General features: G+C 42.1%; 2 protein-coding genes across 2 annotated transcripts in view; one reads left to right on the plus strand and one right to left on the minus strand.

Moving 5' to 3' along the window:
- The window catches only part of LOC138959916 (probable G-protein coupled receptor B0563.6), a 3,380-nt gene extending 909 nt beyond the window's left edge, over positions 1–2,471 (plus strand). The window contains exon 1 of the mRNA XM_070331589.1: positions 1–2,471. This exon is cut by the window's left edge and continues 909 nt beyond it. Coding sequence (XP_070187690.1) covers positions 1–623 — 623 coding nt within the window. The 3' untranslated portion in view covers positions 624–2,471.
- A 9,600-nt stretch (positions 2,472–12,071) lies between these two features.
- Positions 12,072–48,382, minus strand: LOC138960434 (thrombospondin-type laminin G domain and EAR repeat-containing protein-like). The gene is made up of 13 exons (XM_070332345.1): positions 48,263–48,382; positions 46,047–46,159; positions 31,293–31,428; positions 29,049–29,175; positions 26,660–27,083; positions 25,343–25,517; positions 24,360–24,471; positions 23,979–24,123; positions 21,590–21,830; positions 20,458–20,644; positions 14,140–14,369; positions 13,373–13,560; positions 12,072–12,330 (listed from the first exon to the last, which is right to left on the minus strand). Exons 1-13 carry the CDS (start codon positions 48,380–48,382, stop codon positions 12,072–12,074), a joined length of 2,457 nt encoding a protein of 818 aa, XP_070188446.1.
- Between the last annotated feature and the right edge of the window lie 23,707 nt (positions 48,383–72,089).

Consider the following 72,089-nt stretch of genomic DNA (forward strand, 5'->3'; position numbering starts at 1 on the left):
CCTGTGTGATTCTGGTCTTGGGAGTTCTCTTCACTGTCCCCTACGTCGTGGATCTTATCAACGGCTACAGTGTGGGAGACGGTTGTCTGGGTGACCGTAACCTCACCACGTTCGGTCTCGTCTTCACCCTCTATATTTCCCTCCTCCTCCTCTACCTCCTCCCTTTCGTCGCCATCATCGTCATCAACGTCGTCTTCGCCGTCATCCTGTGCCGCCTCCGCCTCCGCAGCGTCAGACCCAAGGGAGAGAACACAACGGCGGAGCAGCAGTTGTCGGCCTTGGTTCTGGGTCTGAGCGGTTGGTACGCAGTCAGCATGCTCGTTCCAAGCGTTATCTTCCTGATCCGTCTGACACAAATCGAGCTGTTCGACCCTGACACGGACATCCGTGTGGCGGCCGCGGCAGACACTGTGGTGATCCTCAGCTGCTGTTCCAACTTCCTCTTCTACTTCCTGCTGTGGCGTCCCTTCCGGCACCTGGTGTGTGTGTGGATCAGGGAGAAGACTGGGTCGTTGAGGTCGTCGTCCTACACCACCACGGACTCCTCTAACAGCGATCGGCGTCACCACTGCGTGTCTCATCACACACACAGGGAAGTTCTGGAACTAGAGTCGTCTCACTGATAGAGAGATCCTATCTCTGCAAAGGCATGCTCTGTGTGTTTAGATGGAAGAGCAGAACCAGATCTTTAACTTTAAGAAATTCGTCGTACAACACCACGGACTCTTCTAACAGCGATGGGCGTCACCACTGCGTGTCTCATCACACACACAGGGGAGATCTGGAACAAGAGTCGTCTCACTGAGATAGTCAGCTGTAATAAAGAGATCTTATCTGGGAAGAGCAGAACTGGATCTTTAAGAACAGGGTCGTACAATCACTGCGTGCCCCATCACACACACAGGGAAGTCATGGAGCAAGAGTCGTCTCACTGAAATAGTCAGCTGTGGTAAAAGGATCTTATCTCTGCGCAGGCACGTAGTATGTGTTTAGATGGAAGAGCAGAATTGGATCTTTAAGAACAGTGTCGTAAAACTCTACATGATCTTCTCACAGCGATGGTCATCACTGCGTGCCCCATCACACACACACAGGGAAAGTCTGGAACAAGAGTCGTCTCACTGAGTGGTCAGTTTGATGTGATTGAAGTTTGGGTATTACATGTTTAACTGTTTTGTCAATGACATTGAGGTGGGCACCAAAAAGAAGTTGCTCAGAACAAAGTTTGAATGGCTCGTCGAAACATTTAGTTCCACAGACGCTCAAAGCTATTCTGAATGAAAAACAAAAGAAGAAAGGTTGAATTATTGGAACGCCGGTATGATTCTTGATTCTTGACAATTCTTGATTTGGACATACATGTATAATAGAATGTTTCGTCGCGACTGATGTGTCGCAAAATTGACTTGCCCTATCACAAAATTGACGTGCCCTGTTGCTACAAAAATGCGACACTACAAGCGACCAACCCGCTGACCGGAAACCTGTGAACAATCTGAAGAGGACAGCGGTGAAGATTTATAATGAGACACAAAATAATGCTCGGGGGCTTGTTGTGATAAGATATCACCATGTTGATAAATTGATTTGAGTTTTCTCTGTTGGCCAAAGCGGATGTGTACTATGTAGTAGACAATCTGATTTTGAAAGACGAAAACTTCCCTGCATGTGTGTCCTGTTTCCAAATGTATCAGTTTGACTAATAGGGAAAATGTACACGACTTGACAATCTGATTGGTGAAGGGGACAATACTGACGTTTCAGGGTACATGGGTACATGGTTTCATTGGAGCTTGAGTTTTTGCGTTGTGATAGGCCGCTATTTTCTCCCCCCTTTCCTAACCTAGGTGGTGGGTTCAAGTGCTAGTCTTTCGGATGAGACGAAAAACCGAGGTCCCTTCGTGTACACTATATTGGGTGTGCACGTTAAAGATCCCACGATTGACAAAAGGGTCTTTCCTGGCAAAATTGTATAGGCATAGATAAAAATGTCCATCAAAATACCCGTGTGACTTGGAATAAAGGCCGTGAAAGGTAAAGTTTCGCCTAACAGGCTTGAGGTTTGCTGGTCGATGTGAATGCGTTATATATTGTGTGTAAAAAATGTTTGTTTGTCTGTCTGTCTGTAAAAAATTCCATTTCACACGGCAGAAATTAGTATGTAAAGCGCGGAGAGCACAGTTAATTGTGGTTCGCGCTATATAAGCTCACCATGATAATAAGAATAATAGACGAATTCTGGAAATAACTGTCTGTTTTCATGAGTTGCGGAAGAAGGATAATGGAATACACTTCCAAAGAAAAAAAAACACCTCCTGCTTCATCTGTTGATGCCTTTACTGCCCCAGGCTGTATTTGGCAACTTTTCTAAGACGTTCACGCGCAGTTGCAGAAGAGTTGCTTTTCCTTGGAAATACTAGGCATGCAAGGTACGCTTGACAGTGTACGCCAATCACACATATAACGAGAGGCGTGTCTACACACGTGGTCGCTCGATCTGTGCACCGAGGAACGCGATCACATCGGCAATGCCGACAGTCAGCTCGGTCTGTGCACTGAGGAACGCGATCACATCAGCAATGCCGACACTCTGCTCGTTCTGTGCACTGAGGAACGCGATCACATCGGCAATGCCGACACTCAGCTCGTTCTGTGCACTGAGGAACGCGATCACATCAGCAATGCCGACACTCAGCTCAGTCTGTGCACTGAGGAACGCGATCACATCGGCAATGCCGACAGTCAGCTCGGTCTGTGCACTGAGGAAAGCGATCACATCGGCAATGCCGACACTCAGCTCGGTCTGTGCACTGAGGAACGCGATCACATCATCAATGCTGACAGTCAGCTCGGTCTGTGCACTGAGGAACGCGATCACATCGGCAATGCCGACAGTCAGCTCGGTCTGTGCACTGAGGAACGCGATCACATCGGCAATGCCGACACTCAGCTCGGTCTGTGCACTGAGGAACGCGATCACATCAGCAATGCCGACAGTCAGCTCAGTCTGTGCACTGAGGAACGCGATCACATCGGCAATGCCAACACTCTGCTCGTTCTGTGCACTGAGGAACGCGATCACATCGGCAATGCCGACAGTCAGCTCGGTCTGTGCATTGAGGAAAGCGATCACATCGGCAATGCTGACACTCAGCTCGGTCTGTGCACTGAGGAAAGCGATCACATCGGCAATGCCGACACTCAGCTCGGTCTGTGCACTGAGGAACGCGATCACTTCGACAATGCCGGCACTCAGCTTCGATGTGCCTACTTTCGAAAGAAATAATAGAGTCCTTTTGAGCGGACAGAAATCACTAATCGCAGTTAATTCCCACCCCGTTCCACGGGATGTCTGTCATTCACATGAACAGATCGCCGACCACGCATGGAGACACGCCCATCACTTGTGATTAGGCGACAACGTCACGTGTAGTTTGCTTCAGTGTTTCCAAGAAAAAGCAACTCTTCCACAACCCACACAAACGTGATAGAGTTATTACTAGATCGAGGTTGGTTTAAACAGTGTTTTATTCAACACGGTGTATTAGGTGTCTTTTGTTCGTTTTCAAACTTTCTCTGAAAAGTACTGATTTTAAAAGAGGACAACGCTGCAATTTCTCAGTTCACGGGGTAGCGTAAGAGCAAGAGTGTCACCGAAATGTATAGGTTGTGATCGAGGTATTGGAATCTTATTATGCTCTCAACTTGTCCGGAACAATGCCTGTTCTACTTGTGCTGTACAGTACACTTCTTGACAATATGAGTTGAACTACGACAAGGTTGAAGCGCCAGAGTGTTTTGGTGCATTTTTTGTCTGGAATCAAGTGAGTTGTAACTTATTCCATGGCATCTTTTTATCGTATGCGATTTTGTTAAGTGCATTTGTTATTACTTTAGGTTCATTGTCTCTTTTATTCTCGGATCAAGCGAGGATTGATTGATAAGGATTTGTGGGATTCATTGACCTCCATGAATAACCAATCGGAGGAACGTTTAACTTTCAAAATCTTAGCTTTCTATGTAAACGCGCAATTTTCCTTCATCAACTCGCTCTTGCTGCCATACATACTCTGGTGTGTTGTCTTTCTTAATATAACTGATTTAATTCTGCAGAATCGTGATGTATAACCATTTCACTCAAGATGCTTTTGTGGGTATGTAGATTCGCTCAATTGTTGTCCAAAATGTCGAAGACAGTATTCTAGCACTGTTTTGATGTCGCTTCGTAGGCAACATGTATCTCAATAACAATTCAGTCGTTTACTTGTGCAAATGTGTGAGTGTGTATGTGTGTGTGTGTGGGTGTGTGGGTGTGTGTATGTGTGTGTGCGTGTGTGTATGTGCGTGTGAGTGTGTATGTGTGTGTGTATCAGTGTGCGTGCGTGCGTGTGTGTGTTCTAGGCAGGGGTGGATGAGGACTTAAGACGTAAATGGAGTAGTTGGGTAGACATATTGGTGTTTGCTTACTAATGGAAAGTGCTGGGGGCAGGCGAAAAAGTTTGCTCACGTCAGAAACCGACGTAACTGACTCGTATAGTTTCATCAGCTCATTCACAGTTAAGCCTGATCTTGCACCCAGCACTCCAATTTACGCTATGAAAACATTGCAGTTTCAAAAACAATAAGCCAAAACAAACAACACAAACACACGCACGCACGCACACGCACAGACAACTAAAAGACAAAGTCATAAAATTGTGTTATTTAATGTACCATAGGTCATAAGATCTAAAACGCAAAGCACGCCTTGAATAACAAGAAACACGCTGTTCAAACTCAAGTTTTAGGATCTATTTTCTAAAAATTAAGAATGAAGTAATACAAAATCACCCATGCTGGCGTTATTGTTTTTGTGGTTGAGTAAATAATGATCTGCGCGAAAAGGGGAAATAAAGATGAATTATACGTTCCACTGCTGTTAATTGTTGTTTTTCTGTGGTTGAATGTACTGTTAGCAGACCTCTTTATTCTTTTCATGACATCGTCCACGCTCAAATGACCCTAAGGCACAAAAAAAAATAGGTGTGGTTAAGGTAACATAGCCAAAAAAAATAGGGTAGGAAGGTAGGCAATCACTTTTTTTTTTTTTTTACTACTTTGCTAATGTGTACAAATTAAACCTACTTGACAGGGAAATAAGTGTGCGACTCGAGCGCTTTCGCTTTCATTGCGTTTTCTGCACTGTTTTTAAAAAAAAAAAAATTTTAATTTATTTTTTTTAACAAATGTAATAAAAAGTTATAGGGTCGGCACCTAAAAATAGGGTAGGTTGGGTTACCGTAACCACACCTATTTTTATTTTTAGGCCTAATCAAAGGACTTAGCTTAAAAGGCTGTCCTTAACAGAGTCCAAAGTTGACTTCGCGAGGTCTTTTTAACCAAAAAAATCAACGCCAAAGCTTCGTGCAGCGCGTTTCGTGAAGTGGACTTCGCCCATTTAATATCCTGGCTCAACTGACCCCCGTGTCAATGTCCGACATCAAATCAGCAACATATTCCCATTTTGCACAGAAAGCAGCCAGGCTGAATATGTTTTTGGTTTGCGTCCATCAGCAAGAATGTCCTTTTTTTGTGTGTAAAAGCCTGGCCAGATGTGTGGTGTATTACATGGTCATTTACATGAGAAGGAAGCTATCTATTGTTTCTAATTTTCTAGAGCGTGTCCATGAACGTTTTGCTTGTTATAGTTCTACATGTTGTTTTTGTCTGAAACGATTGTAGATAACCATAAGTGAATAAAACATGGTTAAACCAAGCTATATATGCCCAAACTAAGCAGCTGATAAAACCACGCAGGTACCTGATATTTATCTTTCTTTTATGGTAACAACTAAAGTCTGGGCAAAACATATGATGGCCATTTGTCAGTCATGAAAAAACCCACAAACTAGCCTACTTTATTACATGAAAAAGTATATTCAGCCATGTGCACTTTTATTTTCACATAAACTATGTATTTACAACACAAGAGGGTAAATCACCTGTGGAATAGCCTATATATTCGCACAGCAGTTGTCCTTTTGTGTAAAAAGGCACGATGATAGCAGAGATACAAAACATGTAATTCCCCCAGCTGTGTTGCTTTCGATGACTGTCATTAACTTTGCTATGGAATCGGCTTCTTCGAGAATTGTACATATGATATAGTTCAACAAATATGTATTAATCATAAACATCATCAACAGCAGCATCGCTATCAATATAATCATAATGCTAAGACTGTCACGGACGTTTTTGATGAGTCGTCTGAAAACTGATCTACCGTGAAGGCAAGTTACTTTTATTACAAAAAACAAACCATAAAAATCTTTAAAAAATCCAACATGTTTATGGTAATAAGAGTAAAGTGCACAAATTGGGCTTACATATAGTAATTAAAAACACGATCGACTCCGTTTGGTAACTTCCATTTTTTATGAATGTGTTGCACTTTTACAAATAATTCACGGATGAAATAAATATGCAGTATATACAAGCGCAGGCTACATAACGAATAAACATAAGCAAAATGCACTCAATGGCATTTCTGAATAGGGAAATAAATCGCGAACATCGTGCCAAAATTGCCAAACTTGCATACCAAAGTATATGTTTTAAAAGGCAATGTATAAAACGTTATCTATATCAAACGAATAACATAGTGTGTGTGTGTGTGTGTGTGTTGTGTGTGTGTGTGTGTGTGTGGGGGGGGGGGGGGTAAAGATAAAATCGGAGGAAGTTTTTGTTTAGTATATCACCCATACGCTTTTTTGCTCTGTCTATTTGCGCGCGCACAAGTGTGTGTGTGTGTGTGTGTGTGTGCGTGTGTGTGTGTGTGTGTGTGTGTGTGCGTGTGTGTGTGTGCGTGCGTGCGTGTGTGTGTGCGCGTGCGTGCGTGCGTGCGTGCGTGTGTGTGTGTGTGTTGGTCTTTCTTTCTTTCTTTCTTTATTTGGTGTTTAACGTCGTTTTCAACCATTCAAGGTTATATCGCGACGGGGAAAGGGGGGAGATGGGATAGGGGAAAGGAGGGAGATGGGATAGAGCCACTTGTTAATTGTTTCTTGTTCACAAAAGCACTAATCAAAAAATTGCTCCAGGGGCTTGCAACGTAGTACAATATATGACCTTACTGGGAGAATGCAAGTTTCCAGTACAAAGGACTTAACATTTCTTACATACTGCTTGACTAAAATCTTTACAAACATTGACTATATTCTATACAAGAAACATTTAACAAGGGTAAAAGGAGAAACAGAACCGTTAGTCGCCTCTTACGACATGCTGGGTAGCATCGGGTAAATTCTTTCTCGTCCCAACCAATATGGGACTCCCCCTAACCCGCGGGGGGTTGTGTGTTGGTGTGTGTGTGAGAAAGAAAATATATGTATGTGATTGACTATGCGAGCGTGCGCGTATATTGTATGCGTGTTTGAGTGTCTGTGCGCACGTTCGTACTTTCGTATGTTGAGGTTGTAACCAAACTCCAGCTTTGAAAAAATTTTCATTCAAAAGTTGATGAGGTAAGAGCCTGTTAGAATACAACGAGCAGACTGGTACAAATCTGAACATAGAAAATGCAATCCACATTGTCAAAGGTTATAGGATGAAAGGATACAAATAGTCACTTAAAAGGATAAAATAAACAAATAAAAAGTTGAAAATGTCAGAATTCATCGTGCACATGCATGAACACACACACACACGCACACACACACACACACATGCACGAGGGTCGACTCGTACTAGTTGTAAAAAAGTAAATTTTAAGGGGCTTATTGGTCCGTCAGGTCTTAATTGCCTATATTGGACATGAATTGGTTTATACGATTCGAGTTTTTACGCCCTCACGGCTTTTGATGTTTGCGTGTTTAGGTGGTATCAGCCATCTGCACTTATGGTAGAATGACCAAGATCTTTAACGTGCCATTGTCACCACGGGGGTGGGAGATGGATACCGTCTCTGGGTCTGCACATAAAGTTGACCCGTGTCCGTCCCGGCCCGGATTCGAACCAGCGACCTCTCGATCACAAGTCCAGTGCTCTACCACCTGAGCTACCCGGGCCCCCACTAGTTGTAACAATTTGACACCTCTATAAATGTGACGCTATCACCACCCCCACCCTCCCCCGTGCTATGGTCTTGACAGTTGAAGAAGTTGAGAGAATCTTTGCTGAGTAATCAAAGCTATCAAATAATTTTTTCTGCCAGTTGTAAAGCTCTTACGAAAGTGGAGTTCGACACAATTCTATACTGTAAGATTCTTGTTCCAAAAGAGGGGGGTAGCCATCATTTTTAGAAAAACGTTATTTCCTTATTAGAGAGATTCTTTTACTTACAACGGTGTATTTAACTTGGGCGCAATATAAACACTGGACATGAGACACCATGAGACATTAACAATTCGTTGTATGTGCGAAATGTACACAAGTAAAACAAAGACAATACCATGTTTATGAGGGACTGGGTGGCCGAGTGGTAACGCACTTGCGCTCGGAAGCGAGAGGTTGCGTGTTCAGGCCTGGGTCAGGCCGCAATTTTCTCCCCCCTTTCCTAACCTAGGTGGTGGGTTCAAGTGCTAGTCTTTCGGATGAGACGAAAAACCGAGGTCCCTTCGTGTACACTACATTGGGGTGTGCACGTTAAAGATCCCACGATTGACAAAAGGGTCTTTCCTGGCAAAATTGTATAGGCATAGATAAAAATTTCCATCAAATACCCGTGGGACTTGGAATAAAGTAAAAAAAAATTCCATCTCACACGGCATTAAGTCTCAGGAAACATGAATACACGCATGCAGGAAAAAAAAATATGGGTAGCGCCGTATGTATGGCAGCTCGCTTTCCCCGGGGAGAAAGCAGCCCGAATTTCCATGAGGGTAACCTCACTGGACTGTAAATCTTATCCATCCATCCATCCATGTTTATATGTGTTCGATCGACTATCGGTCACATCTGCTTGACAGCATGCAGCATGCTAACAAACAACACAGTACACTGGTTAGCATCGTCCACGTCGATTATCTTTTGTTGAATTCACAATGTTTAGGGCTTGCATAGGCTTACCTGTTAGGTTCCACTTAATTAACAGACTATACGTAAACAGAACGAAACAAACCATGGGGCTAGCAGTGTCGTCAGGCACTTCGCTCTTGTTGATGATATTATACGTTATTTGTATTTTTGACCAAAATATGACATTTTACACAGATCGAGACAGTCAGTGTTCCTCCGAGACTTTGCAAGCGGTCGAGGTGAACAATGACTGTCTCGATCTGTGTAAAATGTCATATTTTGGTCAAAAATACAAATAACAGTTTTGTAGCGATCGATTCTGGTTAGAATTCCTTTTTGTTTTTATGACTAAACGCAGACAAACATGCACTATTTTGTAGTCTCGGATGGCCGCCTATTAATATGTAGTTTTGTCGGCCTCTGACGTCACATAGCTCAAAGAAGGGAAATCCAGTGTTCAATCAATACATAATGCTTTAAGAAAATCACTGACAATACTGCGATGCAGGACTATGCGTGTATATTTAATTGTTTAAATCAATTTTGTTGAATTTACCCCTAAATTAGGTAAACAGTTTACAATGCTGCGACACCTCATGAATAATATATCAGCACACAAAGTCAATTAATCGCAGTTGCGTTTCCAAAATCCTTAGGAACAACAGCAAATATTTCTCTTCGATGTCACCAAGGGGTACAGGAAAAAGGATTAAGAAATCTCTTGAAGCACAGCGTTTAGTGACCCTTCGACATGAAGGGTACCGTGCAGAGAGATCCATATAGACTGAATTATGTCGCTGATGCAGCAGTTCCATGAGAGGTAGAATGTCTACAGGTGCGCACATTTACAACACATCATGTATACTGGAACCCACCAGTTGGCAGCAGACACCGTAACCTTCGCTTCTTTTGACCATCTCATTTATGCACAGGTATACACAAATTAAAACGCTGACTTAAAATTGTCTGTCCACTATAAACACCATCGTGTCGATGTCCTTTTGAATGCCTTGGTTTGTCCAACATTAAACGTTCTAATAAATAACCTTTCTTGTTTTCTAGTTTAAATGTGATGGTTATATTTTTGAATCGTATGCACTGAAAGCAACAACACGAGAACATCAATTTGGGATCTTGTAAGACAAATAACTGAAATAGCTTGTGTTATTACGTGGAAACATGCCCCCAAGACCGTAGATGTTCACAAGTGCTAAAGGTTTCGTTGTCAAAACAACAACATTTAAAAAGCATTCACACACATTACAGTTAATCCGCTAAGTGAAGGGTAATTGTAGACGAGGTAGATATTGCTCTTGACTGTGATAACGCACTTACAAGTTAGTATTGTACTTTTTAACCAAACCCTTCATTCTCAAAAATCACAATTTTTTTCATGAAAAGTATGAGTTACTTCTGTTTTCCGTATAAATGGATCACTTGTTGACTCACACAGCTTACCATGAAACACACCATGTAAATGAGGAGGTCAATGTCAGCGTCAGTTATTGATCACGCTGGCCATTTTCAGTCCAAAGCAGTATTCCTCTCAAGTCTAAGCAGTCAGATTTGCATGTTCTAGGTTATATGAGGTAATTATAACTCATTTCAGTACACTGAAAACAAAGATCCAGAGATGTGTGGTGCTTTCGAGTGGAGCAAGCCTTCAGCTTTAATTCAAACTATCACCTCAGAAAAGTTGCAGTTTGCACTGATTATTGTAGAGGTAGATGTCAGTTTTGCTGAAGACCTCATAGTCCGCGAATGATTATATCGCAACGTGTAAAGGAGGTAGACAACATCCATACTCCAAAATGTAAGAGCGCGCAAGTTCAGCTGATTGAAGTGAAGTTTCAACAGCTCGAATACACGGCTTTCTACAGCGCTGACTAACACGAGGTAGATTGTCAGTTTTGTCACTGAAGATGCCAGCTCTGATTGGTCACTGTGCTGAACTCCAAACCACACACACTTGACATTAATCAGCTGAAAAACTGAAGAGCTATCAACTTTATACAATAAGGTCATCAGTCATTTGTGATAACTTGGAAAAGTGTAAGCACATTTTACAGGAGTCACCAACTTCGTCCAAGCATGGTCGACTTCGAGAACTTCATAAACTGAAGAGTCTGCACAAGCGTTCTCGAAGTATATGTCAAGCGAATGTTTACTGGCTTGTGTCGCCATGTGTACAAAAGGTCCGTGCCGTCATCGTCGTAATAGACGCCTCTGCCCAAGTCGATGTACACAAACTAGAGTTTTAACTCTCAAGCGATGGACGACTTATAGTTGGCGTGCAGGGAGGCATGCGCCATCGTCCTTCTGGTGCTGAACTTGCAAAAGTCGAAGTCGAGCGAAGCAAACCTGACTTTGAAATACTTCGATAAGAATGACAGATTTGGCTCAAACAGCCTCACGACACTTGCCACACCCTTCACAGAGGATGCACACTAAACTGTGTTTACAGTGTGTAGCACGTTTCCTGGTAGAATGATGTACTAAGTCACACTGTGCTCAAACCAGGTTACAGAAAGTGTGTTCAAAAATGGAACACTTCAGTTTAGTGTGTGACCAGATCCGTGGCTGTCTGTACATGACACCGTGAACGCACACACGGTTAAATACACAAATCGTGCTTTCCACACAGTAGAACTAGAAGACTGGTCTTTTCACAGATGAGGTAGCTGATACTGCCATTTGACAAAGTTCTCAAAAGACTTCACGACAAGGTAAGCACATATCTATGTTCATTAAAGACTTCCTGACAAAACATGTCATTGTCCACAAAAGACTTCACGACACGCAAACAACAGTTGGTCTGCCAAAACTTTCACGACAAAGCAAACAGCTTTTTCTTTGTTCGCAAAAAGACTTCCAGGCAAAGAAATAAACATGTATTTGACCGCAAAAAGACTTCCTGACAAAAAATGAACATAGAAATAACCATGTCTTTGTCTGCAAAATACTACACGACAAACAAATCATTTTGTCTGCACAAGACTTCACAATGAATCAAACAAACTTTTCTTCGTCCACTAAAAGACTGCAGGAAAACATGACCACCATCCAAGTCACAACTTCCGCTACACAAACTTGACCTTTAACACCTCAGAAATGGGACTCTTGGCACTAGCGTAGACCAAGTATATATCCTCCTTGTCTCTGAAGACGTCAAAGTCGGCGTTGGGCTGAGTGACCATGTGGTGAACAGGGACGAAGCGGTCAACGCCCTGCCAGCGGTAGATGACGCTCTTGAGGTGATCGCCGTTCCCCCCGTTCTGTGCGTTGGACACGATGAGGTAATGGTCGCTGCCTATCTGCATGTACTCCCAGTCGATAGCACTGTGGGTACAGAGATTGGTATGACGGTTTACTTATACATGTGTGGACTAGAAAGTTAATTAGTACACGGAAACTGCAGGGTAAGAAAAAGACAAGTACAACAAGCTACACACCAAATTTCAGTTCACACGACCAATAAGTACCAGAGATACAAGTCAAAAGAAAGAGACAGACAGACAGACAAACAAACAGACAGACAGACAGACAGACAGACAGACAGACTAACAGACAGACAGACAAAGTGAAACCTATACACCCCGTATTATGCCGGGGTGCAAAACGACTCCTAGTCGACTGCACTGTGGGGACAAAGATAGGTATGACGGTTTATTTATACACGTGTGAATAGAAGAACTCCGGAAATCACTCAGTCGGGTTTGCATGGGTTGTGAAAGAGTAAATACTCTTGCTTTTAGTGAGGCAAACATTCCACTCGCGCTCATTGTCCACGTGTTCAGACACACTCCTCGCTAGTGCCTGGCCTATAATGTCACGTGGGAAAGTTTGCCTCAGTAAAAGCAAGAGTTATTTCCGAACATTGTCTATTAGAAAGGTCATTATTACACAGAAACAGAAGGGTAAGAAACAAGACAGGGACAGGTACAAAAAGAAATAAAGTGGAAAGATAAAACTTCGTTCGGATATTTTCGCTGCGACATTTGATACACTGTTGTAGCATATTACGTCGAAGCCTTACATAATCTAAATTAAGTTCATGATCGAAGACACCACTATAAGCTGCAGGCTCCTTGTTTTCCACAGTATATTGCCGACTGTACAATGTTATCAACACATAGCAGAAAAAATCACTGCTAAACTCAACCCTACGCCCAACCCCCACCCCACAAAAATAAAAACAGAAAAAAACCGCACACACGCACAATAAAAACACGCAGATACAGAGATGACGACATAGACAGACAGACGAACCCGCGGACGGACGGAAAGCCGCACAGACGGACGGACAGACAGACAGACAGACAGACAGACAGAAAAAACATTCATTTTCAAAACAAAGCAAACAAATGACAACCTGACTCACCTAAACGTAGGAAACGACTGGTACTTCTCAAAGACTCTTTTGGCAATATTGAGCCTGTAGATGGTAGAGTTGGTGGCATAGCTGTCGATGTCCTGATAGTTCTGGGGGCCGTAGTTGTAGGCGTTGGCCACCACCAGGAACGCTTCTTTCCCCATCTTGAAAAACTCCCAGTCCGTGGCTCCGTTCGTCTGCAAACACGACAGACACTGAGTTTTACAAGGGAGATAAGTGTGGATCAAGTACGTACTCACTACTTCGTTTTATCTCCCCTGTTTTGAAAATGAGGATTTGCTGCTCCTGTGTGAGCGAATGAATGCCATCTGCAAAACTGAAAATGTGTAACTACTGTATGTACTCGAAGTAGAAATGTTACTCTACTGAAAGCATATGAACACAAAAGACGTGAGGCATTCAGAAACCGATGCCAAGCAGACAGAGCAGAATCAAAGAACATTATATTTATGCTTTTGCAATTACTTTGCAATTTGGAAAGTATTGTGTACACAAGCTCATAAAATCAATAAAAATAAACTCTGTAGGTCAATCCTCACAGATTCACAGATGCGCGACAGAGAGCTTTGCAGACACACTAACAGACACCGACAGATAGACACACAGACAGACACACAAACAGACAGACACACACACACACACACAAACACACTCACTCATCCCACTCCACACTACCTTCAACTCTATCCATCATCAACCCCCATCCTCCAAAAAAACTCCCCCCCCCCCCCCGCCCATCAACACCACCACCTTACCTCCATAGTCTGAAACTTGACAAACTGGCCGTCCTGGAAGAAGTAGACAGCGGAGTCGATGAGCGTGCTGAGACCGTTGAAGGCGTTAGCGACCACCAGGAAGTGGAAGCCGTCCACAGAGAAGTGGGTCCAGTCGTACGCACCAACCGTCATGATGCGCTGGTGTTCGCCGAACTCTCTCTCGTCATCGTCCCACTTGTAGATCACGGAGTCGATCAGGTTCTTGTCACCTGGTTGGAAAAAAGAGGAAAAACTACTGAAGCGTGAACGAAGCCTAATATTCCCTGGGCGAAGTCGAATTCGCGACGTCCACGAACCTTTGGCACTGAATTTTCGGTAAAAAGTCAACTTCGGAATCAATCAAGGACAGCCTCAATGAAAATCACTCTTAAAAGTATTGGCGCTCAAGAAGAAGTAAAACAATAGACGATGTTCGGAAATAACTCTGTCGGGTTTGAATGGTTTGTCATAGAGTGATTTGAGTGAGACAAACAAGCCACACGTGCTCCTTGTTCACGTGTTTCAGTCACACCTGTCGCTTGTGACTGGCCTGTGAATTGTTTGTAGGAAGGGTATTCACTCTTTCACAACCTATATAAACCCGGCAGAATTATTTCCGAAATTCATCTATTTTTGACTGTTTGTCGAAGAAAGGAACAGTGCTCCTAGTGGCTTGAAGGCGTTGGGTCAAGTGCTGAGGATTATTGATAATGCTGTGTGATCTGTATAATTATACCTATTCACATTTTTTGGGGGGGGAGGGGGGGGGATTTCCCCCACTTGTCACGTAACGTGTTTACATTTTAAAACTTTATGTGTTTTTGTTTTTTTTACAAAATGGTCCCTTTGAGCCCCCCCCCCCCCCCCCCCCCCCCCCAGGAAGTAAACAAACTTGCATCGGTCTTGGCTAGCCAGATAGGTTACAGAGACGAAAAAAACCACCCAAGTCGCGTAAGGCGAAATTACTACATTTAGTCAAGCTGTCGAACTCACGAAACTGAACGCACTGAAGTTTTTCACCAAGACAGTACAGCTTCGTCAATCCCCGCGAGAAGGAAATCGCTCACCTTCCACGTGCAAAACGCAGTAAAATTAACACGCCAGAATAGCGCGGTAGCGTATTTGTGCTACGCAAGAAAGCGCGATTTTCTGTATTCTTGTTAACTTTCGGAGCTTGTTTTGAATACAACCTATCATATCTATATGTTTTTGGAATCAGGAAATGATAAAGAATAAGATGAAATCATTTTTGGATCGGTTTCTTACATTTTTATCGTAAGACTAATTAATCTATTTTCGTTAATTGTGATCACATTTTAAGAGTAACCATGACATAATGTACATATTTTTTTAATTCAGAATGTGATGAAGAATACAATGCAATCAATTTTAAATCTGTTTGCGAAAAATCGATTTTAATGACAACTTTAATGAGCAAACTCATGAATTAATTTTTAACCCTACAAGCTGAAATGCAATACCGAAGTCCGGGCTTCGTCGAAGATTACTTGACCAAAATTTCAACCAATTTGGTTGAAAAATGAGAGCGTGACAGTGCCACCTCAACTTTCACGAAAGCCGGATATGACGTCATCAATGCTATTTATCAAAAAAAAGAAAAAAACGTCTGGAGATACCATACTCAGGATCTCTCATGTCAAGTTTCATGAAGATCGGTCCAGTAGTTTTCCCTGAATAGCTCTACACACACACACACACACACACACACGCAAACACACACACACACACACACACACACACATACACCACGACCCTCGTCTCGATTCCCCGTCTATGTTAAAAAATTTAGTCTTATTCTTCTTCTTCTTGTCGATCACTAAACATTTAGTCAAAAACTTGACTAATGTAAAAACCAACCAACCAACCTCCCCGCACCCCCAACCCACCCCCACATAAAAAGAGCTACAGCCATGTACAGTTGCTCTCAGTGTGGAACAATGAATTTTCTTTTAGTGGAAGTCTGAAAAGAGGAAAAGGTCAAGCATATGGCGGCGGTGATGGTAGTGGCAATGAAAGCGACCTGAGGAAGAAGGAAGAGCAACAAAAGTGTTACACCAAACACACACGCCGTAACAACCACAACACAACACACACAACAGACATTCCTCTGACATAAAAAGTCCCTACTATGACGGCTTACTTGTGCCAAAACCTAGGGTTATCGTTTTCACGTGAAAATTAGTAATTAACAGTGTTAATTACTAATTTTCATTTTTGCCTCGTTTTCGGTCACAGTAGTCGGATTTTAAGAGTCCGCACTGAGAGGCTTCAACGCCCGGCAAACATCACTCTCACACTATTTCTAAAATATCTTTTAATAGAAGGCCTTATCGAGCAAGTAATTCGACGGGAAGATGCATGTCACTGTTTTCTGCGATAGCGCTATCCTAAACGTTGTTTTGGGTATCTTAGAAAAGAATAATCGACCCTGAAAACTTTCGAAACGAAGCTGTTCGTCAGTAGCAGACGGACTTTTCAGATCGGCTGTGGTCTCACACTTTCACAGATATCTTTCAATATAATTCCTTATTCGACAAGTTGTCAGGCAGACAGCTGTACTTCATATTGTTTCCACTACCACACTCATACATTTGCTTAAAAGTGTATTAGGGAAGGACAATCGATTCGAAAATGTTCGAACCGAGAGAGGAAAAATGGCGGCCGGTCGGACATGTGCAAAAGGTCCGACGACTAGCAGACGGATCTCTTCATCGAGACTCACACACTTTCACAAATATCTTTCGATAGAATTCGTTATTCAACAAGTTTTTGGACAGACAGTTGTATGTCACGGTTATCTACACATGCGCTCAGCTCTTAGTGTTAATTTACATCTAATTAAAGAACTATGGACCAGAAAAGCTTCGAATCGAAGGATGTTTTGCTCTGGCAGGTGAAACAGTCGCGCATGCGCATTGAGCCCCCACAGTCACGAGGTACAAGAAAATTAGTAATTAACGCGTGAAAATTACTAATTTTTAGTTTTGGCACTAGTAAGCCGTCAGGAAGCGAGCCAAAACTGAAAATTAGACATTAACACTTGAAAATTAGTTATTAACACTAGAAAATTAGTAATTAACACGTGAAAATTAGTAATTTTCCCGTCAGAATTGTAATTTTCTCGTGAAAATTAGTAACTTTCACGGGTTAATTACTAATTTTTAGTTTTGGCGCTAGTAAGCCGTCATACCCTACCCCTCTCCGCCTGTGCTAGGTGACAAAAGCTAACCGCGCTTTAATCCCGTCGTAACCAACCGCGGGCTTTGTCTTCAAGTCTGACCTCAGCGGTTGGTCATTTGATTGCCCCGTGGGGAGGGCTCTTTATAGGCCAATGCCACCCAGCTTGCGCGGTGCTTTTAGTACACATTTTATGCCTCACCTATAAAGTGATGGCGAGTTCTGAAGCGGTTAAGTGCCGCGTGAATTCAAACACGCCCGCCTCCTAACTTTGTGTGTTACACAGGCGCTGGGCTTTCAGTCAGGCCTCGAACATAGGGTCAGGTTGTCGTCAAAATCACATTCGTCAGACGGGCACAATGGCGCTAGTTAATAAGACGCCGGTGTGACGTTTTCATCTTTCGCCGTGTTGATATTTCGCTTCTCGGCCTCGTTGATCTAGTATAAACTCTACACTGAACAAAAAAACACCCTTCGATAGTACTGATGAGCGACCTTGTGTACCTTACATTCATGGGGCCAAATTTGTCCAACCAATTTGTTTTATTTAACTTAGAAATTTGATTCATCCTAAAATGTTTTCCTTCCTACTCAAGGGACGTAACCACTCAGTAAACGTTTTCGAAAAATTCGATTTTGGGGGTGAAATCTATTACATTTTACCACCAATTTTCTTCACATGCAAGAAACTGACATGCTTTTCGTCCTTAAATAATTTCACTTCTTAATTTTACCAGGAAACAACATTTCAGTCTTGAGTATATGTCGAGGGGGAAATATGTACACAGGCGAAAGATGACATCGTGACACCGGTCTCCCACGCGGAAGGTTGAGTGTTCGAATCTCAGGCCGGAGATTTATCCGATCTCCCAGGTCAACTTATGTGCACGCAAGCACAAGTGCGCACGAAAAAGAGTATGTGTTCCATGTCGGTTGGTTATAGAAACACAAAAATACCAAGCATGCATCTCCCGAAATTGGGGTATGGCTACCGCAATGGCGGGGGTAAAAACGGTCATACACCTATAAACCTACTCGTGCAAAACATCCACACACGAGTGTACGAGGGAGTTTCAGTCCATAAACGCAGAAGAAAAAGAAAAAGAAAGATTCGTCAGTCTGCTGATTCTGTCAGATGCCGACCAAAAAAGCGTTTTACGATTTGGGGAGGGCAAAAGAGCATGACACTGTTGAACAATAAACATGCTTGACCATTGTAGGCTGCGTCTTTACTTTGAAGGTCGTCGAGGACAACGTAAATCGCGATGCTTATAGTCTTCAAAATGATACTTGCGTGGTTATCTTGAATTCGACTAAGTTAATTGTGTATGCTAGACCAAATTGAAGAAAAAGGCATTTGAAGCAGTTCTTTTATTGGTCTTTTGGTTCCCCCCTTGTCCTCGTTTCTCTATCCGTAAGAGATCGAGAAAGAAAAGAGAAAAATCGACGAATTATTGCGGCTTGTGCCTGTACTAAGTTGCTACAGAGAAAATGCAGGTGTTTCCTTGTCGGAGGCAAATTCGACTTTTATGGAGTATTTATAAACACTTCAACCAGAAGGAAGAGAAGACTTTATTTTCGTGGAAAAACGTCATCATAAAATATGCAGCTGAGTAAGGTAATAAAAACAAACGGAAGTATTAAATAACACAAAGCGATGTAACTGGCTTTCGGAGCTACGTGGTGATGAAAACAAACGGAAGTATTGAATAACACAAAGCGATGTAACTGATTTCGGAGCTACGTGGTGATGAAAACAAAGGGAAGTATTAAATAACACAAAGCGATGTAACTGGCTTTCGGAGCTACGTGGTGATGAAAACAAAGGGAAGTATTAAATAACACAAAGCGATGTAACTGGCTTTCGGAGCTACGTGGTGATGAAAACAAACGGAAGTATTGAATAACACAAAGCGATGTAACTGATTTCGGAGCTACGTGGTGATGAAAACAAAGGGAAGTATTGAATAACACAAAGCGATGTAACTGGCTTTCGGAGCTACGTGGTGATGAAAACAAACGGAAGTATTAAATAACACAAAGCGATGTAACTGGCTTTCGGAGCTACGTGGTGATGAAAACAAACGGAAGTATTGAATAACACAAAGCGATGTAACTGATTTCGGAGCTACGTGGTGACGAAATAAGGAGAATGACACCTTTTCCTCAGTTAAAATGAGGTATAGCGGTTTCTTACAAAAAGGATTAGAAAAAATCCGTTGCATGCTTTCCATTCCAGTTTGGAAGAAAAATTTCTGTTTGTTGCATTCAGACAAAAAAAGTTTTATTGAATTGAATTGAATTGAATTGAATTGAATTGAATTGAAAGTTGAAGCGCAGCTTCAAGCAAAGAACGTTTACCCCAAAAACAATTGTTTTTATATATTTAGCACTGCTTTCTGGAAATTGCTCTCCACCAATCTCTGGTACCCTACCTCACAGGAACCACGAAGACTACACTACGAGTCAGTCCGTCAACGAACAGTATCAGTAAGCATGCGAGCTATTTGAATGCAAGCAGCAAGGTGTGACGAATCGCTTGTCACACCCACAAACCCATGATGACACAAGACAAACTTCTTTGCCGTCAGAGTAGGCTACTGTAACGAAGCGATTTACTTTGAACAACTCACCTTTCCAAACACTAATTCTAGCACAGTTAAAATACTGCTTGTGTGTGATGTCACTAATTCAAAATCCAAAACCGAACTGTACAGCTGAGCGATTTGAGATATTTTGGTCTCTTTCATACCCTTCTGGTACGAACCTTTGGTTTGCCACAGCTGGGTAGCTAGCGCAATCTCGACGAACAATGACTTTTTAGATCTGTGTCAAAAATGTCAATGTTTGGTCAAACATACAAATGACGTATAAGCCTGACTTCTTACTATGCAGAGTGGGCATTTTGCACTAACATTGATATTGCAGATTAACATGGGTGTCCGGAACGATATTAATCCATAAACCAAACCCACTCCACACAATAAGGAACAAGGCTGAACATGTCTAGTATGTCTCCAGGCTGAAGAATGCTCATATCTCTTGTGAAAGCCTTGGACAGATCTGTGATGGTTCACTTGATGGTCTACACAGGAAGGAAGACATCTACAGTAGCCATACCTTCTGCATGATTAGCCACCGCTAGGTAGTGATCGTCCTCGATGGCGAAATGCTCCATGTCACGGGCCGTCCACGTAGCAATCTGCTGGTACGGTTTGAACTTCTTGCGTCGCTTGCGCCACTTGTACACCGTGGAGTTGGTCGGCTCCATGGTGGACGTGCCATAGTTGGCCACTGCAAGGAAAAACTGAAAATGGAGTAAACTTTATTTTTATTAGCTTCCTTTCCTGCTACTTTCTGGTCTTCGTGACGTGATTTTAAAAGGTTATTGGGACTGTGCAACTGACAAAAATGTTAAGACATCCCTTTTGCTCTTTTCACTGTCATCTACTTTGTGACAATGGATGACAAGTGTAATATGACCATAGATTTACGCAGTTAGACTCTCGCCACGACGCACACGCAAAAAGACATCACTTGAGTCCACGAAAATATCAAACTAAAGCTAGCCAATTTATTACAATGACATCGAAGTCAAGCTTGAACAAAATCTTATTTGAGTCCAGACCGGAGCAAAACTCGATAATTAGCTATTTATCCTATAAACAGATGTTTGGAAATAACTCTGTCGGGTTTGTATGGGTCGTGAAAGAGTGAATATTCTTGCTTTTATTGAGGCAAACTTTCCCACGTGACATTTTAGACCAGTCACAAGCGAGGGGTGTGTCTGAAATAGGTGGACAAGAAGCACGTGTGAAAAGTTAGCCTCACTAAAAGCAAGAGTATTCACTCTTTCACAACCCATACAAGCCCGAAAGAGTGATTGCCAGAGTTCGTCTATTACACGATTTTGTTGAATCAAAGCAGAGCAAAATAAAACACTTAGAAAACAAAAGACACAAAGCTCACAGTTTAACCAACAAACAAGAATTGTAGATTAAAGGAACGTTTATTATTGACAAAGCAAAATGTTACACTTACTAGTACGTCAACACAGTGGTCTTATCTTCAGACAAATATTGCAACAACAATCAAACAAGAAAAAAACAAATCCAATCTCTTACCTGATATAAACAAGACTTTATTCAATTATTATCGTGACATAAATAATATATGGCATTTAGGATTTCTCACTCAAGCATAGTGCCTATTTTAAGCAATCCTAGTGAAAACATAACATCCGATCTCTTACCTGATTCCTGATCTCAAAGAATTCCCAGGACTGTGCGGACTTGGTCTCCAGACGTTGGTATATTTCAAACTTCCCGTCCACCCACTTGAAGACAGCAGAGGCACTCGGGCTACCCGACACAGCGGCGGCGTTAGCGAAGGCAGCGAACCTCCCCTCTCCCGGGATGTCAAAGATCTCCACATCCAGAGACTCTGCGCCTGTGTCGATCTGCTGGTGAGGGACCAAGTAGTCTAAACGACGGCTTTCTGCAACACAGAAAACAAAACTTGGTATTGAGTAATGAACAGTAAAGGGTAAATGAGAATCTTTGGAGCGCTCATTTCAACGTAACGTAATGTAATTTCTCTGAGCCCTTGACAAAAACAGCATGGTCATATCGGCCAGAATATCTCCTTAAATTTACATCGGTACGGGCGGGGAGGTAGCTCAGTCGGTAGCGCGCTGGATTTGTATCCAGTTGGCCGCTGTCAGCGTGAGTTCGTCCCCACGTTCGGCGAGAGATTTATTTCTCAGAGTCAACTTTGTGTGCAGACTCTCCTCGGTGTCCGAACACCCCCGTGTGTACACGCAAACACAAGACCAAGTGCGCACGAAAAAGATCCTGTAATCAATGTCAGAGTTCGGTGGGTTATAGAAACACGAAAATACCCAGCATGCTTCCTCCGAAAACGGCGTATGGCTGCCAAAATGGCGGGGTAAAAAACGGTCATACACGTAAAATTCCACTCGTGCAAAAAACACGAGTGTACGTGGGAGTTTCAGCCCACAAACGCAGAAGAAGAAGAAGAAGAAGACATCGGTACATAGAGGAATACTAGGGGAAGGGCTCCTAATATGGACCACTTTTTGTTTCATGCTGATAACTAGCTTGTTTTCTTGCGAAGATGTTTCATTTTGTGTTTGGTAGTCCTTCTCTCTTAGGTTAACCGTTAGAACTAATTAGAGTGAAATAGCTTTGATAGACATTCAGCAAAAATTAAATACAGAAAAAATCACAAATGGTCCATATTAGGAGCCTGGGCGCCTAATATGGACCAGTCAAGCGGCCTTCACGAATCACTGTAAAAAGCCCCCTATACTTCAAAATAGCATGATACAACTTAGTGTACAAGTCAGACTAATTAAAATATGCTTTAGATTTATCTGTTTCGGGTCGATGAGAGCATTATTTGAAGCACACCAGGAAACTAAAGAAGCTTATCAAAAACAGAGTGAAAATAATTGAAATTATCAACTTCCACGAAAAGAAGACTTTTTGTTAAATTTTTTTTAAATCTCGAGGGCTAGTTATAGGTTATTTCCAGCAAGCTTCTTACTGAATTAATGAAAATAGCCTTTAGCTTTTATTTTCTTCGATTTGTTGAAGGTGGTCCATATTAGGGGACTCGCACATACTTTGAGATTTTGCTATTATTTTTTATTTGCAGGAGAAACTCGGGGTCAACACTGCTAAAATGTAACAAATACCGTCTTAGCTGTCATACATATATAGCAATGTTTGTGTGATGAAAGCTTTGGCTGTGGACAGAAACGAGTCCGTTTTAGGCGGCAAATTTAGAGTGAACGCTGCCAAAAGTGAAAAAAGAGAAAAAACCTAACGGTTTTGAGGTTTGTGTTTCTGCAACTGTTTTGACATGTGCAAGTTATCCAGAGAGGGTGAATACAGAGAATGAAATTTTGAGCGCTCTAGCGCCGTTAGTTTGTCAGAACAGGAGATTTACACGAGTTTTATTTTTAGATATTGAACTGCGAGCGAAAGCAAGCTGTTCACTATTTGAAAAAGCAACGAGTGTAAATCTGGTACGACACAGCAAGCCATGTAGTATTCTGTTTATCCTGCATACTGTACTTACGTGTATTTTAATGAAAATGTCCTGCAGTCGAGGCAGCTAAATTGAAGACGCTTGTTTTGGAACCTCCATCTCTTCTAAAGCCTCCTGCAATCTATTACGTCAAAGCAAAGAAACGTCACTCTGAAAGTGTGGCGTGACGTGTTAGTTCTAAAGGTTCATCGAGGGTAATTAGCGAGCGCAATTTTTGTTTCTATAATGACGTTTGTCTCGGTGACTTTGGCATCATAAGCCGTGGAAAAACAGGTCCCTGCCAGACTTGCTTGACATGACCTCATTTACATGATATACACACGTGTGATTTGAACGAATATCATCTCACGGGTGTCTCTCTCACGTATGTAGGATAAAGAGCGGTACATGTTTCGAAAACATTACTGACAGTACGCATGAAAACAAATATGCAGCGCGTCCCAAGACCCGCTTTTTTACTTTAGTGCGTCGTGGGACCCCTTCCATGAATTTCTACAACGTTTTTTGTTTTTTTGGTTACTAGTGTGTATAGGCCGCAGGGATGCCCAAACTTGTACAAGGGTTACCAACCTGTATTGACGTTGACTTCCCGCCACACGCCGTTGACGCAGACCTTGAGTTTGCTGGTGTAGATGTCGAAGGCGATGTTGCCCACGTCTGTCCACTCGCACTGACTGCTGCCGTAGCGGAACTGGGCCAGGGGTCTGTAGCCTGCACACGCACGTCACAGAGGTAAGTGATTAATGATATACGATACCAAAAATTACACGGCCTGGTGGTCACCTTTCGTTTAATTTTCTTCTGCTGATATGTTGAAGTCACTGTTAGTGTTATTAACTTTGTTTTCCACATTCAATGCAAGGAGCTGTTTCACAATGATCACGAAATGGCCGTTCTATGGACAAGCATGTATTTCAAACTGGGAAAGAATGCTTTGTTTGACTCACCTGGAAAAGTGGTGATGAAGTTGTCCAGTCCAGGCTGGATTTTGACCTTTGGGGGACACGCTCTGACTGAGGCGTCTCCACCGGTGACTAGAATGACATCTTTCAACAGTCCCTGCATAATGAAACACATGTACAACGCGCGATGAAGTTAGACATTCCGGTATAAGCTTACAGACAAATGAACAACACGCTGTTTTTTGTGTCCAGCAATAGTTAAAATCTTAAACAAATGAGTGAGAGCGCTATTTAAAGATCTGACAAACAAAGGGAAGTAAGCGTTCTAAATCCATCCGACATGATTGTGTTATGGAGTAAGTGAGAGTTGCGCGGAACCAGTCTCCTGGTAATAGTGACGCTAATCTTACAGATGTTACTTTAGAAAGCAGATGCACTGGAGCCCTCTTTTTAAGCGGCAAACTTTCTCCACCCCGCCCGTCCGTCTCCCTCCGATTTAGGACCCCCCCCCCCCCCCCCCCCCAGTTAGACCCTACTCTCTCACATCTTCTGTTCACAACATTTGCACAGTTACCTCAAGACTCTGTCTCTTTTCAGATCTTATTTTCTGACAGTATTAAAAAAAAAAAGTTCGGGCAGGAAGATACAATATTTCTCCTTCCAGGCACATTTGCGCACTCAAAGTAACACCTTATAAGAGCTCTCTCTTTCTCTCTCTTTCTCTCTCTAAAACACACACACACACACACACACACACACACACACAAACACACACACACAAATACACAAACACACAAATACACAAAAACACACACACACACACACACACACACACACACTCTCTCACACACACATAAATACACCCACACACAAACACGCACGCACGCACAAACACACACAAACACACACACACACACACACACTCACACACACAGGGCACACACACACACCGGGCACACACACACACACACACACACACAGACGATCATGAAATTATCGCTGTCAACAAACACACTCACAATACTGACCTGAAATATTGTCCTGCGTTTCTTGCAGCGCCCTATACTGATGGAAGAGTTGGTGATGGGGAGATAAGTAGGGAAGGGGAACCGCACCACCCTCCTCCTCTTGTTACCACAGTCTGTGCTCATCTCTAGCGTCCCGGCTGTCAGGCTGAATCCGTATGTGTGCCACTGTTTGTCTCTGTGCGAATACACAGTAAATCATAGTTTTTATAAATTGTTTTATAATATATGTTTAGAAATGATGCCATATGATAAATATAACTACCTATTAGAATGATTACAAAGAGCGCGAAAGAGAGGTCACGTGATAAGTCCCTTAGTCGCCATCTTAGTATTGTTCTTGAGACTCCTGTACTGATGCAAGAGGTTGGAGTAATAAAAGTTCAAGTGCAATCCTGCGTAATGTGAGTGTAGTAATGTATGAGTGTTTCCACACCAGGAAAAATACCAATGGCTGTAATGCTATATGGCGGAATACATTCTTATTCTCTTGTTCTCCTGTGTCGTCTGTACAAAAGAGTGAACACACATACAATATGGACACATGAACATTACATAAATCAGTCAAAAAGTTTATAAACAATAATGATATTCTCTAAACATTGACTGGAAACATACACACACATGCACACACACAGGCACTGATAACCGGGTAATGATGGGATTGAAGGGAGCGGGATGCGGAGGGGTAGGTGAGGGGGGGGGGGGGGGGGTCGATGGTAAAACTATAGAATGTGCTGGCAATATCTAGCCTCGATATATACATTGCATACAAATATGGGTATAGATATGTATACCCGGTCTTGCATGTATGCCTTGAAGCAAACAGATCATGAGGAAATCAAAAACATTTGTCAACCGCTTCAAAACTTTGCCCATTCAACACATGTATGATGTAGTATGACTTTTTGTGTTCCAAAATTACGTGCAACATTTTAATGGTATTGCAAATATTCAAGTGAAAAAACGTTACTTTCCCAAGCAATCCAAATATAGCATTTTTAAAAGAATACAACAACAAAACGAATCATAACAATCAAAACAAAAACGAAAAAGATAAACCAGCCAGTGAGAAAAGAAAGACCAATCAAAAAGATAAGGTAATCAGGTAATTATGAATAGGAATACCAGGACATTTAAAAGTTACACAGGCCTTTGTGAAACAGGAAAAAAGTAAGAGAAACTAGCGAAAGAAAAGAAAGACCAAGAAAAAGACAAGCTAAAGCAGGCAAGCCAGTCAGAAAAGGAAGACCAAGAGAGAAAAAACTCACAACAAAGACAACCAGAATTTCAAAACATAGGAACAACAAATTCACCTACTTGTAAATATTCGTCTTAAACTTGTAGCGCTTGTCCTTAAACTGGAAAACCATCTTGCCTCGAGCCAACACCACAGAGATAACTCTGTGTCGAGATCGCTCGTCGTACAGGGAGAGAATACACTCCTCTCTCCTCGGGCGTCGAGTCACTTTCATGGACACGAACACAGAAAACTCGTACGGGAAGTAGCGGCAGCGCGGGAACAACTTGCTGGCCCGGAAGTAGATGTCGCTGGCGTCTCGCGAGAACTGGAAGCCGTGCACATGACTGTGGGTATCGTACATAACGCTGACGCCCGCGGGTAACTTCTCCAGGGTGGGCACTGCCACTTCCAGCAAGTCCACCGGCTTGAGACCTGCAAGGACAAGAGAAGATAATTGCGTGCAGGCGTTATTGGATATGTTGGTTTTAAGGCAAAGCAAGACTCAGCTGGCAAGGCAAAACACATTTCAGAAACCTCTAGGGTTACAGGAATTTGAAAAAACAGGTACAATAAAAACAAAAACAAAAAAGAAATGTAATAATAGGTCACAACATGTCGTAATCAATAACCATAAATAGGTCTAACTGGAGTAATAACTAATTAAAAACTTACAGCCCTTTCCCCGTAAAGGTTGTTCTTAGTTGAGCCCGAAGATGATTGAATAAAGTCTTGTTTAAACAAAGATGAGTTCGGGAAGTCTTTTCTACCTAACCTAAAACGCAGTGCCAAAGCACGATCATGCCGACGGGCGCAATGACGTGGTGAATAAGACGCCGGCCTTCTAAGCGGGAGGTCGAGTGTTCAATCCCGGCCGCAGCGCCTGGTAGGTAAAGGGTGGAGATTTTTCCGATCTCCCAGCTAAACTTATGCATAGACCTGCCAGTGCCTTATACTCCTTCGTGTGCAAGCACAAGACCAAGTGTGCACGGAAAAGAGACTATAATCCATGTCCGAGTTCGGTGGGTTATAGAAACACGAAAAAAACAAGCCCTCCGAAATCGGCGTATGGCCGCTGGCTAAATGGCGGGATAAAACGGTCATACACGTAAAATCCCACTGCGTGTTTAAAAGGTAGGAGTTCCTGCACAGTTCTTTGCGAAATGAAGCAGACATCTGGCGAATGACCTTTATCTATTCAAAATAAAGTAATGACCTTAAATAGAAACGAAAAACCATGACTTCAGCCGTTTGCGTGCCGAAGTGATGTTGTACACGGACAGGATTTCAGCACGTGTTTCTGTCCGTATCGCTTACTCACTCGACTGGAGATACTGATAAGTTACAGTAAACCAAACCCGTGGTAATTTTGGGAAAAGTCGTTATAAGTCCACGTATGGACGGTCGTATGTCGACAAAGAAGGAGAAAAAATCCGTCAGATAAAAGTCGGTCGTAATATTGAGGGACCCGTAAAAGAGAGGGGTCGTAAAGGGAGGTACCACTGTAGTACAAAAACATGAACGAACGTGGGAGTTTCAGCCCGTGAACGAAGAAGAAGACGCACTTTAACTGCACGTACATGGGAGAAGAAGAACGATCCTGCCCGCCACCTCAGACCTATCGAGGCTTGTACGTGAGGTGAGAGCATTCTCCCGCGCTCGCGCACACACAAAAGATCTACACCCTGGCTGCTTTCTGTGCAGAGCTTGATCATTACCTTTTTGCAGACCTACTGATTTGCTAACTGACACCCAAGGTAATTGTTGAAATAAAGCCAGCAAAACATCCCCAATTTGCTAACTGACACCCATGGTAATTGTTGAAATAAAGCCAGCAAAACATCCCCAATTTGCTAACTGACACCCATGGTAATTGTTGAAATAAAGCCAGCAAAACATCCCCAATTTGCTAACTGACACCCATGGTAATTGTTGAAATAAAGCCAGCAAAACATCCCCAATTTGCTAACTGACACCCATGGTAATTGTTGAAATAAAGCCAGCAAAACATCCCCAATTTGCTAACTGACACCCATGGTAATTGTTGAAATAAAGCCGGCAAAACATCCCCAATTTGCTAACTGACACCCATGGTAATTGTTGAAATAAAGCCAGCAAAACATCCCCAATTTGCTAACTGACACCCATGGTTATTGTTGAAATAAAGCCAGCAAAACATCCCCAATTTGCTAACTGACACCCATGGTAATTGTTGAAATAAAGCCAGCAAAACATCCCCAATTTGCTAACTGACACCCATGGTAATTGTTGAAATAAAGCCAGCAAAACATCCCCAATTTGTTAACTGACACCCCACTTTCCTTTCCACCAAAATCATCCTCAGAACCCCCCACCCCCACCCCCTTACAACACACACACACACACACACACACAAATACACACACAAATACACACACACACACACGCACACACACACACATACACACACGCACACACACACAAACACACAGTCCCCTCTTTCCATCCTCTCCTCCCCCACACTCAACAACGCACGCCCCAGAGACGGGCGGGGAGGGGCGTGTTCCAAGGTCCCCACGCTGTATTCTAACACGTCTGCGTCTTCAAAGTGGCGAGACTGTCCAGAAGACAGAGGTCAGCCTCAGGTAAGCCTCGGAGTACACAAACCCCCCTCCGCCAAGGAGATACCTCGGACCTCCTTCTTTTTGCTGGTAAATACTCACAGCCCGCGCGTGTGCTGAATAAATCGTGTCCCCCCCTTCTTTGCCGGCAAACTTCTTCGCTGCTCAGTCAGTCGCTCGACAATGCGCCGATTTGTTTCAATTATGCCCAGGCTTTTGAAGTGTACATTTGAAATGGGAATTGCTTGACCAAAATTTAGTTTCCGTCTCTTTTGACGTCTCACGTTTTGGGTACATTTTTGCTGACTGTGTTTTCTGTAGATTTCATGGAATCTAAATTGCTTTAGTTCTTGCCATTCTTTCAGCAAGTTGCCAGTGCCAGTGGCCAAGACAAGGTGAATTGGTGCACAGAAATTATTTGGAAAATGTTGTTCATACCCCCTTCTGCCGCGCTCTAATTATTCATTATCTCTCCTCGGTATTTGCAATAAATCTTTAAAACACGATACCCACAGTCACGTGCACGGCTTCCAGTTCTCGCGAGACGCCATCGACATCTACTTCCGGGCCAGTAAATCTTTAAAACCTGGCACTTCTTCAACAAATAAGAAATCGTATGTTCTTTACTAACTGTGCTTTCGGGATTACCAGATAAATTAAGATTTTAGTTAATAACCCCCCTTCTCTCTGCCCCAACCCTCCCACTTCCTGTTCTAAGGTCATCGGGTGGTCTGCTGCTAATGTGTTGTTGTAAGTGTAGTGTTACGTTATTTTGCTAGAATGTATGTGTATTTAGATGTTTTGTTAAATAGTGTGTTCTTATGCATAGTTAATTTGTAAAGCGCGGAGAGCATATTGTACCACCAATTTCACTTGTTTCCTTGCGTAATTTATTCAGAAAAACACAAGCTTCTCTTTTTTTAATGGTAACTCTGCATAAGATAATAATAATAATGATAGCTTATATAGCGCGAACCACAGTAGCCTAACTGCCCTCTCCCCTATTTTAAAAACAAATGTAAAAATGTTCTTATTTTTACAACAGTCGTCTGCTTTGAAAATGTTCTTTCCTTGTAAATCATTTGTCTCCAGGCTTCAAAATAAGTCTGTGTGTCTTGCTTCGTTCCGCCCACCTCGTGGCAGTGCAAAAAGAAAACGTCCATTTTTTTTAAAGGGCTGTTGTACTCAGTTCGTCAACAACAACAAAACAACAACAACAACAGTTTTAGAATTGTTTGATTAATCTGAATTCTTTGTGTTTCAAAAGTTTTAGAATGCAGAAGGGGCAAATGAAAATCAACCGTAGAACAGATAACGTTTCTGGGCAAAGCTCCCTTCCGTATTGTCCTTCTTCTTGTTCCCTTCGTTCCTGTTTTATGATTAGGTGGCGTTGACTTTTCTTCGTGGATAGAGTTTTATTTGTGTCACTGACAAGAGAGGTGCGGGACGAACGATCTATCGATCAATCAATCAATCAATCAATCAAACAACCAATCAATCAAACAACCAATCAACCAATCAAAAAATCAATCAATCTATCAATCAATCAATCATTAAATTAATCAGTAGATCAATTGCTCAACCGATCAATCAATCAATCAACCAATCGATCAATCAATCAATCAATCAATCACGCTATATATCAATTAATCAATCAATCAATCGATCGATCGATCAATCAATCAATCAATCACCCAACCAGTCAATCAATCAAATCAATTAATCAATCTATCAAAAACGAAAGTCGTCATTATACCATCGTTTCCAACGGTTACATAGTTTTTCCTTCTGAAGTGCAAACATAAAATTTAAGCTGGAGGCTTAGAATGTGTCACCCGAGTTCAACATTTTTTTGTTCTCAACTCAGACGAGCCACCCTGAAGCGGCGTGTGTGTCTTGAGATGATAATAGCCGTTTATACCCCTCTGTTAGTGGCTCTTTCTGGGGACCCCCAAGCTTTAATCCGATGACTATGAAACGTGCGAGCGACGGCGGGTATACAGAGGGGTGGATACCCGTGTTTGTGAGAGGCGTCTCGCACGTTCCTGCCAGCCGGTGCTGATCATATTTCTGCCCACCCGGCGTCGTGGGAGTCCGGGGGTTCAATTCTCACCCTGCGCCGTGATGGCTGTGGCAAGGAGGCGGAGAAAGGTGGCCTGCATGGAAGGAGCAGAAAGTGTTGAGAGGTGATGGGGATGAGGGTGAGTTGGAGGCTGGGTGGTGGGTGGTAGGGGTTAATGTTCTTCGGTCTGTGTTAGATTTAGATTTGGGTTGTGACCTAGTCATCGATTAAAGTCACCACACAGTCCTCTTCAGGTTTGATTTTTCCGGCGAAGAAAAGTGTGAGGAGATCGACGTAAGAGTCCAAAAAAAGGCGATCTCAGACGTCCTGATAGTACCAGTGACACCATGCATCTGCTCGCCCTTATGATTTATTACTTACCCTTTGCCCCCTTCCCACACACCCACACACCAAGAATGTGTCTGCTCACACGGAGGATTTTTAACTAATCTCGGGAAGTCCGTGAGAAGTTGGCAACATAAAAACGTCGAAATATTGTCCCGATTTTCAACCGACTCTCGAAAAACTCGAAACACCAGCTTCGCATTGTTCACTTTCAGTTGTCGAAGCCCATAGCCGTTTCTTAGGAATTCAATCGCACAATATCTGAACCAGTTTCTTTTTCTTCTTCTTCTTCGTGCTTGGCCTGGGCTGCAACTCCCACGTGCACCCGTCTTTTACAAGATCTTTTCGAACGTACACCAAAGGGGTGGGGGGGGGGGGCAAAGCACTCGTAGGTCTGCACATAAATTGACAGTGGAGTTTGGAATCAATGTCTATCCTTAACCCACCAGACGCAGCCTGGATTCAAACCCCGAACCCTCAAGCATGAAGGCGGACGTCCTTTGCACTGAGCTACTGCGCCCATCCTACGAGTATATGACATAATTTCCAGAAAGATCAGTCTTAATACCCGTATCGAATAGTGCATGCAAAGTTAAGTCCAGAGCCGCTCTAAGATGAGAGAGAGAGAGAGAGAGAGAGAGAGAGAGAGAGAGAGAGAGAGAGAGAGAGAGAGAGAGAGAGATTGATTGATTGATTGATTAAACTTTATTACAGAAGGATGGAGATTTTAGGCGTTGCCTAGTCTTACAATCTGTCCTTGCTAACTAACATGAGAGAGAGAGAGAGAGAGAGAGAGAGAGAGAGAGAGAGAGAGAGAGAGAGAGAGACAGAGAGAGACAGACAGACAGACAGACAGACAGACAGACAGACAGACAGACAGACAGACAGACAGACAGACAGAGACAGACAGAGAGAGAGAGAGAGAAAGAGAGACAGACAGACAGACAGAGAGAGAGAGAGAGGCAGAGACAGCACCCATTGCACACCGGTACGACCGAACTAAGGTAACGTTAAATTACTGTTGTGCAGCGGGTTCAAAGAATACCCTATACCTCGGAGATATACCTTCACTCGGTCTCAATGACGTCACGTGACATGTTATATGGTGGAAGAGAATGCTGTCGCTTATTTTCCTTTTGAGGATGAGGGTTTAACATAGATCGGGAACTTACAGGACAACCGCGGCTGTGCTTGCAAGTTTGGATAGTTCTTTCCGTGACTGAGCATCGTTTCAGTCTTACCGAACTGAGGGTGGAAAATAAGCGACAGCATTCTCTTCCACCATATAACATGTCACGTGACGTCGTTGAGACCGAGTGAAGGTATATCTCCGAGGTATAGGGTATTCTTTCAACCCGCTGCACAACAGTAATTTATTGATACCTTAGTTCGGTCGTACCGGTGTGTAATACCTGAGACAGACAGAGAGAGACAGAGAGAGAGAGAGAGAGAGAGAGAGAGAGAGAGAGAGAGAGAGAGAGAGAGAGAGAGAAAGAGAGAGAGAGAGTGACAGAGAGAGACACAGAGATAGAAGGGGGGCGTGTGTGTGTGTGTGTGTGGGGGGGGGGGGGTGGGGTGGGTGGGTAGGCACTTTCGGCCTATCTATATCTCTAATTGGATCAGCACTCGAGGGCCACTTTCACGCCAAACAGAGAAAAGCAGCGACGCATAGCCGGTGAAGATTGGGTCCTTGGGTCCCCCATAGCTCACCGTGTTGACACGAGCAAACCTGCTTGTTCCCAGCTCAAAGACATCAAGGCGGTCTGTAGGTGGTAGATAATTGAACCCGCTCGACAGTCGGCGCTGAAAAACGCTCTGGATACTCAGGGGCTGTTCAAGCGGCCTGCTCTTGCGATTTGGGCCCTCTCATTTCAGCGCAAACAAGCGTAATATCTTTTATATACACTAGAGCGAGATTTGAAGTTTATGAACTGTTGAGGGGGAGTTCAGACGGCCGTTCGTTAAGGACGAGACGGCTAGGCTATAGATTAAGAGTAAGAGCGTCTTTGGGACTGCTCCTTGCGAGGAAGGCTAGGTTTTGGCGAATTTAGGTAAGAATCTCAAGAGGCCGATCACACACAACGCTTTTCGCGAGATCGAGCTGCGATGGATATAATACGAGTCACCCGCAAGAGATTTTTTGCGTATATTCGGTCGATAGAATTTGCTCTGTTCCTGCGCGTCAATCGCAGGTGATGACCAATCAGAACGCGCCGTTGTGGCCTTCACGCCGAGATGCTTGCGCGAGAGAAAGCATGACGTCCGCACTGTTGTGAATTCCGTTGACACTCCAATGATGACGGTTTCGATATCAATGTTCGCGTAGCTAACACAAATTCGTTCCATAGACGCTGTCGACTACTCGCTTAGCAAGCGACGAGCTTTCTAGCTTTGCGTGCCTGAAAGAAACGAACGTCTGAAGCTCTGTTTCCTCGCCCGCTGTTCCAGGTAGTTTCTGTACTGAAAGGTGCTGTGTCGTTTATTGTTGCGTCGGGAATGATTGGACGTAGGTCTTTTCTGTTTGTCCCACGAGAAGTAATGTATTGAAGGGGATATGTTTCCGCTTCAGACACCTTTCTGTCGCTATCTGACTCGCCAAATGCGTGCACTGTGTGAACCGCGGGTCTTTTTGAACGAGGCACAAAGCCCTGATCGGCTGTAAGTGGGACTTGCACTTTGTGACAAAGACAAATTAAATAGTAGCGTTCAGACAACATAGGTAGGGGAAGGGGGAGGTGGGGGGGGGCTTTTAGCTGCTACATTTCAATGTCAGGTGTTTGGTAGTGTTGAAAGCAGTCTGGTGTCGCTTTATAATCCCTTCTCTCTCTTTATTGTTTTCGATCTCCCCCACCTCGTAGGACGGAGTGGAACGTAATTGTATATACACTTGCACGTGCACAAATATTTAAGTAGTGAAGCCCTGATATCAGCAAACTGGTGTAAATTGACTAAAAATGAAAACCTTACAATCGGTTGGTTATTATCTTTTACCGTCCAGACCGCCTCACAATCAGCTAAATAGTGCAATTTACTACATCTATTTTTTCAGGTGAAAAGGCGGACGTGCGAAGAGAATGTTCAACCACCAAGGACAACAAGCAGGTGTTGTGTGAGGTGTTTTTACATTCCACTTTCTATCAGCTTAATCTGCACCTTTTCAGCTTACACGCAATCGATTGTCAGTTTCTACAATTTAAGCAGGCACTTCCCTTTGGAGTATTCGTTTTTATCACACGTGACAACAACTGAGTAGTTTTTTTTAGGTCAGCACGTGCTTTCGGATGACCTCTACAAAAGTGGACACAATTTGAACACATTTCTGTTACAAATTTTGAACTCTGCAAAATATTCGAGATTCGAGATTTGCCCTAGACCTTCTTGTTTGTGGGAAGAGTCAAGCTTAGGGTTGGAGTTAGGGAGGGGGAGAGAGAGGAGCACCCAGTGAAGAACGGAAGAGGATGTTTCTTGGCTCTTGGCTGTGGGTGTGGCTAAGACAAAACGCGAGAGGGGCACCAGTTGTCGCTTGTGAATCAGCAAGCCCAACCCTCAGTGCTTCGAACACTGACCTTTTCATTTTGAAGGTCAAATCTCAACTTTCTACCCAACTCTGTTGGCGCAATGGGTTGGAGTGCTCCGAATTATTTAATTTGATTTGAAGTCATTGAACAAAAGCTAACCGGGTGTCCATGTAGCTTCCAGAAGGCGTATCCGTCAGCGAGTCCTTGAGTAGGCCAGTTGAATATTATTGTTGTGAATCTTGTTCCATCTTAGAAAGTTATTTAGTTGAGCAATTGCACATATTCTTATACGGCGTATTTGTTAAATTCATAGTCCTTCCCTTGAATACAGTCGTGATAACTACAATCTCAATTCAGGCCAGGGGTTTAGATGGGATCATCCCTCCACTTGGATTGCAGCCAGGACGCTGATGTGTTGTATGAATTAATTTGTCCGATTGCCAATTGTATCAGTTACGTAAATAAATCATCACAAATTGCCACTCTTTACAGAAAGTACACAGATTGTTGATGTTTCTTATGTGTCTGAGTGGAGAGGTGGTCTTCAGAGTTGTTCTCAGGCCTCGGTCTTCGGTCACTGACGCATACTTTTTTGATCTAACGCATTGTTCTGACCCCACGCAGGTTGAATGTCCGATAACTTCGACACGTGGGACACAATCATTTTGACACATCAATTTGTTTGCGGTCACGATATTTTGACCGATACGTATTTTGCCCACAGGTCCAACTGACCTACTGTCCTCCAAGTCTGGGAACACCACTGTGTCTTGTGTCATGTGAATGCCTGGCCAGATCTGAAATGGTGCGGGGACAAATCGTTTTGACGGGAAGCACTGTGCCTTTAATAATGACAGCCTGGCTCGGTTTCGCTTGCTGACTTTAACTCTCCCAGCGGACAGTCGTTCTTTTTGTCGAACACTGTACGTACCCTTTCACTCTTACCCTTTTTTATGATAGGCGTCTCCAATGGCGTGAATATTGCCAGTTACACAGAGAGTTTTGAGGAGCAACGTACAACAATAAAATACATAAGACATGGCCACCTGCGGCGTTTTCGAGTCATCAATAAAACTCTTTATGACAAAAGACTCTAGCAGAGCGTACTGACATAAAATGTTTCTGATAGGCAAGGGACTTGGGTCCCAGTCGGCATCTGGCTTTGTTGTATGAGAGAGAGAGAGAACGAACGAACGAACTTTATTTTACAAGGATATAGGTTCAAGGCACATTGCCTTGTCTTTAACCTGTCCTTAAACAAATACTAAACATATAATATTCTCTAAAGAAGCATAAAAATGGAAGGAAATAATAGAAGAAAAATGCTAAACGCAACCAGAATATAAAATTGAAGAAAAATAATGCGGGGTGAGAGAGAGAGAGAGAGAGAGAGAGAGAGAGAGAGAGAGAGAGAGAGAGAGAGACAGAGACAGAGAGACAGAGACAGAGAGAGAGGCAGAGACAGAGACAGAGACAGAGAAAAAGACAGACAGACAGACAGAGAGAAAGAGAGACTGACAGAGACAGACAGCCAGACAGACAGACAGAGACAGACAGAGAGAGTCTGAGACAGAGAGAGATCGACAGGCAGACAGAGACAGACATACAGATTTCATGTATGCTTCTCAAACTACACTACGGTATGCTTCTTTTTTAATTTGACAAATAAAAATCACAACCATTAAATAAATCCAAAAACAAAGAGACTGCTAACGTTCCAAAATTCAGAATAAAAAACCCAAGAAAGGTAAGTTGTTGGAACAATTGTAAGTGATTGTAATTACGTATTGTTTTGTCATTAACGAACGTTCCAAAAACATACCTCTCTTGTTTTTAAAAAATTCATAACCATAAAAGAAAAAAGTGCACGTTCTACGAGGCGTGCGTGCCAAAGTGAAGACATTCTCTCTTTTTGTTCAGATTGGAAAAACTGGCGAGAAGATGAGGACAAAAAAATGATGCGCACGTTTGTGTGCATAAACAAATGGGCCTAGAACATGAGCACAAGTCTGATTTCTTGTATTTTGTTGTATTTTCATATCTGATCATTTTATTGATCAGTTCATTTGTTTTCAAATAACGAGAACTTCTCTTCCAGGAGTTCAATAACTGAAGTGTCGAAACGGAAACAAAATATGTAAGTACACCAGTGCAGACTGGTCCATATTAAAACTGACTGGTCTATATTTAAACTAGTTCCCATTATGCTGAAAGCAAAATGAAAAAGTTCAAAATTTCAGAGCTACGGGGTGGGGTGGGGTTGGGAAGGGAGGAGCCCCAGCAGAAGGAAGCAACTCTGTCAGCGCAGCTAGAAAGCTACAAGAAGAAAAGAAAAGAAGAAGAAAGAAAGAAGAAGAGAAGTATCATGTCTATTTTAAGGCTGCAAACCGCAACGGACCAGGGTAGTAGAACTGTTTAACTGTGGATTACGACGTGGTTTAACTTCAGCGCAAACTGTTTACCGGACACATCTCCTTGTTGGCTCTGCTGGGAAACTCGCCTCGCCGGCACGACAGCACACACAATGGGGGGACAAAACGGGAGGGGACAGGGAGAGGGGTGGGTGGGTGTGGGGGGGGGGGGAGAGGGGTTGAATGGTGAAATATGCCAGGTATTGCTGCTCTGGCGTGAATTGAACATAAAAGGGTTTTGAAGTGTTGTACCGTTGCACTTGTTTCTAATTGAAATTCCGAGCCTGCAAATTACAAAACGCGATAAATGCCAGAGCCATGTTAAGTTGGGGGTAAATGAGAAAGTTAAAAGAAAATACACTTATCACTTGAAGGTCCTTCTTTTCGAACACATAAACACGCGTCAGTGGACATATTAAAGGTGGTCGTCTACATTTTTGCTTTTTTTCAATAATCTTATGGTTAGATTTCGATACTAAATTATGTCAAATGATGAATGAACCACCGGGAAAAAAGTTATAGAAAAAAAAATATATGTACAAAAAGATTTAATTTTTGGGTAGCGTGACTCACGCTTCCAATATTTTGTTTTCTGTTTGCTGAGAACATGTGCTTTGCCTAAAAATACTGACCAATCAAATTCATGTCACTATGCTTATAGCCACGCCCAAACAAGTGCAGCAACAGTCTGTTTGACACTGGAGCGCTGTCCACGCTTTTTTTTTAAACGCACGAAATGCACGGGATTTGAGAGGAGTTTTGCGCTTGGCATTTTCCAAATAAGGATATTCTACTATGAGCACTGCGCTGGAATACTACAATGAATTTTCAAACGGCTACACTGGCTTCGTCTTTCCTGATCGAAAGGGGGTGTATTGTTGATATTTGTAGATAATAGACCCTGCATTTTAATGGTCAAATGGCGATTTCGGTATAAAAATGTAGACAAGGACCTTTAAGTATATATCTCACACTCACCTCCGCGACTGATATAACGTGCTGTGACCGAATGGCGGACATACAAACAGACAGGTAGGTAGGAAGGTAGGCAATAGAGGACAAAACAAAAAGACACATACTAACACACGAACGGACTCAGGTACATCTTTCAGACACGTATTATATTTGTTTTATTTATTCAGTTGGGTCTCGCCGATTCATGACTGTACTCTTTTGCATCATTTAAAGAATTGAAGAAAACAAATTCGAAAGGCCACGCATAATTACCACGTCATGTCCCAAATAGACACTAGTTCTGGGGACAGCAAAACCAAGTTAGCACATAAATTCAAAAGGTTTTGAACGCAACAGTCCGGGTGCTTCCTGTTTGTTTGTTTGTTTGTTTGTTTGCTTAACGCCCAGCCGACCACGAAGGGCCATATCAGGGCGGTGGTGCTTCCTGTGCAGAGTGCGAATTTTGTGTGTGGAGTTAATGAATTATTCAATGAAAAAGTCACACAATTATAACCTTAAAGGAATAGCCGTCAGGGTATTGATTTCTGGTATTTGTATGAGTGGAGAGATGGTTTATCCCATGCTAAATCCTGAGCAGGCCTGAGACAGTGACCAGAACGTTTTTAATGTTCCCGTATAAACACAATCGGCTATTAACGTCTTTAGTTCTAGACGAGTATACAGATGACCTTCTTTTCTGTTCTTTACAGCGATTCACGGTTTAACCATGATCTGCTGTGATCTGCCGGATGTGTGTTTTAGCCGGTATCGGGTTGCAAGGGCCAGGGTAAGTGAGTTAGTCCCATAGTGGTCACGTAACATGTAACGTTTTGTTCTCTGGCACAATCCTATGTTCGTCAACTCATGCCAACGGCCTTTGGTGAAAACATGCGCTAGTAAATTTCGAACGGCGGTACTCTTAAAACTGGTAAACATATCAGCATTAGTGTATCAGAAAGTTCTTTATAACTTACTAAAGCAAAATTTAAAGTAACAAACAGAATAGCAAGGTCCGGCTTTGTTCCCGAAACAGCTGTATTCCTTCAAAAACCCGACTGAGTTTGTTGACAAAATGTCTGAGCCAACAGCAGGTCCTCGCTTCGCGTGTAAACGCGAAAACGGAACTCCCTTTCCGATTCTAAACATGTTAGCTGGACAAGTTTGTCGGACTATAAGCGAATATTTGAGGTTATAACCCGTACAATATTTGATCAGAATGTGTTATTTTCACGTCGTGGGTGCAAACCGCTGGTCATTCGTCAGATGTGTGTGTTTATCACAAGAAAAGTAATAGGCGTTATGAGTTTCTAAACACCGTCTGGTGAGCGCAGTCCCAAACAAAATCCTGATGAAGAAAGTGTTCCATTTCGTGCGTAAACACGCGAACTTCCCTTGGGTGACATTATCGTCCACACAGAAATACTCACGTGTACACGACAATGAAATAAGTCAGTTAACATCGCTGTTTAAAGGTTACACTTCTCTACTTACGGGTCAGCCTGATCATACACTCGGCGGAGGAAAGGTCTCCTTGTCGAATGTTCCCACTGGGATTTTTTTTTAATGTCTGCGGGCTTTATGAGTGAGTCTTGTAAATGAAATACAATCGTACTCTCTTCAAACAAAATTAATGTCTTCACTTGACTTTTTTGCATATGCTTTGTGTACCAACTGACTCCCACAGGAACAGAAATTCTACTTTTAAATCATATCTAGGCTTATAATCGGCTTTCTCTTATTGTGGCTTTTGAAAGGAGATAAAGCCCATCGTAGCAGAAAGAAATGATAACTCTTACCAGTTCGCTCCCTTACCCATCGTAAGCAAGCTTACGATGCCCCGCCCTCTGTAGTTTTCCACTGACCAATTATCTAATTATCGAGAAAAAAATTTGGTTATTTTACATTGGATGGGTCGGACAGTGGATAAACTCATATGTTAGACACACTTTAATTATGACAGAAACAAGCTGGGGTTTTGTTATAAGTTAGTTATAGGAATGTATAATTAGGCACAAAAAAACAAATAGTCTGTTAACGGTAACATAGGCCCAAAAAATAGGGTCGGTAGGTCGGGACTTTTTTTTTCTCTCCAAAAAAAGATATTTTTAAGTTATTTTGCCAAAAAACAAAGACCTTTTTTTTTCCCTCCAAAAAAACATATTTTTAAGTTATTTTGCCACAAAACAAAGACTTTTTTTCCCCCCTAAATGCCCCCCAAAAAAGGTTCGCGCGAAAAAATAGGGTCGGTCGGGATACCGTAAACAGACTTTTTTTTTGTTGGCCTTAGGCATGCGTATGTCATGAAACGTCCAACTTTGAAATTTGGGTGGGGGTATTCAGGTGACAATAACTTTTTTGTTTATCAGCAAAACTCAATAAAACTTTGCTATGTTATGTAAAATGAATGCCAAAACAGACTAGTTAGCAGCATATCTAAAATAAACTGAACAAAAAAAAAATGTCTTCTTTGTGTTTGTCACGTGTTCCAAAAAATGGGCGTACAAATTTCAACAAAAATCATGTTGTCACCCCCATAACCTTTTTTACCTTTAAAGATAGCACAATTCTCTTTGCAAATATGAAAAGCTTATTCATTTTCCTTTCATTTGATATATAACTTTCTATATTTCATTTAGAATATGACCCCAGATAGCCACTCGGCAAGTAGGCACCAACAGCACAGTAAAATATGCCCTAAAACCCCCGAACTGGTAAAGATCTAAACCTTGACAAAAACTTACGTTCACAAGTACTTTAATTAACGTGCACAGTGTTCAATGTTTCAGGGGAAAGCCTTGCTGGAGAATGCCCCTTTACCACTGAGTTAGAGTAAACGAAAAAGTCAATGAGAACACAAGGTCTAATCGTCCAAGACAAGCAAACGACTTTTCGTCGAACCCTCTCCAAAGAAAACAGTGACCTCCGCAAACTGCAGCCATGGCATTGCATTAATGAAGGAGTCAGGCAGTTTTCTTCTCAAGATTCACATAGATGCGGCAAGCAAATTCACTCGGAAACTGAGCCTCCGCCCGTCACAAAAACCGCCATGTCGCTGAAGGAATGGCAAGGGGAAGTTACTCTGCACGACGCGACGCATTAAGGGACTTTGATGTGGTAGAGAGGGCGCTGTCAAACGCCGTGTTTGCATGATTAATTACAAGCACCAGGACAACCTAACGGGCAGGTGGGACCAGACGACGGCCAAGTCGGCAGACGACATCAATAGTTGTGGTTTGACCCTTCTCTCATTAACCTCTTCTTTGGCCTTTTCCAACAGAACTAAATCAGGGCGGGGACGTAGCTCAGTTGGTAGCGCGCTGGCTTTGTAGCCAGTTGGTCGCTATCAGCGTGGGTTCGATCCCCACGTTCGGCGAAAGATTTATTTCTCGGAGTCAACTTTGTGCAGACTCTCTTCGGTGTCCGAACACCCCCGTGTGCACACATGCGCACGAAAAAGATCCCACGTTCACAGCGAAAGTTTCAGGGCTTGGAAAACACGAAGACACGCATGCATCATCTCTCGTCTCCGATTATCATGATCGTATCTCGATACTTTGACGAGACAAACCCAATGCTGGTGTGTCGAAGAAGACAGCCACAGCGGGCTTGTTCGAATCAAAGTATCACACCATATCTTCAACGTATTACCAATACCTGTCCCAATATAGACCAGTTGGTCTAAGAGGACGTTAAACCCTAATAGTCAGAACTAAATCGAGATGTCTTCGAAAGAGGGCGTGCAACACTAGATACACGACCGCCATTAATTGTATGTGTGTGTGTGTGTGTGTGTGTGTGTGTACGTTGACCACCATTTCTACATGAAAATAATAATTTTTATCTGTGCTATTTAAAGGATAAAGGGTATACATTTGATGTGATCTTTCTGCACAACTGAACTGAAGAGATGTCTGATACTGAAGTGCATCCTTGCGGCCAAAAACATAAAATGACAAAATAATAATATACGGTAGATATTTCTGTTTAAGTGTGCAAACTGACACAAATAATTAAGTTGTAAGTATTTTCAATTCACCCCCTACAATAACTACCATCACTGAATCCCACGGGACATACTAATTAAACTTAAAGAACTTCTGTCGTTTCCATAAAAATTGCTTAATGTTTCAGTCACATAAACACGTTTGGTTTTTAATACAAAACGCGGGTTGTTTTTGTTGTTGTTGTTGTTATTTGTTTGCTTGTTTTAAAACAGCAGACACCACCACTGCTTTTGAAAATCTACACAAAAAAGGAAAAAGAAGTTCAACAACACGAATTTGCGGAGCTACCAAAAAAACTAAACCTGATGGGCAAATCGTATGAACCTATTTCTCACCAAACTTTGTAGAGACAAGTCTACTGTGCTGTTCCTTCTGAAGCCCAATGGAATCTCGCATTAGGCTTCATTTAGAGATCATCAATGGTGCTATCTTTTTGTGTCACTCTTACTTGTCTGTCGGTGTGTGGGCGGCACATGCCTTCGTAGAAGCTATAAAATGTACAGCTGTAAAAAAAGGTATGTCGTACACGGTAGTGGCCGTGTGTTCAAGATGTGTCGTACCACAGCCAAAGCGGAAACCAGTCTTTCTGGTGAGGCCATGAACGCCTCAGAGACAAGCAGGTGATGCATCTATAGTTATGGTTTCTTTTATGACCGTGTTGGTCACAGTAAATGTTGTGCCTTTTTGCCTCTTTCATGTTGTATATTTATTAGATCTGGTCCTGTAGAGTATTGATAAAATGACAGTAGCGACTGGAGAGGATTAATTACTTTTTACCTTCTCCTTATCTAGCTTGCTGAAAGTGATTCTGTTCGCTCTCCACTATCCTCTTCCTGACTTTCACTTTTTTTCTCTTTAATAAAACTCGTTTAAAATAAATAGCTTTTCAGCACTGGGTTTGACGTGCGTTCTATCACATGCCACGCTGCAGATGCTTGATCACTTCCCCACAAGCCTCAAAATCGGCAAGTGTTTAGGCCTGTCATTTGTGCTTCAGACGGGCATATATGTTTCTCTTTTGCCGCTTGCCATTTTAACTTGTCGTTAAACAAAGACAGCTCAGATGCGACGATCTGATATCACCAACATACATACACAATAGTCCATACAATATAAAATATATCCGTGGTATATTGTCTTTTTAACCTGTTTTTTTCCAGATTGCAAGCGAGTTACGTTTCGTCGACGATTTGAGATAAGTTCACTATTCGTATCATAAGATTTTGTTTGTCTGTCTACTTAAAAAAAACCACTGCGTCGACGTACTGTAGATGTAATGTTTTGTTTTGTCAATAATTAAACGTTCCAACAACCTACCTTTGTTTTTGTTTTTGTGATTCTCTCTTTATAACCTTCAACAACGCATTATTCATATTGAGATTGAGACAAAGAAAAGGGCGAGAACAACCCACCACTTGGCTTGCCTGTTAACGTGTAAGGTGAGAACAACCCACCACTTGGCTTGCCTGTTAACGTGTAAGGTGAGAACAACCCACCACTTGGCTTGCCTGTTAACGTGTAAGGTGAGAACAACCCACCACTTGGCTTGCCTGTTAACGTGTAAGGTGAGAACAACCCACCACTTGGCTTGCCTGTTAACGTGTAAGGTGAGAACAACCCACCACTTGGCTTGCCTGTTAACGTGTAAGGTGAGAACAACCCACCACTTGGCTTGCCTGTTAACGTGTAAGGTGAGAACAACCCACCACTTGGCTTGCCTGTTAACGTGTAAGGTGAGAACAACCCACCACTTGGCTTGCCTGTTAACGTGTAAGGTGAGAACAACCCACCACTTGGCTTGCCTGTTAACGTGTAAGGTGAGAACAACCCACCACTTGGCTTGCCTGTTAACGTGTAAGGTGACAACAACCAACCACTTGGCTTGCCTGTTAACGTGTAAGGTGAGAATAACCCACCACTTGGCTTGCCTGGTAACGTGTAAGGTGAGAACAACTCACCACTAGGCTTGCCTGTTAACGTGTAAGGTGAGAACAACCCACCACTAGGCTTGCCTGGTAACGTGTAAGGTGAGAACAACCCACCACTTGGCTTGCCTGTTAACGTGTAAGGTGACAACAACCAACCACTACACTTTACCTGTTAAGGTCTAACCTACTGTGTAGCGGGGAGGTAAGCCGGGTCTGTGTGTCCCACTTGGTGGCTTTGACAGTTTGAAGATGGCCCGTTTTGCTGGTCCTTCCGTATGTCAAAAAGCGATGACTGCAATTATATCTCCCACGCTATTCCCACGCGTCTATGGTACAAGATCAAAGTAGAGGGGGTGTGGAATACAGGTACAGTTAGACCTGTCTATAACGACCAAACAAGGGATCAACCAAGAGTGGTCGTAATTGAAAGGTGGTCGCTATGTGAATTATGTGGGTGTTTTTTTAAACCTTGTAATGAGCCTTTAGGGTGCTCGTTGTTGACAGGTTGGCGTTATCGAGAGGCGGTCGCCAGGTCAGGTTAGACTCTACAAAGTATGATTGTGTGCTAGAAGTGCCTTGTCTTGTTTGTGTATGTGTGCATCCACATCAGCACATAATGCATAGCATACTGCAGCGCGCGCACAAGCAGACCTTGACAAGCAGACACACACACACACACACACACACACACACACACACACACAGACAAACAAACACACACACCCACACACACACACACACCCTCCTTCCTTATCCTGCCTGCAACCTTCACATACACACACTCACATCCCCCCCCTTCAATTCCCAAACCCATCCCTCCCAACACACACGCGCGAGCACACTAAAACTCACGAAAATATTTTCGCCAAAGGCTCAAACATGTTTGCAACGCAAGGATTCTCGTTCCGACACAAGCCGCCAAACCCTCAAAGTTTAGAGAACCTACAGCTTATCAGCTTGAAACGACGGACAAAAGCGCTCTCAACCTCCTCGGAACGGAGCAGAGAAGAAGCAGGAATGCTTGGTCAAAGATCGTGGTGTTAGCTGCAAAATGTCGAGGGGGATTTAGTGAGAATGTTGTCGAGGAACTGTCGAGCAAACTTCAGAGACAAACGCGAAAAGTCATTTGCCAACTATTTCATGCGTGTCGGTGTATTCTTCTTTGTGTGTGTTTCGCCCTTTCTTTCTTTTTTCTCAATGAAGCCGTTGTGTGTTGATTGTTGACATTCTGTTTTTGTTTTTTGCGCCAATGGTCTTTCTGACAGTTCATACAGACTATAATGGTGATTTTTGAAAATGCAAATGTTTTACTTGCAAAAATCTTAAGAAGCATTTGCAATCTTCGGCCACAGCGAAAAAATACAGTATTATTTTCTTATTGAGCTTGTCTCGCTGTGTCCACTGTTTTGGAAACGTCATCATCCTGGGGAATTTGTTTTTAATGAATTGATTTTGCAGATTGACTTCGGGTTCAGTTACAAAAAAATCAATTCATCGACGAATTGTCATACTAAACCTAGAGTGGTATGTGTCCAAGCGGAGAAATGGAGGGATTTTGCCCGATATAATTTGACTTTTAATCCAGGTCCAACTGACCTATTGTCTTCTGTCTGAGAAGAACACTGCTTATCTATACATGTCTTACCTGAGCAGGGTCTGGGTAGAATGGCGGAGTTCTGTGGTTGTGGCTGCAGCACTCTGGCACTGAGCAACAGACTCGTCACCGCCACCACCGCCAAACTCTGCAGACCGGGCATCCTGAAATGGAACATATTCATTTTAGGGCGACAAGGGACTGATGAACATGAACGAACAGCTCTTTACAGGGAATCAAAAATGAGTTCCGTGGGTTATAGAAACACAAAAATACCAAGCATGCATCCTCCGAAAGCGGCGTATGGCTGCCTCAATGGCGAGGCAAAAACGGCCATACACGTAAAAAGCCACTCGTAAAAAAACGAGGGAACGGGGGAGTTTCTGACCTTGAAACAAGAAGAAGAAAGAAAGAAAAACTAAGAATGGTAAGTTATTGGAATGTTTAATTTATAACAAAACAAAACCATCACAATTACGTCGACCCAATGGTCTTTAACGTGGACAGACAGAGTGACACTTATGCCGTACAGATGATCATAAACTAAGCTTCCCATGAGTTGGTGATGCTCAGTGTCTTGTGTAAATGGTGTTCAGAGTCATCTTTCCGTAATTTGGTAAAAATTAACAGACAACGTATGCTTAAAAAAACCCACAGTATTCCAGTTATTAAAATATTCAATTCAATTCAATAAAACTTTATTATCTGAATGCAACAAGCAGAAATGTTTCTTATGTATGCAGAAGTTGACAACGAAGCTTTTATGACTTAACTCTTCCACTCTCTTGTGACTAAGCAATTACGAAATACATAATAAGTTTTTTTTCAGTATCAGATGCACCTTTAAAATGAAGGAGTCTACAACAACCACAAATAATAAAAGTGGAATGTTAATTTGAACTTTCTTGCTTCAGCTGCCATCAATTTGGACAGGTTTCATATTTGCTGTCGCAGTACTTACAGAAAAGAACTTAACTAAGGGTGAAGAGCTCTCGCGTTTCCTTCCTACCGGACATGCGCACATCAAAGATGAGACTGGGAAGTTAAGGACAACGTACAAGTACGGATAGCACTAATATATCTGGATAACATGGCTAGACTATATATGGTTCAGTGCTGTCTAATGGAAACTTTCAGCCGATGAGGCTTTTTAAATAGTTTTTTTATTTAGCTTAGAAGGTTGTTGTCATCTTCTTGTTCTCCGCTTCGGACTAAAATATAGACTCGCAGTAATAACACAACCTGCTCTCAATCCTACCTAAACGTATCAATTATTTATCTATTTATTTGTTTATTGATTGATTGATTGATTGATTGATTGATTGATTGATTGATTGATTAATTGATTGATTTCAATCTCACCCAAACATATGAATTTATATTTATTTATATATTTATTTTTTCATTTATTTATTTATTTATTTATTTACCTTCAATTTATTTATTCATTTATTGCTTTGTTGCTTTATTTATTTATTTATTCATTTATAATTAAATTGTACACAGAAAAGCCATCTTTTATCGCATTCCATCACTAACATATAATACACTTTACAAAAAACCTGTTTTAGCATCATCCGCTGATTGTGTCTGTAGTATCATTGAATCTTTGTCTTTAAAATAAAACACAAAAATTGGTAGCTGAAATAAATTGACTTGTATTTTGTATTTGCCCGTGTCGCTTTGTATTCATGTTGGAAATCATCTTCAAAGAACGCCAACATACACGCGTTTTTCAGTGTGTTGACAGCATCGTCGAGTCACAACAGAAGAGACCATGCGAGGTCCTTTTTGTGAGATGCAACATTATGGTGGCGTAGAGGTTAGGAAGCTTGAGGAGAAGCAATATGAGTTGGGTGCGTTGACCCTCCCCCCCTTTTTCTCCCCTCCACATTGTTTTTAAGAGCGTCAAAACCGGTTTTCTAAGAGATACAAAGGTCAGCTTATCGCCACCTTAAAACTTGATGTTGTTCACTTTTTTTTTTTAAATTGACAGTAACCGTTAACTTTGATAATTACTATAAATTTCGTCAGAATCCGCAGTTGACGAGATTGTTTCTTTCACGTTCTCGTTGTCCTTACTGGCAATACATGATTTAGGGTTAACTAAATTCGTGTGTTCTCGTCATCATGTTCCCCTGTTTCGAAATACAGACCATGTGGATTATGGGAGGCACATTGTTACTGGTCAGTCAGTCTCGATAGACTATTTTCGAAAATAAATATTTCAGGGTTGTTGGCGGTCTGGAAGAGTAAGAGACCCTCACCTCAGCTAAGCTTTTCACAACACCTGGAGCATGCTCCACGCTTCCGATCGGCTTTGTCCTGCGATCAGAGGTAAAGGGGCTCTTAATCTTCCAGACCGCCAACAATCCTGAAAGATTCATTTTCGAAAATCGTCTATTTTTTTCTTTAGTTTGATGCTTGAAGTACACTAAGTTATTTTTTCTGTCGTAAATCACTACATAGTTCCTCCTATTTAAAATTCAAGCGCCGGCCACAAAAAATTAAGATCGGCGCTAAAATACAGGAGTCAGTGACGGAGGACATACAACTGAACGATCATCATCTTTTCAGCCTTTAGGCTGCGGTGGCCGATAGGTGAAGGTAATGATAGGTGTCCGCGGTGCCCTCTGCGCACAGAGAGTGAAGGTCTGTAATTCCAGCGAAGGAGAAATTAGGGGCCCGTGCGACTGTGTCCAAAGGAATCAACGCTGCAACGCCCTCGGACTGACTAACTTGAGTCTGTGTTGTGGAAGGCGTTATGCTGTGTGTACACTGAGCGCAGAGTTGAGGTGAATTCGTCATTTCTTGTACAATGTATGTGACTGTCATAATGAAAAAACCTTTTTTTTTAAACGTAAAGAGAGAGAGAGAGAGAGAGAGAGAGAGAGAGAGAGAGAGAGAGAGAGAGAGAGAGAGAGAGAGAGAGAGAGAGAGAGAGAGAGAGAGAGAGAGAGAGAGAGAGAGAGAGAGAGAGAGAGATGACAGTGAGCGATGGATTCAAAGGGATGACAGGCGGAACAAACTGCACATTTGTACGCTCCTTACGAGAGCGAGATACACTAAAACAGAGTGATGGTGGTGTTGGAAGAACACCGACCGCAGACGTGCACACAGTTATGAAAGCTTCTCCTTCTTTTTGTTCTTCTGCGTTCTTGGACTGAAACTCCCCCGTACACTCGTGTATGGTCGTTTTTACCCCGCCATTCGGGCAGCCAATCGCCGATTTCGGGGGATGAATGCTTGGTGCTTTCGTGATTCTCTTACCCATCAAACTATGACATGGATTACAGGATCTTTCCCGCGCGCACTTGGTCTTGTGCTTGCGTGTAAAAATAAAAAAAATAAAAACCCACGAAGAGGATAAGGCACTAGCAGTTCTGAACGTAAGTTGACCTGGGAGATCGGTAAAATCTCCACCCTGAACCCACTAGGCGCGGCCGAGATTCGAACACTCAACCACCCGCATGGGACTCGAGGCTGGTGTCTTATCTACAAGGCCATTGCGCCCGTCACTGCAAAAAGCGACACTGCAAAGATGACAAAAGTTATAACAAAATCTTGAAGAACAAAGAACCAGGGCAAGGATGTTAAGCGTAGAAAGAAACAAAAGTGTGGAAGAAAAGAGAAGTAAAGCGAAGATGTGAAGAACAGGAGTAGACAGGCTGTCAGAGTTTCTTCAGTATGAGGATGTGATCATAAACTGTGATCATAAAGAGTAGGGTTTACTCTTCAATAAACATCCCGTTCTGAGGACACCGACTTTGCAGCTCTAGGCATTAAGCCATGCAGACCTCCCGCGATAGTTTCTGTGTTTAGAGATGCATGTCTCCTTGCGCGTGTCGTCTTGGTTAGTGAACAATCATGGGTGTGCGACTAAAGGTCGAGGAACAAAACGTCGAGGCACGAAAGGTCGATGACATTTTGGTCGACAGTCAAAACGATGAGGGAGACAAAAGGTCGAATGCGACAAAAGGTGGACAGCAAAATGTCGAGGCGACAAAAGGTCGAGGGGTGCAAATATCGGGTCCCCTTTCTGCATATATACACCACTGTATGTTTTGGGTATGATTGTTTTCTCGTGAATAACTTGCGGTCGTCATATATTTTGTTTAATTACTCATTGATGCGTAAAACAAATGTTGCATTGAAGCATCTAGTACCTATTCTATGTCTCATAAATTGTTTTTGTTTAGTTAGCTATAACAAGATATTGCTATTCTGATAGACACATGGGGGAATTCGGGGGTTGTGATTGAATAGTCTCACACAGCCCTATTTTGATCATCGGGCCATATTTCCACGGAAGTTGCTCAATAACCTTTATATTTACAAAAATAAACACAACGTGGTTCCGGTTTCATCGCCGTGGATGAAGGGCTTGCATACTTGGTCAGGTTTGCTTCTGTGACGGCCGGGTCGACAGACAATATAATCTGTAACAATATTGTTCTTACCGTGTACTGATTCAGCTAAAGAAAAAACTAAACTTGATTAAATGTAAAAAAGGAACAAAATGCACATGTACAAGAAGGAGCTACGTTTTTGCTTTGTGGTGGTGGTAGTGATGGTGATGATTTATTTTCTTTGTTCTTAGATAACAACGATCATTAAATCGATTTTGCATTATTCCTGGTGTTGTTGTTGTTGTTGTTGTTGTTGTTGTTGTTGTTGTTGTTAATAATGTATCAGTACTTAACATGAAGACTCAATTAAACTTAGAGCACAAATGATACAATAACTCGGTATATCAGTACCCAGCATGTGAATTAAAGGAGCAGAAATGACAAAATGACTAGACTCGGTGTGTTAGCATTCAGCAAGAAGACTCAAATTGAAATCACATCAGCATTGACCAAATAACTTGGTATATCAGTACTCAGCATGCACTCAATTAAACTAAGAGCAGAAATGACAAAATGACAAGAACACTCAAATGGAAATCTCACCAGAATGAACAAAATGACTTGGTATATCAGTACTCAGCATGCACTCCATTAAACTAGGAGCAGAAATGACAAAATGACAAGAACACTCAAATTGAAATCTCACCAGAATGGACAAAATGACTCGGTGTATCGGCAGTCAAACCGACAGATTCCGACATTTATCAGTCATCCCAAGCCGTGATAAAGTCGACTCCGCGACTAGACAAACACGGGGAATTGGATAAGAAAAGGTGTAGCCTGTTTGCCTACCGGTGTAGCAGTATGTTGCCACTAATCTCAAACTGTCACCTCAAACGATACCAAAAGCTGCTGAAGCTGCTTCGCGTTCCACGTGCTTGACGACAGACGCACGTCGAAAGTAGGTCAGTAGTGGTTGACACTGAGCCGTGGAGTATATGAAAGTGTGGTTTGTGTGCACAAATATTGCAAGCGGAAAAATAAATTTATCTGTAGCCATATTTATTGCCAGGCTTGTAGGAATGTGTTTGTTGAACCCTATTTCTTTATCTGCGAAAGACGCATTATTCATGATCTTTGAAGAAACTGGTTTTTACATTTAGTCAAGTTTTGACTAAATGTTTTAACATAGAGGGGATATCGAGACGAGGGTCGTGGTGTGTGTGTGTGTGTGTGTGTGTGTGTGTGTGTGTGTCTGTCTGAGTGTGTGTGTGTGTGTGTGTGTGTGTCTGTCTGTGTGTCTGTCTGTCTGTCTGTCTGTCTGTCTGTCTGTGCGTGTGTGTACGTGTGTGTAGAGCGAGATAAACTACTGGACCGATCTTTATGAAATTTGACATGAGAGTTTCTGGGAATGATATCCCCGGACATTATTTTCATTTTTTCGATAAATGTCTTTGATGACGTCATATCCGGATTTTTGTAAAAGTTGAGGCGGCACTGTCACACCCTCATTTTTCAATCAAATTGATTGAAATTTTGGCCAAGCAATCTTCGACGAAGGCCGGACTTCGGTATTGCATTTCAGTTTGGCGGCTTAAATATTAGTTAATGACTTTGGTCATTAAAAATCTGAAAATTGTTAAAAAAAAATTTTTTTATAAAACGATCCAAATTTACGTTCATCTTATTCTTCATCATTTCCTGATTCCAAAAACATATAAATATTTTATATATGGATTAAAAACAAGCTCTGAAAATTAAAAATATAAAGGTTATGATCAAAATTAAATTTTCCAAATCAATTTAAAAACACTTTCATCTTAATCCTTGTCGGTTCCTGATTCCAAAAACATATAGATATAATATGTTTGGATTAAAAACACGCTCAGAAAGTTAAAACGAAGAGAGGTACAGAAAAGCGTGCTATCCTTCTCAGCGCAACTACTATCCCGCTCTTCTTGTCAATTTCACTGCCTTTGCCACGAGCGGTGGACTGACGATGCTACGAGTATACGGTCTTGCTGAAAAATTGCAGTGCGTTCAGTTTCATTCTGTGAGTTCGACAGCTTGACTAAATGTTGTATTTTCGCCTTACGCGACTTTTTCTTTCTTACTTTTCTTTTTACATTTAGTCAAGTTTTGACTAAATGTTTTAACATAGAGGGGGAATCGAGACGAGGGTCATGGTGTATGTGTGTATGCGTGTATGTGTGTGCGTGTGTGTGTGTAGAGCGATTCAGAGTAAACTACTGGACCGATCTTTATGAAATTTGACATGAGAGTTCCTGGGTATGATATCCCCGGACGTTTTTTTCATTTTTTTCGATAAATGTCTTTGATGACGTCATATCCGGCTTTTTGTAAAAGTTGAGGCGGCACTGTCACACCCTCATTTTTCAATAAAATTGATTGAAATTTTGGCCAAGCACTCTTCGACGAAGGCCGGACTTCGGTATTGCATTTCAGCTTGGTGGCTTAAAAATTAATTAATGACTTTGGTCATTAAAAATCTGAAAATTGTAAAAAAAAAATTTTTTATAAAACGATCCAAATTTACGTTCATCTTATTTTTCATTATTTTCTGATTCCAAAAACATATAAATATGTTATATTTGGATTAAAAACAAGCTCTGAAAATTAAAAAAATTAAAAATTATGATCAAAATAAAATTTTTGAAATCAATTTAAAAACATTTTCATCTTATTCCTAGTCGGTTCCTGATTCTAAAAACATATAGATATGATATGTTTGGATTAAAAACACGCTCAGAAAGTTAAAACGAAGAGAGGTACAGTAAAGCGTGCTATGAAGCACAGCGCAACCGCTACTGCGCCAAACAGGCTCGTCACTTTCACTGCCTTTTGCACTAGCGGCGGACTACGTTCAATTTCAATCTGTGAGTTCCACAGCTTGACTAAATGTTGTAATTTCGCCTTACGCGACTTGTTTTTTTGGTAATAATTTCGAAATAAGACTTAAAATTGCAATAAGAAGACATTGACTGAGATGTGATAATGACAGAAGCTTTAAGAAGTATGTCACTTCTCATCAATCCCTTGTATTTTTGAGTAATGATAAGTATCAGATTTGCCTTGTTTAGATCCAGTAAGCTCTAGTTTAATAGACACACTGCTCATAGCTGGCCACACGAGAAGTTCATACCGGCCTTGTCACAATACATTTCCAATATAGAAATACTTTACGTATTTAGATTTGTTTCTTGAAATTCCAGGCAAAAGACACATAACAGCTTCTATATATCTGTCACAAATAATAAACAAAACTGATTTTAGATGACAGCTTCCGAGAAGAAGAAAAATATGGACGAAGACGGATTGTATACAAACCCTGTACCTCATGTCTGATAAAGAATCAAACAACAAGAATGGTAAGGTACGGGAACGTTTTAATTTTAACAAAACAAGATATTCACGGTTATATTGACCTAATGGTCTTTATAGTGGATAGACAGACAAATAAATGAAGTAAAAAATTATCTTAAAAATCTGATTTTGTAACAAAAAAAACACTACAATTGTAGGTTATTGGAACGTTTAATTATTGACAAAAAAATCTGAATTTTGGAACGTTAGCAGTCTATCCGTTAATGGATTTCTGATTTTGGAACGAAGGCAGTCAATTTCTTTTTGGATTTTTACTTATAGACGTCTGATGACAAACGCTGCATGCACGCACAGTACACACACCACAAAACAAAAGCGGAAAGCCGCAATGAAAGCCCGACCAGCCACCTCAGAATCCGGCCAGGTTTTATTGGCCGCCAAGAACAGGCCATGAAGAGAGGGGGGACTCACACAGACCAGGACGGGTCGCCTGGTCCCACTCACGTCAGAACAGCATTCCAGCTTGCTGGACAACCTCACGACAAGGACCTCTTTAAAGATACTAGAGACACAGGCGTTTTCTTGTATGTTTTACTTGTCATCATCACGACAGGGACCTCTTTAAAGATACTAGAGACACAGGCGTTTTCTTGTATGTTTTACTTGTCATCATCACGACAGGGACCTCTTTAAAGATACTAGAGACACAGGCGTTTTCTTGTATGTTTTACTTGTCATCATCACGACAGGGACCTCTTTAAAGATACTAGAGACACAGGCGTTTTCTTATATGTTTTACTTGTCATCATCGCGACAGGGACCTCTTTAAAGATACTAGAGACACAGGCGTTTTCTTGTATGTTTTACTTGTCATCATCACGACAGGGACCTCTTTAAAGATACTAGAGACACAGGCGTTTTCTTATATGTTTTACTTGTCATCATCACGACAGGGACCTCTTTAAAGATACTAGAAACACAGGCGTTTTAATTTCTTGTATGTTTTACTTGCCATCATCAACACTAATAAGGAAAAATTCATACATATTATTATGATGATGGGGTTAATGATAAATAAATAAATGATGATGATAAAAATGATTTAACAAATACCTGTTTTATTTACTGAATCAAAATGTGTCTTGACGAACTTCTTAATCTTTGAGCAAATCTAGAGCACTTGTTTGAGGATTTTCAATTCCTTTTCTTTATTTCCAAAATCAGTTATCTGTCACTTACAACTTTGGAAAGTTTCGGAAGTAAACTCAGTGTGCATTAACCTTTACGCTCGATTTTTCCTCCAAATAAGCTATGGCGTGTAAATAAGCTATGGCGTGTGCGCTTCGATTATAATAAGATAAATATAAGCTTGCTACCACCACCATAACCTAGCCCAGCCACACACACAAACACATATATACACAAAACATGTTTCTGAGAGGCCCCATGACCATAGACATACTCTCTTTAAAACTCCAAAGCAGCATGGCCCAAGTGTCCGGCGTCTCTGGCTCGCGGAAATTCTTTTGGAGGAGCGATCGCCAGCTTGTAATGGCCCATCTACAAACAGTCGCCAAGTGATTCTTTATCACTGTCTCCCTTCCACCTGTCGCGCGCGATGGCCGTGTTCAAAGCCCTTGCCCCTTAACCGCCTAACAGGGTCTCTCCGATTGCACGGTGATTCTCTACCGCTTATCCGCCAGCGCTGGACCGGTGACATTAGAAAGTCACCCCTCTTTTTGATTAACGAGGGCTTCATCAACTGAGGATAGGGGCTCACTCCATGAATTTCTTGTTGTGAGGTTTGTAAGAGGAGAAAATAATGCACTGAGAGCCTGCACCCCCGAGGAGTGAAAAGCACCAGTAACGAATATGTTAGACGTGTCGAAGGCAATTTTCCATTTCAATGTAGAGTTGGCAGTATGAAACAAACCATACATTTGAAGACGAGCTCCGCAGATTAAATGCGGTATGATATACATGTATTAGAAATAAGATCATTGCCTCGCCGGCATCTTGAAATAAGTTGGATATTTTTTGTATCATACATGTTTGTCTGTCTAAGTCGACGTACTGTAAGTGTACCGTTTTGTTTTGTCAACAATAAAACGTTCTAATAACCTACCTTTCTTTGTTTTTTTGTTGCACGGAGTCGCATTTGAACTATATGTACTCTGAGGTTTAACTTATGTACGTTTATTCCACTAGCAGATGTTCGTTACTGACTCCTCTATATCAGCTGAAGGCTTATCAACTGAGGTTTCAGAGATTAGTGCTAATTGTCTAGATCTTAATTGGTGTAGATTTAAGAGGATTAATCATTTGTTCAATGACTTTAATGATTCACGATAATTGAAATTTGGGAAGAAACAACACAATTATTTTTGTCTTGTCGGGTTAAATCGATCGATATATATGATTGTATTAATCTCACATTTTGTAATTCAAAACAAACGCGTTAACCTGAGACTAAAGCACATTAAAAGCACCACGGCATCTAAAGGTTTTGTCCAAGAGCCAACGACACTTTATAGTAAAGGCTTTTGATGACAATTTAATTAACACAATGAGTCACTCACATTCTTAAATCTAAAATTTACATTAGACAATAGACTTATTATAAAAGGTTTGCCAGGGACAAACTTCTACTAAAAGAGAGTCAATCGTATCATAAGTTATCGTATACAAAATCGCCATCTATCTTGACATTCATACAAGCTACGATCACTCATCCAGATGAATATAAACCACACATCAGCTGGCCCGTTACTTACTGTGTAGTGTAATAATTGTCTACTGCTTCAAAAACAAATGTTTAAAAGAATTTTGCCAGTTATAGTTCAGGAGCCATCAGCTACGAATGCCGCTTACGGAATTTATTCTTAAATATCTCAACTATCAGTTAAAAATATCAAGCTTAGCTCCCTCTGGTATTTCTCATATCTAGAGCCTTTGATTTTCTTGTGTGCACGTGTGTATTTCACCAAGGCTCGACAGACAGAAGGCGATCTTGCAGACAACACTGAATACGATAAACACTTGTGACGATTGATACCCGATATTTCTTATATCACCAAATATGTTTCATATCACGTGTTCAACAATACATCAAAACCCAGGAATGTCTCTTGCCCTCTGTGGATTAAAGAGTGCCGTCCGCTAATCTGATTTATGTCATAATCTACACGAACAACGGTCACAGCCAGCAATTTATTCCACTCATCACGACATACATATTGCAATAAGCCAGTAGGTATTTGATTCACGAGTATTGACAAACTGGGTGGTGAGGGAGGGTCCTACTCTTGTGAGAGATTACTTGGGTTCAGTATCTACTTATATTCAGGTTAGATATCTACAAATATTTGACTGTGGCAGAGATCTCGAAGCGGACCTCACCATTTCCGTGTCTTCGCACTGATCAGAGTGAAGTGGGGCTTTATCTGTGCTTCATCCTGTCTACGCTAGTTAACACTCATACCCCCCGCACACAGCACGCCAGTCATTCCTGGAATAGTTAACCTTTTGTCCACAACTAAACATGAATAATAATTCATCTTCTTCTGTGTTTGTAGGGGTCGGTGTTCTTAGTTAACGAAACGTCTGCAGACAATAATTTTCTCGCTCATTTGCGTATGATAGCAGGTTTTGCGAAGTGAAGAATTTTTGTTGTTGAATTTTCCTTTGCGTTATTTTGTAAAAACCGGAACTACATGGTCAGAAATGATGAAAGAAAAACATTATTCCAAGCATTATAGGATTGCATTGGAGCAATAAATTGTTCTCCGCATAATAATTGCTATGAAGTGACTGTACACTCATCCAAACGACACGATGTCAGTTAACTGACAACATCTGACACTTTCCATCCACACTTGCCACAACGATGTTACATAGTGCGGATCATTTTTCCTACCCGCGAATTAATTGTGTCTGGTCCGATAGTGTTACATGTACCTATATTGTGCCAGCAGCAATTTGTTTTCCGCCAATCATGTGTCTGTGCTTCTGATGTCAGTCGGTCGTTACGAGAGAAAATATGCTGGCGACTCTATATGGCTTACCGAACGGGCGCAGTGGCCTAGTGGATAAGACATCGGCCTCCTAATCGGAAGGTCGTGAGTTCAAATCCCGGCCGCGGCCGCCTGGTGGGTTAAGGGTAGAGATTTTTCCGATCTCCCAGGTCAACTTGTGTGCAGAAGTGCTAGTGCCTTCGTGTGTACACGCAAACACAAGACCAAATGCGCACGGGAAAGATCCTGTAATCTATGTCAGAGTTCGGTGGGTTACAGAAAAGCACGAAAATTCCCAGCATACTTCCGCCGAAAGCGGCGTTTGGCTGCCTGAATGGTGGGGTAAAAACAGTCACACACGTAAAACCCCACTCGCGCAAAAGCATGGGTGAACGTGGGAGTTTCAGCCCATGAACGAAGAAGAAGAATATGGCTTACCACTGGCTCCAAAATCAAGTACATTTAGAAAAGCCGGGCTGTAGTTTCAGAACATTTCCAGATACTTCATAAAAAGACAGAAGTAAGTGTACTTTAACACAGTGGATGAAATCTAAACCTGCTGAAGTTTGACACTGAGAAAAGATTTTTTCACGGATATTTATTGTAAAAGACGATGGAAAATAAAGTAAGTGTATTTAATATTGAAAAGGGTTGCAATTGCGAATTTCGCCGACAGAAGATTATGGTAGGCTTCACAAATGCGGTTTTCTTTTAAAACGTAATTTCCCGGCCGTATTAACTGTCATTTAAAATCTAGCTCAGATTCATCTGCATCATACTCAAGCCAGCTTTCTTCTCCGTGTTAATCATCGTATTTGCCATCAAAGATTCATCCAGACACTCATCCACACTATGATAACTTTATATCTGGGCACATTCTAGGATTCACCAGTCAGGTGAATAATTTATATTTCGATGTTGCGGGAAACAGCCCCAGATACGTGATGTGACGTGACGTTTTACGTGATGCAGTATTTGTGTATACATACGAGCGAGTCAAAAGGCAAATTTTGTGCATGGTTTACATTCAGACAATAAAGTTGAATTGAATTGAATTGAATTGAACACAAACATTATTGCCTGGTGTAAACATTATCTGAAGCAGTATAACTGTCGGCCTCTTGAAGCATCATGATGAGCTGGAATATATGTATTTCACTGTAAATAGATTTTGGATTCACGACCAAACTGTGATTCGTCTTCTTTTCGGTTTCTGAGAATGAAGATTTTTGTTTTAACATATTTTTTTTAAGCATACACATTTAGATATGTACGAGAGATAATGGCTTAGAGTTGGTGTCTGGGGGTGAAATCGGTGAAGACCAGTGTATGTGTGTACGAGAAAGTGTCCAAGTTGGTGGGACCCAAGCGCTTTATTGAAACCGAAATTGAGATTTGTTTGAGATTTCAACCAATCCGACCCAATACTTGGGTACCATCCGAGGAGTACGGAATGGTCTTCTTTTGTCCATGCATTGGAGACAGTGCAAAAAATTCATACACCTTGAAATGTACGAATTTCGTTGGCAATTTTAAGAGTCCCTTCGGGAGTCTTCATGTGTAACATGCGCCGAAGATGATATTTTCTTCCATTGAGCTGAGTTAAACTTGATATTCGTTAATCATCTATGGTGTAAGCCAGTGTAAAATACAAACAGTAAAAGAGAGTTGTTACTCCTTCCAAGCATCAGTATAACATATTACTTATTAGGAAAGTGGTATACTATACTTTTCTTATTTCATCTCTCTCTCTCTCTCTCTCTCTCTCTCTCTCTCTCTCTCTCTCTCTCTCTCTCTCTCTCTCTCTCTCTCTCTCTCTCTCTCGCTTTGTTTTTTTATGCTCTCAGAAAATGCCTTGATTTCCCCCCGTAGCTATGGTATTCAAACGGATTAGTGTAAATGTCTTTTTTATACTACGTGTAGTTATAATGTACAGCTTTTAACTTTTTGTAAATTATCTGTACGACTCATACTGGCGTAACTTTTTACAAGATTCATAGCGCTTATATAATCGTGATGCTGAAAACAAAAGGGCAAACCAACTAACAATCAAACAAGCAATTCAAGCAAACAAACAAACCCGCTTAGTTAAAAACATATAATTTCACGAACTAGGAAAGTGTGATAAATTGAGAAAAAAAAGTATTAAATTAATAATTACCGTCAAAAAAAGAGAACTAGCTTAATTTCTACTGACAATTTAAAAACAAACTACCGCATAGAAGACAATTCACTTGTAAAATAAAGAATAACGTATAATAAATATAGAACCAAAATGGAGACAAATTGACAAGTGGTGACAAATAATAATTCCGATGTTTTCAACTTTCTGTCGCTGCTGTATCTTTATAATATTTGTTGACCCTGCACAAATTTGTCATCACTGTTGCCAGGCTACATATTCAGCCATTAGTTGGCAGCAACACCAGTCTCCGTTCTGTTTGGACCTTTTGCGCTTTAATGCGTCCTCTGCCACCTTTCATGGGCCACCTGTGCCCTAACATCTAACATTGCAGATACACGGCAATTAAATAGCATGTAGACTCAGCACAAGCCCAGTGGGTCGAATCGAAACAGCCAAACAGCCAAGTTTTTATCGGCAGCGTGTCAGCCAAGGCTTTTGTTTATATCAAAAGAAAGGAGGTAATAAAAAGAGTTCGCTAAAACTATTACTCGCCCCAGGCGTTCCGATTAAAAGCGTGACTTACTTGACAAGAAAAATCGCTCTGTCATTCCTTTTTGGCGATTTGGAGAAGAACGTTTCCCCCCCACTCTTTCTGCTTCGCTGGTTGTCACTTCTCGTGTATATTTAATCCACTCGATGAAAGTGTGTAGTTCCTCCAAAGCGAATTTTTGTAGTGTTCGATTCTGTATTGTGATGATCTGATTGTGTTCTTAACACCACTGGAGAAATGTTCAGGACACACATTTTCGCAAATTTTTGGACACAAATTATTGTCTTAATTCCAGAGACGTTGGAACTGTGGGTGTTTGTAAACAAAATTGTGTACAACATGCGATCGCATTAACCAAATTCCTCGCAGCTTCAGTTTTCTTGTTTTTCTTTTTTTTTCTTTGAGGCATAGAACACAAACTATCACAGTTTATTCTACCGTCAAAATATGTTGTCATAGGACATCATTTATATCCAGTCCGTTGTATGTGAAAACTAAGCCAGGGATTCTATCAAAGCACACATATTGCTCACATAAAGAATCAGGATCCCATATTAAGCAAAGGTGTACATCCCAAAATTTAAAACTAAATGAAGCTTATTATTTGTTTTACCAATTCAAAGACTGGTGACACAAAACTCAAAGACGTTTTTCTTCCAAAAACAAGATTTTTTTTTTAAATCCGCGTGTACTTTTCAACACAAAATACCAGCAAGAAGTTATGAAACTCAGTCTCATAATAGCTAACAATTCACCAATCACTCACATTAAGACTTTCTTTCATCACAAGCTGTTTCTCAAGCCCTCAAACACGCCTCGAGAGATGAAGCGAGTCAGTGAGTCTTCAGGTCAAGTCCTGTCGTCTGCTGTGTTGTCATTTCCATAACAGAGTGGTGTCCCCTTCAAGCGGCGGTGCTGCGGTCGAGCTACGGGACTCCTCCCCTCAAAGGGGCTGGTTGGGCGAGTAGTGGAGGACGGTGGGGGAGGGTGAAGGGGGGACTTCTTTTACCTGCTTGCTCCCTACCTGTCCGCCGCTCACCTGAACTCTTTGATGTCGCCGCCTCATACCTGGGTGGGATCCAAGGCTCGCCTGTCTGAAGAGCTGTCACTCAACAGGGCGAAAGTCTCTCTGGTGTGAGAGAGGCGACACTGACGGTAGAAACTTTGGTGACTTTTGGCGCTACAGTGTGCTTTGTCTTAAAAGAGTTGTTTGTAAACAATCTAACCATTAGCGGGCAATTCATTTTTTTCGATATTACAAGGAATTAGTAGTTGAGGGCCCCAAAGGGGGGGGGGGGGTATCATCACGATCACGGGAAGGGAAAATTTAGCTTTCACGATCACAGTTATGTGAAAAATGTACGTTGAAAATAAAATGCTTTGCAATAATGCCCATCACGATCACGAACACAAATGACGATCACGATCACGAGACTTGATTTTTTTGTCATCACGGATCACGGGCAAAGTCCCATCACGATCACAGAAATGGAAATTTCGGCAATCACGGTCACAGAAAGGTCAAACAAGTCGCGTAAGGCGAAAATACAATATTTAGTCAAGTAGCTGTCGAACTCACAGAATGAAACTGAACGCAATGCCATTTTTCAGCAAGACCGTATACTCGTAGCATCGTCAGTCCACCGCTCATGGCAAAGGCAGTGAAATTGACAAGAAGAGCGGGGTAGTATTTGCGCTAAGAAGGATAGCACGCTTTTCTGTACCTCTCTTCGTTTTAACTTTCTGAGCGTGTTTTTAATCCAAACATATCATATCTATATGTTTTTGGAATCAGGAACCGACAAGGAATAAGATGAAAGTGTTTTTAAATTGATTTCGACAATTTAATTTTGATAATAATTTTTATATATTTAATTTTCAGAGCTTGTTTTTAATCCGAATATAACATATTTATATGTTTTTGGAATCAGCAAATGATGGAGAATAAGATAAACGTAAATTTGGATCGTTTTATAAAAGAAATATTTTTTTTACAATTTTCAGATTTTTAATGACCAAAGTCATTAATTAATTTTTAAGCCACCAAGCTGAAATGCAATACCGAAGTCCGGGCTTCGTCGAAGATTACTTGACCAAAATTTCAACCAATTTGGTTGAAAAATGAGGGCGTGACAGTGCCGCCTCAACTTTCACGAAAAGCCGGATATGACGTCATCAAAGACATTTATCAAAAAAATGAAAAAAATGTATGGGGATATCAATCCCAGGAACTCTCATGTCAAATTTCATAAAGATCGGTCCAGTAGTTTGGTCTGAATCGCTCTACACGCACGCACGCACGCACACACACACACATACACACACACATACACACACACATACACCACGACCCTCGTTTCGATTCCCCCTCGATGTTAAAATATTTAGTCAAAACTTGACTAAATATAAAAACGCCAATCACGATCACGATTTTAAACCCTTTGGGGCCCTCGTAGTTGTAGAAGTAGAACCAGTAGTAGAAGTAGTAGTAGTAGTAGCAGCAGCACTCAGTAGCGGCGTCGTCGGCAGCGAAAGCAGCAGCAGCAGCAGCAGGAGCAGCAGCAGTAGCAGTAGTCAGAAGTAGTAGTAGTGGTAGTAGTAGAAGTAGTAGACTTGACACAGATTTCTATAAGGCGCAAAACATTTTAAGACGGAGTGAGATATATATAGGTGGTGGGGGGGGGGGGGGGGGGATTACGTGTGGGCCTGGGGTTGTGTTCAGTATTCGGCTTATTGTTTGACTTTTTGTTCTTAAATTGTGTGCATCATTTTGTATTCAGCATGTTGGGGTTAATCCTATGTGACACTATTCCTGTCTTTCTGTGCTGTGTCTACATATCTCTTCCAAACAGCAGTCCTTCTGCCCCCACACACACATGTTTGGGCGTTTACTTTGTGAACACACACACACACATACACACACACACACACACACACACACACACATACACACACACACACATACATACACACACACACACACACACACATACACACACATACACACACACACACACACACACATACACACACACACACAAGAGTCGTCAGTCTTTGAAGATACATGTACAAATCTTGGTTACACACGCAGAACATGGTCGCGTGGCCAGCTGCGGCGAACGTTGACTGAAAGGAGCATGTTCTTTACATCAATGAAGGACTATACGTTTCATGCGTTGGCCTCCTTCAAAAAAAAAAATAAAAAAATAAAAAAATCCTTACCTTCGCGCCTTGATTCTGTGCAAAAGACAAATTTCTGTTTGTTTTACATTCAGATAATAAAGTTGTATTGAACTGAATGTGCAGATACAACATGCAGATTCAATTTCGGACAGCCAAGAAATCTTTGAAGAAGCTGTCCGAAATTGAAATCTGCATGTTATAGTCTGCAGATTCAATTTAATTCAAATCAATTCAATACAACTTTATGATCTGAATGTAAAACAAACAGAAATTTGTCTTTTGCACAGAATCAAGGCGCATGCATGCATGCACTGATCATAGAGATTACAATAAAACCTGGGTGACCAATTCTTTATTCGTGAGCCATTGCGTGAAACGTGATTGTCAATCGTAAAACAGTCTCCCAATCTTATGTTCAAAACTGAAATGTCAGAGGGCTGGTCATTTTACCGTACACATACTTCATGTACTTGCCATCATGTTTGACGTCCCGAACAAAATATTACTATACATTATACCGCTGCACTTTCCCTCGCAAGAACACATGTTTCCTTGCACCCAGAAAAGTAATGTTAGTGAAGTAGGAGGATATATAACTGAATTAAAGACACATGACACCGATTGACCCAAACAAATCGACGTCGCTAATATTTTGCTAATATTTTGCCGGTAATATAACAATCATACAAACGAGGGTGGGGTATCTGACCTATTAATTGCAATCACATAATCTACTTTTAAGTGGTGTAAATCCCTGATTCGCGTTTGTTATCATGATGTGTTTCTATTTGAATTATCACAACGTGTCTTTCCATACATACAATGCAATAATAGTGAAACTGAATTCATGCCGGTCTATAAAAATGTTTAGCAAAATATTAGCGAAGTCTTTTTTGAGGTCAATCGGTTTCATATGTCTTTAATGAATTAATAATATGTAAACAAAACACCAACCAAAAACAAGGCCCTGGTCCAGTGCAAGTTATAGGACCTAAATCGCACAGGAGTCAATCAGTCTCAGTCCAAAAAAACAATGTATGTACTCTGCGGACATCGCCTCTCGACTTTTGGGATCGAGTCAACTACATGTACTGTAACTTTCTTCCGAGACCTTTTCGCGTCTGCGGATGTGAGGGCGTGTCGTCTCTTTGGCTTGATTAGGTGCTACTTACGCCAAGTCAACCGGTAAGGTCGTTTTGGTCGTGTGAGTCATGTCTGTTTCCCAAATAGAAATGTTGGGTAGTCTTGTTTGTGGTTATGGGGATCCTGCTTCGAGGGTCCGCCATATGCCCATTCTCTCTGTGTGCAACACCCACCCCTCTCACATTGGTAAGCAATACCTTTCCAGACTGCACTGCACGGCATGCAGGTAATACTCTGGCCTTTAATTTGTGCGTGCATGTAATCATCGGCTTGAACTCAGTATCTTTTGATATCGTACCATGTCTGGGGTTCGATGCCCTAACTAGAGGACAAAGCACAATTCACTAAATGATGTGATGATGGCTGATATTGATGCCCGGTGATTGTTTTTAGCTGTATATCAGTGTGTGTGTGTGTGTATGTGTGTGTGTGTGTGTGTGTGTGTGTGTGTGTGTGTGTTTGTCACAGACGGTGTGTGTGTCAGTGTGTGTGTGTATGTGTGTGTGTCAGTGTGTGTGTGTGTGTGTGTGTGTGTGTCAGTGTGTGTGTGCAGTGTGTGTGTGTGAGTGCACGGTGTGTGTGTGTGTGTGTGTGTGTGTGTGTGTGTGTGAGTGTGTGCGTGAAAGTCGAATTTAAAGTCCTAATATGAGTGGCAGCAGTTGCCAAATACGGACATGTTTTGTCAAGACACTATCAAACTCAGTTTAATTGCAACAGTGACCAAAACTGCATGTGATGGCCCGGCCACACGCGTTCTGTGTGGTGCACGAGACAGAGACAGCGACTCGAGACAGACATACAGCACGTGCCTAAAGCGTAATGCGATTATCACCTGCTTCCCTCCAACACGCCTCCCTCTGTCACTTTCCTCTTCTTCTCCATCCATCAACCTCTGACCCCTGACCCCGCCGCCCCTTTGTCTTTTGAACTGTTTCCGGGTCGCCGAGCGCCACCTGGCAGAATAGTCTTCCTTCGTTTGGCTTCTCTCCCCTGTTGTTAGTCGCCTCCCCTGTTATCAGAAGCAATGAAGCGTGGAGACATGAAAAGGCGAAAGTTCGTTTCGAACTAGAGACTACCCATGCAGAGTGCTATGTTTTAGGATGGAAGCAGCTGAGGCTTTGCGGATGAGCATCTCGGTCTCTTTATGTTTTGGCATGGTGCCGATTGACATGCGACTGTCCACAAGCTGAAAGTGCATGCTAGATGATCATCTTGCCGCAATAGATACAAAATACTCTATGTACTTATAGTGTGTATAGCATATGAATATTGTGTGAACAGTACATGTGGTGATTTTTGTCCGTGTGGTTAATTGTTTTATGCAGGGTGTACATGTATAATTATGTTGTAGTCAGTAGGAGTTCTTTTGTACAGGCGGGCCTATAGAACCATAGGCCCGTTAGGCACTTAAAAATGTCCAGTTATTATATCATAACAGCCGCACTCGCCTAAACGAAACACGCTTAAGCAAAAAACTCGGATATCTGAAACCAAAACCAATTCCCCGCCAGACCCCCCTCTTTGTAAGACTATTTCTATTTCGGATAAGCCAAACTCTGTCAAAAAATAGCTAACTCAAACACGGACATCTCAAACGTGATTTTTACAGATAAGCCAAACTCTAAACACTGTCGGAGAGACATTCTTTTAATTTTTCCTTGAAAAAACACGTCAGGAAGATAAACATATTTCGTCACGGCTATAATTATCCTACGGAAACGAACACGTTACCTGTTTTTGAGTATGCGGGAAAACTGATGACGTGAGCCACATTGACCAAGAAATACACGTGTCCCGTGATGCGACGTTGAAATCCTTGCGGCTGCCAGCATGTTCCAAACAACTGTTGGAGTGTTCAAAAACGAGTGGCTCTCATACAAACCTCTTTTTCCAATCGAAGGAAGAGATCTTTGTGAAGAGCAAATCTACCTGAGGAATGTATGTGCTCATTTTGAGCGAGTGGGGAAGATCAAACCACAATAAACATGCAGCGAAACAAAACATTTGCCTACAATCTATGTTTACGGAGATTTGATCTTGATTTATGACCACAGAGACAAAATTACTTGTCTAATTTTGTTTCTTTTCTTTCTTTAATAGAGAGGGTTTCATTAAACATTACTTGGAATCCTTTTAACAAAAGCGTAGTTGCTTGTGGAATCTTTGGTTTTGTTTCTGAGATGTGTCACTGTTTTCACCATTTATTTTTACAGTTGGCTTTGAAGTATTAATAAAGCTCCACTGAAGAAAGCACTTGTAGCTTGTCACTGTTTTGATCTTATTCATTTAAACACACACACACACACACACACACACCACGCACACACAGAGAGAGAGAGAGAGAGAGAGAGAGAGAGAGAGAGAGAGAGAGAGAGAGAGAGAGAGAGAAAGAGAGAGAGAGAGAAAGAGAGAGAGAGAGAGAGAAAGAGAGAGAGAGACCTTCCAAGTGAATTTACAACTTATCCTGAAAAAACTCGCTTAAGCCGAACTGCAGGGTAATTTCTCGGGAAAGGTTTGGCTTATCCGAACTCGGATATGCACAAACTCGGATAAGCGAAACGATTTTTCATTCCCCGGGCGAGTTCGGCTTAAGCGTGTTTGACTGTACTTATCTTTTCAGGTCGTGAAAAAAAATTATCCTAGATAAAGTCGTCCATACAACCTTTTTCACGTTCCTAACGTGAGCAAACACATAAAAACAAAAACTTGAAAAACACAAACAAACACTGAAGAAGCAAACAAATACACACACACGCGCACAGACACACAAACGCGCACACTCACTGACATACACACACACACACACACACACACACACTGACACACACACACACACGGCACACACACACAAAGCAAAACTGAGTCTTGACTGAATACCAATGGAGGCGATAACTGAAGAGCATTAAGTATTTGTAGTCACATCAGTCCATGTGGCTCTTACATTATTATTATTAGAACTTAACGTGCACCCCCCAGACACCCTCCAACTCCCCCCCCCCCCCCACACACACACAAACACCCCACACCTTACAAGCTAACTCAGTCAGTAACTGATCCGCCCATGGACCTGTATCTTACTTGTATGTCCATGGATCCTCCCCATTCTGACCATCCTCGCTCCACGGCTATCGCCAGTTGTCTCTCTGACCGTACGCGAAAGTCCTACGCGAATATATCAAAAGAAGAATACAGAGTGATCTCCCATATGTTGTTCACGAGCCTGTTCGCGAGACGAAAATGATTGCAGATTGGCCGACTTCGACAGTGATCTCCGTTCTGTTCTTCACAGTTATGATAAAGACATCGTTCTAAGGTCAAAATAAGTCGAAATTTTGGGACTGCTGCCGGAAGGAGACCTAGTAATATCATGGTTGCATCACTGTCAAAAAACTCGTCTGCTCCAGCGAGGGCCGAAACCAAACGGTTGATTATCACGTGACACTTATGCCATATTTAGAGTTGTTTGCACAGTAAATAGCTCGCTTAAAACTGTCTAAAGTAAAAATTCCTCTGAAATTTAAAAATTACAAAACACCATGAAAAATCATTATCGACGATCGCGAATCTGCTTACATCCATAACACATTACAAAAAGCTCTAAATATGTACAAAATCAGACAAGGAAACTCAAGGCATCCTGTCAGGGAGAGAATGAGCCGAACTCATTTTGACCTGAGGTCAGGATGGGATCCTCCCTATTGTTGTTCAATGTCAACTCGGTTAAAAGTCCGCTGGCATACATCGAGCCACTGAGAAGTAGTGTAATAGGGCCTACGAGTACGAACCCTACCTGTGGACCTATTCAACCAGCGGGCGCATGCCGGACATGCAGTGGCACCGTGGCTTTCGGAAAACGGCCGCGTGTAGAAAAAAACCCAACCAGACACACAACTGAACTGCCAACTGGTGACAAGCAAACCCAGCACAAGACGGCTTAACAATTAAACGATAGAACTAACAAACAGGCAAACAACACGATTACAGAATATAATTTCAGAATACTGTTACTGAAACTATTCCAGTAGTAGTTCACTCTTGTTCGAGTTCAGCAATGTAGCCTACTATCCGCTGTCTGTTTGCATGTTTATTGTTAGTATGTTGGTGTGTTTGTTGTTGTTTTCGTTGTTGTTTTGTTTTCTTTTTCACTTCAGATTCTGATTCTGTTTCTTACTTCATTTCAAAATAAGCTGCAACGACTCCCCTCTCACCCAACACAACAGCACACCCAACAGCTGACGAAGAACAGGCTGAAAAGAAGCAGTTTCAACCATCTGGCCAAGCAGCTAGAGAGAACCCAAACCAGCTTCCTACCACGCACCCCTGAAGAACAAGAGCCCCTCCAAGACGCTGAAGAGTGGAACAGCCAGCTCAGCAAGGTGCTCTTTGTTACTGACATGCCAGGAGTGACCAGCAAGAGAGAACAGCAGGACGCAGTCCTCAAGAACCTCACGCTGGAGATGATGCACCAGGACTACAACGCCTCAGTATGGACTCACATCTACACTGACGGGTCCTCAGATGGTGCCATCAAAAACGGAGGAAGCGGGATCCTGGTACGCTACCCAGACGGACACACCCTTTCAAGATCCCTGCCTGCCGGAGAGCTGTCATCCAACTACCGGGCAGAACTCACCGCTCTCAGAGAAGCAGTTAGCCTGGTCAGCGAACACCCACCCTCTCACGCCGCCGTCTTCCTGACCGACTGCAGGATCCGCCGTCTTTGGACGCCTGACCGTCTGCAGTCGCCCAAAGAGCAGCTCAGTGGAACGAGACACCCAGCGTCTTCTTTGTACTCTCTCCCAGAGCACAAACGTCGCTGTCCAGTGGATCCCTGCTCACTGTGGCCTCTCAGGGAACGAGGAAGCGGACAGACTGGCCAAGACTGGCAGCCATCTGGAGCAGACAAGACCAACAGTCTCTTACAGTGAAGCCAAAACCCTGGTGAAAAGACACTACCAAACCACCTGGAATGCCCAACACAGCCTGCCATCTGATGATCAGATGCCCAACCTACAGCGCCATCAGCAGACCATCCTCTTCCGCATACGGACTGGACACTGTCGAGCTGCGTGCCCACATGCACCGCCTTGGTCTGTCGCACACACCGAACTTCCCGTGCGAAACAGGCCCACAGACCCCGGAGCACATCCTGCAGACCTGCCCGCCGGCTCCACCAGGAAGCCAGAACAGATCACTGGCCCCAAGGTGCCACACTGCAGGAGCAACTCTGGGGCACCAAAGACTCCCTGATCCTGACCACCAGCTTTATTCAAGCTACAAAACTTGAAGTCTGACCTGAGGCCAAAAATCCTGGAACGCCGAAGAAGAAGAAAATACGATAAGGCAAAAAAAAAAAAATAGGTCTGTTTACGGTAACCCGACCGACCCTAGTTTTTTCGCGCGACCCTAGACTTTTTTTTTGCATTTGGGAAAAAAAAAAAAAAAATTGTTTTTTTGGCAAAATAACGTAAAAATATGGTTTTTTGGAAAAAAAAAAAAAAAAAAAAAAAAAAATGCCGACCTACCGACCCTATTTTTTTGGCCTATGTTACCGTAAACAGACCTATTTTTTTTTTGGCCTAGGATGAAGCGAGAGCGGATCTGTTGCGACCCATCTCGTCATCGGCGCTTTTCCGGAAATGACCTGCGCTTTGTTGGAATTCCAACAATGGCCGCCAGTGTAGGAATTCCAACTTTGCGCTACGCGATTCTAGAAATGTATCGCGCGCATAGTGAGAATTCTGCTCTTTCTTAGAATGCGATGTAAAATGATACAAGTCATGATGGCATATGATGATCCTTGTGTTTTAAAGTGATCAATGCTTAGTCTTGAAAAAGCAGATGCATTGTATAACGCACCAAACCAACCGAATTACAAAAAGCAAAAACACTTTTGATAACTTCGGCGCCGGGCTGTAACAACACAGTTCAATGACCCATCCCACTCGACCACAACGCACCAATTTTACGTAATTTTTAACGTTTCAGATCTTACATTTTACAACAACAAAAACACAACAAGAGTGTTCCGATATTACTTTTCACTGGTAACTATCGATTGTAATAGTTTTTTTTACTCAGTCTTTAACTGATTATATATTAAAGGCAGAGTAAGCCTCCCGTAAACCATCACAGATACGGTCAGGCTTTTACACACAGTACAAACACCATTTCATTTAAACACTCACCAATTGCAGAGAACATCCTAGGTGCCCTCCGTAAAGAGCGAACAATTTTCAAAGAATTTATTTTTGCGTGGTTTATCTTACCCCTGAGCCATCGTGAACCCGTGTGATCCAGTTTTCCCTTTTCACAATGCAGTCGTCATAGTTAGTCATTTGAATGCGACTCGACGTGAGCTTATCTACAATAGCACGTTTTTTTTATGCACAAAACAACGGCTGTGGTTCACAAGAACTCTAGCGATGGCTTTTGACTGTTGAGAGGAACGGCGATTTGCACTGATAAACCGGCCGTCGTCTGCTACGACCCTTGCGTGACCCTGCTTCCGGGCTTTTCTTTTTTTAAACTTTCACAACTTCGAATTGTTCTGATCTTGTCTTGATGAAAAACGAATTCTTTTATGATTAAAGAATGTTTGTGTAACAAGCTGTCAATTTATTATTTAGATTTTAAAAGTTAGGTCTAGCGCAAAAACGAGGCGCCGTTGTTGTTAACGGAACAAGTCTACGAAAATAAATTCTTTGAAAATGTCTCACGCTCGACAGAAAGCAGCCAGGATGTTCCCGTTCGGTGAGCGTTCAAATGGAAGTATGCTTGTACTGTATTTAGACGCTCGGGGAGCTCTGTGATGGTTTACGGGAGGCTTACTGTGCCTTTAAACTCACACAGTCTCTCTGGGCTGCAGAGACAGCATTACGTCCCTTTACTGAGTAGGCTCTTGTCACTGCATGGTAATCTAGGCTCTTGAAACGTGAAGTGCAAGTCTGTGCACTATATTGATGTGATTGATTGTTGCAAAATGTTGATTCAAATTAAAGATGATTTCAGCCTGTTCAGTGTAACAAACTAACACTCCACTCTGAGAAAAAAAATCATTGTGTTCAAAATAGATCGAGACAGCAGCAACTAGCTAGCTGCATGCGCTGAGTGTCACTGGGAGAATTGTTACGCGGTGTACCCCCCCCCCCCCCCCCCCAATTCAAGACTTCTCCTGTATAAGACCTTGCTTTTTCATATACCTTATTCATGACCTGTGAAAAGGGTATACTTTTTTGTGCCAGTCGAAGCCGGGTTGCCATTTCTAGAACGAGGCAGCTCGTTTCCGGAAATGCGGCGCTTTGTTGGAAATGAAATGAGGTTTCGGGAAATCCTGATTATTCCATTTCTGCCCCGGATTCTTACTTTGCGCCCAACAGATCTACG

The sequence above is a fragment of the Littorina saxatilis genome, linkage group LG2, assembly GCF_037325665.1.
Source record: "Littorina saxatilis isolate snail1 linkage group LG2, US_GU_Lsax_2.0, whole genome shotgun sequence".
NCBI lineage: Eukaryota > Metazoa > Mollusca > Gastropoda > Littorinimorpha > Littorinidae > Littorina > Littorina saxatilis.

What these genes read in the sequence shown, in the direction of transcription:
- LOC138960434 (XM_070332345.1), bottom strand. Translation starts at nt 48,382, where the DNA reads ATGAATCTTTCAGGATTGTTGGCGGTCTGGAAGATTAAGAGCCCCTTT. An exon ending in GAGGATGGAAAGAGGGGACT is followed by an intron (nt 27,084 to 29,048) that starts GTGTGTTTGTGT and finishes TTGCCAGCTGAG; the next exon opens with TCTTGCTTTGCCTTAAAACC. An exon ending in AACGCAGGACAATATTTCAG is followed by an intron (nt 24,472 to 25,342) that starts GTCAGTATTGTG and finishes TTCATTATGCAG; the next exon opens with GGACTGTTGAAAGATGTCAT.